Raw genomic sequence first — 57,652 nt, forward strand, 5'->3', positions numbered from 1 at the left:
CATCTTTATGATAAGTCTATCTATCCCACATGGCACATTCTACATCATCGAAAAGCACAAATTATTGATATTGCCTTATACCCACAATTCAACTTTTGGTCTTCTTCTGCCACCTAGCTTCAACCCAATCTCACCACACCTCCTGTATATTTTTGCCTCATAGAATTGTGCCTAATTAATTGCTTTGTCTTTAATCATCCAAAATTATTAGATTTATAGCATTGTTTATTATTAGAAATTCATATTTTTTAAGTAACAAGAAAATAAATGGACCATCGGATCCAAGCGGTGCATCAATTTTCACTCAATGCCGATGGCGATGTAAAGCCAAACTGGGTGTGAGTTTTGTGTCCCCGTGCCTTTCTAGCAACTGTGTTGCCCTGGGTGGGGTTTCCCATCATTTTAGTGCACAGTTAAATCGATTTAGAGCTATTAAATTATGAGTAATATTATATATATTTAAAATAAATATATATAATTTTATTAGAGGTTTGAAGTTGACCTTTCACCTATTTTTATTCGTTGCTTAATTTGCCACCTCAGCAACCTTAACGGTCATTTCCCTCTAGCTAATCTTTATTGTTCATTTACCCTTTAGCAATCGCGTCTACTTCTCCCATTTATTAGTGGTAGCTAGATGGAATGAATGACTGAGAAGTCCAAAAAGCATAACCCAACAAAGGCAATAATTTGCATCACTAAACAAAAAGCAAATGACATTTCTCACCCAATCTTTGGTGTAGAATGACAATTTCTCATATTTTAAATTTTAAATTTTTATTTAATTATCTGTTATTTATTTTTATTGATAAAATCTATTATATAAAAAGGTCAAAAATAATAATTATTTTGGATGGACTAAAAAAAGACATTTAAAAAATTAACCAATATTACAATGTTAACACAATAAAAAGTAAAAAATATTTAAAATCTAAAGTTTTATATTATATAAAGGCCTGCAAATAAATATTTGAGGAAGTTCAAAAGTGTTATTCTTTCATCAATTGTCTAAAGATTAATGAGAGATGACCTTTTTCATTCCTTAAAGTATATATTATGAGCATGGAGGAACACAAGTACTTACTAAAATGGTTTACTATTTATGTATAATTTGAAAAGTTAGTATAATCATTGTTTACCAATTGTTGTGTTAGGTTTGACAAAGAAATTAACGAGTTTTGTTTTGAAGGGAGATGGATTGTTTAAAGCAGGTTTGGTAGCCACAATGAAAAGATGACGAGAGAGAATCCATTTGGTGGCCTTAAAATCACAAGAGTTTGAAAATGGTTTGAAATTGATGCTAGTTTACATGACAAAGATAGGTTGTTTTGGTCGTGAGAATGAAGATATATTAATACTCTAAGAACGAAGTGAAACCACTTCGAAAAGTTGATTTCACAAAACTTTAATGGCAATTGAGCTTGCCACTTGTTAGAGAATACTAAGCCCCATTACATAATCAATTGTAGGTATTCACCGATTTGTTTTTGTGTTGCTTCGGTTGACAATTAAAAAGACAAACATTGAAAAAATAGGGTAATGTCGAAACTTTAATATCAAAGATAGAGCTTTGCAACAGTATGCGTAGATGGATATGCTAATGGTGTTGAGTATGTATTGTTGGTACTCAATGAAAATGAGACGAGTGAAAAGATAACGAAGAGAAAATAAAATAAACATAATAAAAAAATTAAATATTATAAATAATATTAAAATTAGTTCACAATGATTTTTAAAATTAAAAAAATAAGAATAAATTGATGATTAAAATTTATATTAAATGTTATGTTAGATTTATAATTTTATTATAATTAATAATTAAAAGTGAAATAAACTATTTTTATTAAGAAAAATGATAGGCAGGTAATTCAAACATAAAGGTTAGAAAAATTGTTTTGGGTGAAATAGTGATTTGGCCCTAAATAAAGTACCCGCTTTTATTTGTACGTGCTATGATTATGTGTATAATAATTTTTTAATTTAAAATTATTAAATTATATAATAGTAATTTATTATTTATATATAAAATTATATAAATGGATCACAAGTCACAACTTAAACACAAAATAAAACGACAGTGAACACGTGTACTTGGTGTGCATGTGCGCCCTGTCGTTCTCTTATTTTTATGGGTCCAGGTGGCAGTTGGCAGAGAACGGATGTAGAAATCAATTCAAACCGCAGGGAATGCTAACTGGGAAGTGCGTTTTCCCGTTTTCAGTTTCTCCCAAACTGCAAAATTACACTAATATCCTGGTCCTTTTCTGAGTCATTGTCCGTTGAACTTTTTTTAACCTTCTTCGCCTTCTCGGTCCTTTAACTGCATTTACTCATCAATTTTCCCAGCTCCTACTTGCCCTTCTGTTTTTGTAGACCGATTGACTATTTTTCATCCAAACTTTGATGAAATATGAATTTTTTTTTCTTACGTCCGTTAAATTTATTAATAAAATTTATTAAATTTTTATAAAATTAATAACAAATAAATATGTCTTTTCGTCTTTATTAAATTCTGCCTTCCAAAATTTTATGATATTGTTATCCATTTCTCTTTTTACTGTTATAAAAACTAAAAGTTATAAAAGTAATCTACAAGATTACTCCTTTTTCTTGTAACCACAATTGTGATGTTACCCACTAACCTTTTAGCTTCCTGTAATTATGTGACTAGGCCCTCTGGTAGGAGGGCATTTTCAACTATGTGCATAACTTCCCAACGTTATCGCCTTTATTTACTATCAACTTGATATAGATATTCCAAGTCTCTCTCAAATTTGTCACCTCTCTTCTAAATATGTCACAAATAAATTTCATTTTGATTAGATTTTATCATTTTTATCAACTTTGAGATATCTTGTTCCCCACACGAGTTTCAAACACATCCAAAATTTATCAGCTCTTAATATATGTTTTCGGCGATTAAAAAAATGAAAAAAGAGTAGAAAAGGAAAAAAATAAGTTGGGAAGAAAAAAAATAAAATTGTTATTGTGAATATATAATTTATTTGTATTATTAGTGATGTAAATTATATTAATTCTATAATAAATTATACAAAATAAAAAAATTATCTTTTAATTATTAAACCTAACGTCAAAGTCAAATTTTGTATGGATGGGTGAAAATATACTTTCCAAACATAAAAAAATGTTGAAAAAATATGTCATTTCTATAAATTAAATACATTAAATAAGTATACCTAGAGTGCGATTCTGTATTCGAGATGAATGCACTTTGAAGCGTGATTAGTTAATATCCATAACACGATTTGCTTTTGTATTGTCTTTCTGGATTCTATGATGAACAATACATTTGAGAGACTTTTTCTCCCTTTTATTTGCACAATATACTGGGAGGGCAGTGTTGTTGCTTCTCAGGGAGAAAAGAATAATTTACGTTATCTCCCTCGGTGGTAGTTTTTATGTCATTTAAACATGTGTTCAACTGTCACTAGGGTAATTTACATATATTGGGCAGATCAACCCAAAGTGAATCTAAACCCAATAAAAAGTAAAAAATGTATGTATCATATTAAAATTACAACTTGACATAAATTAGCCCAAACTGATATATTACTGGTAATCAAGATAAATGGTAAATTATCTTAATAATGTGTTTTATTTTATTTTTTGGTGACTAGGAACCCCATCCAAACCAGATGTCCATTTAGAGTCGAATCAACCACACTAAGTAAAAATCTAATTTAAAAATATCATTAGAGAAAATTTAAATTAATGTTCTCTTATACATACAACCTCTTCTTTTGTTGTTTGAACTATTCCATTAGGGGTTGTTCTTTGTGTGTATGTAATTTTTTATTTTTATAAAACATTAATAAGTATGAAATTTTAATAAAATTAATATTATTCTAACAATATTTGACTAATACTTATCATAAATATCAATAGAAATAATAATAAAGATAAATTATTATGTGATTGAGTGTCATTTTATCATTAATAACTTAATATTGAGAATTTCAGATTCATTTACTCAAAGATAAAAAACACAACCTCACTAGTAAATTTGATTATCCTAAATGAGTAATACTATGTATATCTAGACCCTATAGGTTAACTTAAATGGTGAAAGTAAAAAATTATCTCATAAAAGATTGGGATTCAAATAACAGGAAAAGTGAGACAGTTATGAAAAAAATTGGATCAAATTAGTTTGAAATCGAATTATTATCCTACAAGACAAACCCTTCATGGACTGATTTAAAATTATTTAAATATATTATAATATATTAAATATATATTTATCTAAAATATATATACGTAGATTGATTGAGAGTGAAAACACCTCGTTCATGAATTCGTATAATTATAACGGAGCATTTATATAAATTAACCTGCCACCCAATAGGACGGCTTCAGCCATCGTAAGTCAAAGTGATTGTCAATTGTAGAAATTGCCAGCTGGCTATAACACTTCCCCGTGAAGGACGCAAAGCAAATGAAGGGTATTTTCGTACTCTTACTGTTGTCTCCACCACTATGTCCTTGTTTGTCTGGTTTGGTAAACGTACAGCACTGTGCGCATGAACCGAAAAGAAAAAAAAAAAAAAACAAAATAAAAAACCACCGAAACTGTGACCGATGGAAGATAGAGAGAGAGAGAATGAAAGGTTGAGAAAATTGAGAGATTGCGAGTGAGATTTGAGCCTCACTCTGCTCACAATCGTCCAAATCCATTCACTGAGAAGAAGAAACTGCCTTCTGCGCAAAGCAATGGCTCTTAATCGCATACTTCAATGCTTTTCTTCTTCTTTCTCCGGATTTTGACTTTTCAAAATAGTTAATCGAACTCTGGAGTTGGTGAGTGTGTCACGAGCGCTTGCATTATTTGGTATAAAATTTATAATATATTTTCCCTTTCTTCATGACGAAGAGAATTCTTGTTGAGGATATCTTTTGTTTTAACTGTTCGGTTGTTTGTTTTCTAAAAAATGAAGAAGTTGACATCGAGGTAGCGTAATGGATAATTTTCAAGATTTCGGTATCTCATAATTTCGCATTTTGTTGCAGCTGATATATCTAGTGTGAATCTTTTACTGGATTTTCTGAAACACCAATGATACCGAGTCAGAGCGCCATGGCCGGCGAGATCTTAAGCTCGATTCTTTCTTTCTGAACAATGCAACTGTAGAAACTTGTAGCAAATACAGCATTCTTATTCTTCTGATAGACTTGGCTTGGAACTTATAAGAGGTAAAAATTAATAACTCATAAAAATTTTAAAATCATTACATTTTTCAAAATTTCCAGATAAATTATTGCCTTTTAAGTTCATTTGTTCAGCTAGATAAGATGTCAACTTGGGATCATATTGGAGAGATAGCGAATGTTGCCCAACTCACGGGCGTTGATGCGGTTCGACTAATAGGAATGATAGTAAAAGCTGCAAGTACGGCTAGAATGCACAAAAGGAACTGCAGGCAATTTGCGCAGCACCTGAAGTTGATAGGGAACTTGCTGGAGCAGCTCAAGATCTCGGAGCTTAAGAAATACCCAGAGACACGTGAGCCTCTGGAGCAGCTAGAGGATGCCCTTAGAAGGTCTTACATTTTAGTAAACAGTTGTCAGGACCGGAGCTATCTTTATCTCCTGGCCATGGGGTGGAACATCGTGTACCAGTTTCGAAAGGCTCAGAACGAGATTGATCGATATTTAAGGATCGTTCCTCTTATTACTCTTGTTGATAATGCTCGAGTGAGGGTATTGATTGTTCTTGGCCCCTTTTTTCACTACCAAACGAAGACTGTTTTAATATTTGCAAAATCTTTTATATTGATTACCAAAGTGATTACTGGTTTACTCTGTCAAACTACTTGTGATGAAAGATAAAAATAAATACCTCGCACCTGTAGCAATAATTTTTTTTCCCTTGATTTAGTTAGACCTTGGTTTCATGAAAATTTTAATTTCCGTAAAGAAAGTTTAATGGCCTAATTGGACTAACATGGAATTTTGTGAATTTGCCTAGTGAGGTTTGATAGGATGACCAGCTTTTCGATGATTCTATTTTTTTATGATGTGATTGTGGATCACATTGCTTTGTTGATGAGTACATACAACTCTCTTTCATATCTTTCTGCATCATAGATTGATAAGAATGTGCCTAGGGTCTTGTAATTATGAGAGTTAGATCAATAAGATCACTCTGTTGGACCTTTTATGTGGTGGTGATGTTCGTATAACATGGTCTTTGAGCTGAATGATTTTTGATTATCTGATACTTGACAGGAGAGACTGGAAGCTATTGAGAAGGATCAACGTGAGTACACATTCGATGAGGAGGACCAAAAGTTGCAAACTGCTATCCTGCAAAGGGAACCTTCAGTACATGAAACTATGGTTCTTAAAAAGACTTTATCATCTTCCTACCCAAACGTGGGGTTTAATGAAGCATTGAAAAAGGAAAATGAAAAGCTTCAACGTGAATTACAAATATCACAAGCTAATATGGATTTTAACCAGGTTGAAGTGATTCAGCGTTTGATTGATGTTACAGAAACTGTTGCAACAGGTCCTCTTCCAGAGGAGAGTTCACCCAAAAAACTTCCTAAGAAAGTAGAGAGCAACTATTCTGATGCTGATAGTGAGAAACATCATTCATATAATGAGCAATCTCCTAAAACAATTGATTCTCGCATGACATCCAGGTTATATTTTCTTTTCTACTTTTATGTCTCTTCAGTTGAATGTGCATTATGGTTCGTCAATAGTGCTTATGTTAGCATTGGGGTAGTCTGAATATTCTTATATCTTTCATATATCTGATCTATAATTTGTATCAGTGACATAATCTTAAAATTCCAAAAAGTAACTGAACTATAGACAGGATAATATGGTTTGAACTGATACAGAGGATTTAACTAAATGTGACTACTTTTATCTCAAGCAGTTGGGACTTAGGTAATGCCTGCTGGAGTTTAAATGAATTCCTATTGTCCTTTAGCATCTTTTTGTTTGCACAATGATAAATTTCAATATTGTAACTAGTATAAAAAAGGATGCTGAAAAAAGTTGAATGCCACCTTTTCTGTTCAGAAACACATCTTCAGTTTCATCAGGGCAGGATCTGCTGTCAAGAAGGGGCTCTTATCAGGACGAAGAGTGGCATACTGATCTGCTCGGCTGTTGTTCAGAACCTCTTCTGTGTATGTCCTCTCATGCTACTGATCACTTTAAATAATCTTTTGGAAATTTATATTTTATTATTGTATCCATAAAATGATCTGTTTCATGCCCATTGCACTTCTTTTTCAGTTTATCTATATTAGTTGTAACATTGAGATCTGGAAATATGCCTTTGTTTCTACATAGCTAAATTAATGCACCTCCTAATAATTCATGATAGTGACGTCTATCCCTAATTTGATTTTGTATCTTGTGACTTAGGTCACATCTTGTACATAATAGATTGAGAAATATATGAAATTGCAAACTTGTACATTCCAAATATTTGCTTAGTGTCTAAGCAGCTAATCTCCATTGCAGGTATAAAGACATTATTCTATCCTTGTGGCACATTTTCAAAGATTGCAACTGTGGCAACTAACCGGCACATGTGTAAGTAGTTTCTATGTGCTAACCTTTGGGTCAGTTGCAACCTCATAGTTGCTTATCCTATGGTCAGATGTGATAGAATTAGAACTTTGGCATTTAGGCTTGATTTGCTAGCTTCAACATACGTTTGGCTCTCGTTGTAGGAGTTTTTCCATTAGATGTTTTGTTAATTATTTTGTTTGCTTGTGCAAAATGTTAGTCTAAAGTTTAAACTTGGAGAATTCTGATCATGTTTGAAATTTTCTGTTACACTGACAGCTTAGTGTATTCAGATTTCCCCTAGTGCAGGTTAATGCTGATGCTCTGACCTACTAAAAATAATTCCTTAAAGATATTCATACTATCTGCTTACTCTTTTACCTATAATCTACTTTAAGCCTATTTTTGTTACAGATGTTCCATTTCTGTAAAATGACTATAAATTGCTCTAGATGCTTGTTGGACTGCATGGTTATTTAAGTGACAATTCTTTTCACAACCTTCTTTTAAATTATCTGGTAGACTAGGTAATCAGACCTTGATTTTATCCTCAGTGTTAGTGATCTAGCACTAACACTGTAAACACTGTAATTATTATTTTTATTTAAAATATTTTGATAATAAAAAAACTTAATATGCTATAAACGGAAAATGTGTGCAAGCAATTGGGATGATTTCTCTTTGTAGACTCAATTGACCAGGAACGAGTGCAATGTAAACACTGTAAGAGAGACAATGTATTTGTTATAGTGTTTACATTACACCCATTCATAGTTAATTGAATTTACAAAAATGAAGTGGTCCCAATTGTTTGAACACCTTTTTCGTTTAGAACATATTAAGTTTTTTTCATTATCAAAATATTCTAAAAAAAATTAATAATTAACAAGATTGTAAAAACAAAATAAAAACTAAATCGTTAATTAATAGTGACACAATGGTTGCAATGATGTATGAAAAATAGTTGCCCCGACTCAAGCATTGGTAAGCCAAGAAGACATAGTTAGGGAAAGCAAGTCCATTGCGACGTTACCAATAAAATAAAAAGTTTTCTTTAATTAGATATTACGATTAGTAATAAAAAATAATTTTACATTATTTGATAATATAAACAAAATGTGATTTAAAGGATTGTCTTGCAATTTACGATATTCAGTTGTATTAGTTTGAAAGGAAATTTATATTACTAAATTTAAATACTTATTTTTTTATTAATATAATTAATGTGCAGGCCACCTAGCACCATATGGGGCCGTGCCACAGGCTTTGCATTATGTGCAGGCTGGCCCAACATTAAGACCTTTGACAGTGTGGATCTTGAGCCTAACACGACCCACTGTCATGTCTAATCTTGTCGCATAAATCATGTGATTTTTGGTTTTATTGCTTTTTCTTTCCTTATCAACTTAGCATTCCTACATGTTTGAAATTCAATCTTTGGCTATAACCATTTGCAAGCTCACACGTTAAAATTTCGGTTTCATGTTTATCAGCTTCTGCAGAAGCATGTAATGAACTCATGGCATACTCATTGATATTATCTTGCTGTTGTTACACTTGCTGTGTTAGAAGGAAGCTTCGTAAGACATTAAACATCACGGTATAATTTTCAGTCCCTGCAAGATCATGATCTCTTTCTGTTAGTACAAAATATATAAAAAAAAAAAAAAAAATGCTGAATGCTACTGTTGTCAATTTATTCTCCTATCTGTCTGCCTCACTAAAACATGGTTAACCATTGCACCCCATTTAGCACCTTGAAGATTTATAGGGAACATTGAATCAGCATAAAGAATGGGAAAATCAGAACAAAAAAAGGTGCTTATAGCAGAAATTTCAAAATCATGTATCTTGCTGAAAATTGCACCCCAATGTTCTTCTACTTGCAAAGCATCAGGATGAGTGTTAATAGAAGATTTAGTCCCCGTATACTAAAATCCTATTGTCCAAATCTTTATTTTTAATTGATTTGCTTCTGCACATAATCTGCTATTAATTATCTTATCCTTTCATAGGGAGGGTTTATTGATGATTTCTTGTCACATTTGATGTGTTGCTGCTGTGCTCTTGTCCAAGAATGGCGAGAAGTGGAAATCCGCGGCATCTATGGTATGTGCCATGCTAGGGCTTGACTTCTTCTGATAAAATGTTTGTTCTGTTCTAGATCCATCATCCATATTTCTGATAGTGAGAACAGGAGCTTCAGTTTTTAAGTTTGATGAGACCTAGTGATGTTGTATCATCTGTCTTGGAGCTTCCTTATGCCCTTTTGTTTCATGGATTTTTCTGACATTTTCCATGTTGGTAAAAAACCAACTTGTAGGTCCTGAGAAGACAAAAATGAGCCCCCCAACTTCACAATTCATGGAATCATAATGAGCAAAGGAAAGCTCAAATTAGCTGCTGCTAGGAGATTCCTCCAACTTCAAAGAGCAAATATGGAGGTATCGACCAGCTGCCACTGTCATATAAAACTTGTTTTGAGAATGCTTCTCCCTATGTAAAGTAATCTCCAGATTTCACATGATGTACTATATACTAATTTCTGTAAGGTATAGTGCTGTTTGAGTTAATTACTTGGTTTTATGCACTCATGTTGACTAAACATTGACTTGAAAATTCGGCATCCGAATTTCCTTTGATTACCAAACTCTAGGTATCAAGTATCAATGGAATGAGTAATGGCCAGCCCCAAAAACTAGGGGTGTTCAAACTTGTCTCAGTTTTGAATCGAATTGAAAATATCATTTATTCAAACAAAACTTTGATTAATTGTTTTTTAACCGGATTTCAAAGGGTCACTAAATTTTATTATTATTTTGTTTGATTCTTGCAATAACCAGTTTGATATTATATTAAATTTTTGTTCAATTTTTAAAAAATCAATTTGGTTCGGTTAATTGAATTTTTAGAATAAACAAATCGGTAACCGAACTAAAAATTGATTTTGCTATATTCTTGATGGAATATCATCACTATTGTATATTGGTCAGTAGGGATGGCAATGGGGAGGGGCAGGGAGGGGATCTCAATTCCCGTCCCCATCCCCGTAGGGGTAATTCATCCCCATCCCTGACCTGTTCTCGCTACGGCGATAAAAACGATTCTCCGTCCCCTCCCCGCAAAAAAAAATTTCTTCTCCGTCCCTACCGGGAAAAATTCCCTCTCCGTACCTGAAAAAAAAATATTCTTTTTACTTTATAAATACAATATAAATATTAAATAACAAAATTAAGCAAAATTAAAATTAATCTACTATTTCAAATATCATAAATATAATATATTAACTCCTTTAATATGCATAACAAAAACCTAAATAAATTTGAAAAATATAAATAATTTAAAACTATAAAACTATAAATTTGAAAAATATAAAGGGACGGGACGGGGCGGGGAGGGGACACATGCATCCCCATCCCCGACCCGTTCTTGATTGCGGAGATTTTTTTTATCTCAGTCCCGGTCCCCTTCCCCGTTTCTATTGGAGAATCTCCTCCTTATTAGGATTGGGGAGGGTCGGGGCGTCTAAAGTTAGACTCAAATTACCATCCCTACTGGTCAGCCTACACTTAACATATACATAGTGTTTTATTAATGCTACAGACAATAATAGCAGGGGCATTAGTTGAATTTATATAACTGTATTTATTTATTTTGAGTAATCATTTATTATAAAAATAATTACAATAAAGGTAAATTAATTAAAAAATGATTAACTTTAAATTATTATTATGAATGGTAAAACTTTAATTAAAAAATATGGAGAAATTGTTTTATTTAAATATCTTTAAAAAGTTATTTGATATAAATTAATATTATATATGTCTAGTCAAAATTACGTGGCTTATATATGTTAAAGTAATGTCAGGTGTATTTTCTAAGGTAATTTTTATTTTAATAATGTATTATATATTTTGTTAACGTTGTTAAATTATAAAATTAATTACTTAAATTATTTTTTTAAAATTGTTATCTTATTATTTATCTTTTTAATATATTTTTTATATTATTTGATATTTTAATCAAAAAAGTACTTTTTAAAAATTAAGATTATTTTAATTTTTTTAATATTTAAAGTTGAATAAATAATTAAATTATAATAATATAATATTATTAAAATTTTATTAGTTAATAAAACAAATAATAAAAAATATAGTTGTCGTCTGACAAGACTGTGAGGATTTTCTCCATAACATAACAAAGTTGAAAAAAAAAAAATTAACGGAGTTAGTTTTGTGTGAGAAAATATGATTTATATATTCAAAGAGTAAAAAAATTATCTTCAGGCTAAAGCTTGGGTAAGATAATGTTGATCACTCAACTTAAATATGGTTATTTAAAGAAACCTATAATTATAAAAAAATAAATTACACAAAAATCTAAAAAATTAAATAAATAAAAGTTAATCTTTTAAGTTAGATTTTAATAATTAAAATTTTTCAAAATAGTTGACAATATCATCAAACAATGGTTTTATGGAATTGTTTTTGACAGATCATTCAATAATATTGCTAATGTTGACCCTAACAATTAGTAAAATTGATAAAATATTATAACTTTTATTGTAAATATTTGGGTTCAAACCTTTGTCACGTTTGTAAAACTTCACTTATTTAGTACAATGATAGTGGTCCTGATCACTATGTCTTGAGTAATAGTTATGAGTTCAATCACTATATTTTAGATTTATCCATCCAATTAATAAAGACGGGTTCTTGATTATAAAAAAAAATATATATATATATATATCGCTAACATCTCCCATAGACCACATACTTATAGCAAATATTATTTAATCTCCCACTTTCACTAGATCCTACCATGCATAACTTGTTTATTAGATCCTAATCATAAAATTCACACAACTCATCAAAGACACAATCATTTCAATCTATTTCACAAATTAACCTAGGACCGCATAACTTCAATTGCATACCTATGATATCTTGAATTTCAGTGCAACGTAAGTAAATTTGTGCACTTTTTGAATAATAAAAAAATAAAGATGAACCTTTATTAACCACCCCACACCCACCCCACCCCCCTTTTTTTTGTGTGAAAAACTAAGTAGACTGCTTCAGATCAATGACTATGATGGTATATCCGGTGATTACTTTATATGTAAGGAGTATACGGGTTTTGAAATGCATTAAACTGAATAAGAGACAATTTTTATAAAAGAGGATAATTTCATCTAACATTCATCTTTTGACCACAAAAAATATACCAATTGAGTCTGAGATTATTGTTATGTATACACATTAAAAAATGATTATTTTAGTTAATTACCTCAGTTTTAACCATTTTAATTAAAATTTTATCTATAAATATTGTACTTTTGGGTTTTGGTCTTAAAAAGAAGGCCAAAAGACTTATTCCCACCCAAGGTTTGGTGAAATCTCAAACTCTCACATTTAACTTTTAAAAAATCAAATACCCATTGTTTTGTTAAAATTCACTGTTAAGTTTAAGGATAGAAATGTTATTTAACTAAAAATATTAAAAAGAACTAAAAATTTATAACATTTCTCTCTTTAGTTTAAAAATCTAATAATTTTTCTCCACTCAAAGTTTGAAAAGTGATAATTTATCTTATAAGGTTTTGAAACTATCATTAGAGACAACAAAGTTCGTCGTCTCCGACTATGTTCTCTCCCTCTTGGCTTCTCTCTTCTTTCCGATCTCTCTCTGATGAAGATGGCCTGGGATAGGAGGGGGAGAGAATGTGGCTTTCAAACCCTAAGAAGGAAATAATTATTTTTCAAATTTTAGGTAAGAGAAATTATTAGATTTTTAAATTAAGAAGAGGGGGATGTGATAAATTTTTAGTTTTCTTAAATATTTTTAGCTATATAACATTTTTACCCTTAACTTTAAAAGTGAATTTTAACATAAGAGTGAGTATTTAGATTTTTAAAAATTAACGAATAAAAATTTGAGATATTGCCAAACCTTGGATGGTAATAAGTCTTTTGACCTAAAAAGAATTATGTTCGGGACTTATAGTAACTTGTAAAAACCTATCAATTTAATGATAATTATAATCTTAAGGATTTGGAAGGGAATTGACATCACACATTTTTATATTATGAAGAATGTTTTGGATTGGAAAGAATTCCATTTGAAAAAGAAAGGCAGGAGATTTTATATGTAATTATTTTTACTAAAAATTCAAAATATATTAACCAACAAATCAATCGGTTCAAAAGAAATTTATTTTGTTATACATGGTGGATTATCCACCACGTATGCAAGGCTTGAGAATTTGGTGGGAATGCAAGAAGAAGACAATGGTGAAAGAATTTTCTTCAAAAACATGGTATGAATGCATGGTGAGTTGCATTATTGCATGACATTGCATGTGTGGTGATGTAAGTAATTCTTTAATTATCTTAAAGTGGAAATAATTAAACATCAAATTATAATTCATATAAATCGTAATTACGTTCATAACATTGAATTATCAATAATGTAATATATATAAAGAAAAACAATTAATTATGCCCATAATGTAAGCTAATTATACATATAATGAAAGTTATTCTTATATTTATAAAGAAACAATTATTATAACTATGAATTTTAAACTTCATGCTTTTTATATTAAATGAAAATAGAAAAAATATACCTTGATTTTATCATATTTTATAATATACCAATCATAAAGAGAATTTATGAAAAAATATAGAGGATGTTGATTTCTCTCGCTTGACCTCTTGACTTAATAATACATAAAAAACAACTTAATGTTTTTTTATATAAGTTGTTACTATTAATATATTATAATACAAGTGTTGTGAAAAATATATGTGTGTAAAAGACAGAGAGAAAACCAACTTCTATTTATAAAATTGATGGTGATTTTCCATTAAAAGTCATAAATTTTTATTAACAAATAGTTGTTTCATTTTATCATAAAGAATCACCTTTTTTTATTACGAAGAATCAAATCTTTATATAATAAAAACTCATATATTATATTAATTGATAAAACTTTAATATCAAAAATACTATATTAATTTATTTTATCAAATAAATATTTTTATACTCGATAAAATAAATGTGATATCAGCCATTGCATGGGTCCCCTACTCCTCGATGGCTTAGCTTGTAAGTACCGCTACTCTTTGTATTTGGTTCATCCAAAATCACTTTTCTCAATTAGCTTTTGCTCTTATTTATTTTTTGTTGCGTTTCAAATTTGTCTCTCAAATCTTCTTTATTTATAATATAGAGAGCCTCTTCACTTTGATACCATGTCGTCACCAACGGAGATCACCCTCAAGAGCTCTGAAGGCAAGTTGTTTAAGGTCGAGGAGGCCGTGGCTCTCATGTCTCAGACGATCAAACATGTGATTGAAGATGCCCCTACTAGTAATGTCATTCCGGTACTTAATGTCACCAGCATGATCCTTGAAAAGGTTATCGAGTACTGCAAGAAGCACGTGCAGTTTGGGCTCACAGAATCTACCAACAATAAGATTAACCACAGCAACACTGCTGCTAAGGAAGACGCTAAGTTGGTGCATCCCTTTTGCCGGGTCAGTACTCCTTAGGGTTCATCTTCCAAGTTAGGGTTTCATGATTTTTGTTCCCCAACTTAAATGGAGTAATTTTTGTGTTTTGTATTGCTGTTTATGGAAAAATTTTCTTGATTTAAATATATGTTTTAAATTACTCTTCTAATGTGTTGTATGTTTTTGTTATTAAGCAGGACCTCCGGCACCGGGACCATATTTTCGTGACTCCCGCTGAACTGGTTGGTACCCCTTTATTTCGTTGATCTCTTTATCTTTTTTTGAACGGCCAAAGGAGTATTTCCCGTGCAAGATATTTTACAATCTCAAATTTTCGTACTTTAACTATAAAAATATCAAACATCTATATATAAAAAGTTAAAACTAAATTATAATATTAGTTTTAAAAAATAAACTAAAATATTAAATATTTTTACCCCTTTAAACTTTAAAAACTAAAATTTTCCCCTAGCCAACGTTTCAAAAAATGACAGTTTCACTTTAGGGTTTCATTTTGAAATGTTTGGTGACATCTCCGACTCCATTGCTAACGGTCTCTCTGATACGGACCTGGCAACCTGAAGACTACAGAACCTGGGAATTACAGTTCATCTGAAGGTGCAGAACGGGCTTGCAAGAATTCCAGAATCTCACTCTCATCCAACCCACATTACTATCTTAATATTTTCAATGTAATAGTATTTTGTAATAACCAAGTTTAACAAAATAATATAATTCATGCATTCATTTCTTTTCCATTTTTGCTGTCAATTACAATGGTCAAGGGATTCTTCCTAGCTTTACAATTACAATACTCGTCAACACCAAAAGATAAAGAACAGTAATTACAGGACTGGGTTAACAAAAAGATACAAACAGTAACAACCAAAACCACTTCCAAACAGCCACTACTTTTACTACCACCGCTCAATACCTACAGCACTTCGAGAGGCTGTCATCTCTCCCTTTCTAACCACTCATTTCTCTTAATTTTTCTTAACCTCCTATACTCCATACCCCAAGATTATATCTACTCCCCCACTCCCTGTCTTTTCTCTGTCACTTCATTGCTTGAATTTCCCTGGGTCAAGTACAAACTTCTTTCTTCAGTCCTCTGCTGCTCTTGACTTGAAAGATTTTCCTCAGCTGCTTGATTATCCTGTGCTCTTCCTACACGGCCGCCACTTGTCATTCTCCCTTTTTTGAATTTCCTTTTCACATATACCTTCACCCTAACATTGCCGCTCCCGTCAAGAGGCACCTTGTCCTCAAGGTGCAAATGGGGAAAAAGGTGTTTGAGATTCTCATACAATTCCCATGAATTTTCACAGTCCGGTAACCCCTGCCACTTTGTCAACAATTCAAGGTCCCCATGCTCTGAATACCTGTGCTCCAAAACTGCTTCTGGCTGCACCTGGAGTTCCAATCCTTCGCTAAGGCAATCAGGCAGCAGTTGAGGCTCCCTAGCAGTGCCAATCTGCTTCTTCAATTGAGAAATGTGAAAAATAGGATGTATTTTTGCATCCTCTGGCAATTTCAGTTTATAAGCCACACTTCCGACTCTCTCAATCACCTGAAATTCAACCTCTCGTCTATGTCTATCAGCTGCCAATTTCATTCTTTGTTGAGCAAGATGTAGATTATGCTTCAACTCATCCAGAATCAGATTTCTTTCCTTAATCATAGAATTCACACCTTCAATTCTGGACTCCTCTTCTACCCATCGGAGGAGAGGAGGAGGATCCTTCCCATAAATCGCCTTAAACGGAGTCATGCCTGTGGAGCCATGGAAGGTAGTGTTATACCAATATTCCGCCCATGCTAGCCATCGAGGCCACTCTTTAGGTTGCCTTGAACAAAAGCAACGGAGATACGTTTCCAAATTACGGTTTACAACTTCTGTTTGCCCGTCCGTCTGAGGGTGGTATGCAGAGCTATACTTTAATAAAGTCCCTGCAGCCTTGAAAATTTCTGTCCAAAAGTTACTCAAGAAAATACGGTCACGGTCCGACACTATGGTTCGTGGAAACCCATGGAGGCGTACGACTTCTTTTACGAATATTTCAGCCACCTCCTTAGCATTATATAGATGTCGCAATGCTACAAAATGGGCATACTTAGATAGTCTATCCACAACTACCAAGACTACGCTCAAACCTTTTGCCTTCGGAAGGCCCTCAATAAAATCCATGGATAGGTCTTCCCATGTGTCGATCGGAATAGGTAAGGGCTGCAATAAACCCGCTGGTGACCTTGCTTCATACTTCATCCTTTGACAAACATCACATTCTGCCACAAAAGCCTTAATATCTCCCTTCATTCCTTCCCAATACAGAAGAGAATTTAACCTCTTATAAGTTCTGAAGAACCCAGAATGGCCCCCAAAGGATGAAGAGTGGAATTCAGCAATTAAAGAGGGAATGAACCTGGAGTGTCTCGGCAGCACCAATTTATCTCTGTATAATAGTTTGCCTCCTTTCAGAGTATAGCCGACATGAGAAGTGGGGTTGCACAGTGAATCATGGATAATACTTCGTAATTTCTCATCCTCCTCCACTTCTTGTTGCAAGCCTTCGAATCCTTCCAACTGCACTGTTGTGACTGCTCTGCATTCTGGAGTGAATTTTGGATTTCTTGATAATGCATCCGCCGCTTTGTTTTCGCATCCCGGGCGATATACAATCTCGAAGTCAAATCCTAGCATTTTTACCAACCATTTCTGCTGTTCATGCCCTATAATCGTCTGCTCTGTCAAAAATTTTAGGCTTTTTTGGTCCGTTCGAATCTGAAAATGTCTTCCGAGAAGGTAATGACGCCACTTTTGGAACGCCAATACTATCGCCATTAATTCTCTTTCATACACTGATTTACCACGGTTTCGCAGTGAAAGAGCTTTACTCAAGTATGCGATAGGTCGACCCTCTTGCATAAGCACTGCTCCTAATCCTGAACCCGATGCATCTGTCTCAATTATAAACTGCTTGGAGAAGTCCGGAGCTGCCAGAACAGGGACAGAGACCATGGCAGTCTTGAGAGCTTCAAAAGCTTGTTGCGCCTCAGGTCCCCAGCAGAAAGCATTCTTTTTTAACAAATTCGTCAATGGCTCGGCGATTCGTCCATACCCCCTTACAAACTTACGGTAGTACCCGGTCAGTCCTAAGAATCCTCTCAACTCTCTTAGATCACGTGGAACCGGCCAAGCTTCCATGTCTTTAATTTTTTTCGGGTCAGCTTCTACCCCTTCCTTTGACACTATATGACCCAAGTATGCAATCCGTGTCTGACCAAATGAGCATTTTCTTTTATTGACCACCAACTCGTTATCCCATAGCAGCTGTAACACCACCCTCAAGTGTTTTAAATGCTCTTGAAAGGTTCGACTGTAAATCAGTATATCGTCAAAGAAAACCAATACAAATTTTCGTAGATGAGGCTTAAAAATTTCATTCATCAAGCTTTGAAACGTGGCGGGCGCATTGGTCAGCCCAAACGGCATAACTCTGAATTCATAATGCCCCTCATGAGTTCGAAAGGCGGTCTTCTCAACATCCTCTTCTCGCACCCTTATTTGATGGTACCCCGATTTTAAATCAAGCTTGCTAAACACCACAGCACCTCCCAATTCATCCAACAGTTCGTCAATGGTAGGAATTGGAAATTTGTCGGGGATGGTAATTCGGTTAAGTGCTCGGTAGTCGACACAGAATCGCCAACCTCCGTCTTTCTTGCGGACCAAAATCACGGGACTAGAAAAAGGGCTTACACTAGGGCGCACCACCCCTGCTGCCAACATCTCTTTCACTATCTTTTCAATTTCATTTTTTTGGTAGTAGGGATACCGATAAGGTCGTAAATTAGGAATCTGAAAACCCGACAATAATCGGATGGCATGATCTTGGTTCCTCTGGGGAGGAAGGTTTTGTGGCTCTGTAAATAGCACTCTGAAGTCATCTAATATTTCCTGAATCTGTGGACTTGTAACCGAACCTTCTACCTCTTCTTCTCCTGCCATTGTACCCAATTCAATCCAGAACCCGCCTCCACTATCGCCCACCAGTTTACATAATGCTTTTAAGGAGGCCTCCCGTCGGACTAGAGAAGAGTTTCCCCTTAATTCTATTTTTCTGCCAGCCCACTTAAATCTCATATACTGAGTATCCCAATTAATTTTAATTTCCCCCAATTTTCGCAACCACTCAATCCCCAAAATAACATCAACTCCCCCTAAAGGAAAGGAAAGGAAATTTAATAACATAGAAAGTCCTGGCAACGTCAGCTCCACCTCCTCACATCGCCTTACTCCTTTTATTTTCCTATCATCCCCCAGCACTACTGAATATGTGGAAGCCTGCGCCTGTAATCCCAAATCTTGAGCCACCCTATTTGAAAGGAAATTATGTGTAGCCCCACTATCCACCAAGATGACCACTTCTTTGCCCTTAATTTTTCCGATCAATTTCATCGTCTTGGGAGAATCCAGCCCCACTACGGAACTACTGTTTAAATTGACTTCCTCTTCTGAAACTTCCGCTGGAAATTCCTCATCCTCCATATCTTCCATCTTCTCTTCGCCCTCCTCTTCGTTGGTTATCATGACTCTCAGTTGGCGAAACTTACAGCGGTGGCCAGGAACAAATTTTTCATCACAACGGAAGCACAGTCCCTTCTCCACCTTCGCTCGAAACTCATCATCTGAAAGCCTTCGGAAATTGTTCTCTCGTCGCGGCCACGAAGTTGAAGCTCCTGTGCTCGTCACTGAACGTGAAGGAGCATTCGTCCGCAGTGTTTTAAAATTGGATGGGCGTGTTTCATTTTGGCCTCGGGTCAGTCCTTCATTTGGGTTATGTGAAACTCCAACTGAATCCTTGGGCTGGGGTTGACGTGTTGTGTGGGCTGGAGCTGAATATGTGGGAATATTGGACTTGAAACTGGAGGCTTGCATATGAGGGCTAGGTGAGACCAAAATTGGGCTGGTATGGGTCGGGTATAAGAAACGGGTCTGCTGTGTTTGGTTCCTGGGAAAACTTCTGCCTGGACGCAGCACATATCGTTCATCAATGATCGAATTTTTCATCTCCACTTGGCGTGCGCGCGTCATCATTTCCGACAACGTCCTAGGATGAAACATCTTTACTTCTGATCGGATTTCATCCAACAATCCGTTCATGAAGATGATCTTCATCTTGTCTTCCGAAAGATCGTCGACAGCCGCAGAGAGCAACTCGAACCTACTGCGATAATCTTGGACTGATCCCGTTTGTCGGAGACTGAAGAGCTCTTCTTCTGCAGAGCGTTCATCTGGTGGCGGAAACCGCTCCAGCACCTCTCGTTTGAACGCCTCCCACCCTGCAAATGGCTGATGTTTTTCACGCCACTGCAACCAATGTAATGCATCTCCTTCCATGCCAACACCGGCGGCTGTCAGCTTCTCTGGCTCCGTCAACCTATTCACTTGGAAGTATCGCTCAATCTTAGAAACCCAATCTAGTGCTTCCATCCCGTTGAAGAGGGGTAGCTCCAATCGTCGGAACAGTAAGTCTCTTCTGTTACCTCCCCACGTTTCACCTGCGTCTCTCTCTATTTCATTCATTCCCTCCTCTGTCCTCCCTGGAAGCGGCCCTGTTGGATCCCTGGATGGAGGAGAATATGACGTGGAAGGGGTGGCTCCCATCGGTGCCTTCCCTTTATCGTCATCTTCACGTGCGACGGCCGATTCCCTCAACTCCCTTAAAAATTCCTTAATGGTCTCTACATTAGACTCCATTCGTTCCATCCTGGCATTGCTGTCTCTCACCTCCGATCGAAAGATTTCCATCCCTTCCTTCATAGCGGTTAGTTCCACCTCTAACTTTTCCACCCTTGTCTCCATCCGAGTCATGCTCTGATACCAATCTGATACGGACCTGGCAACCTGAAGACTACAGAACCTGGGAATTACAGTTCATCTGAAGGTGCAGAACGGGCTTGCAAGAATTCCAGAATCTCACTCTCATCCAACCCACATTACTATCTTAATATTTTCAATGTAATAGTATTTTGTAATAACAAAGTTTAACAAAATAATATAATTCATGCATTCATTTCTTTTCCATTTTTGCTGTCAATTACAATGGTCAAGGGATTCTTCCCAGCTTTACAATTACAATACTCGTCAACACCAAAAGATAAAGAACAGTAATTACAGGACTGGGTTAACAAAAAGATACAAACAGTAACAACCAAAACCACTTCCAAACAGCCACTACTTTTACTACCACCGCTCAATACCTACAGCACTTCGAGAGGCTGTCATCTCTCCCTTTCTAACCACTCCTTTCTCTTAATTTTTCTTAACCTCCTATACTCCATACCCCAAGATTATATCTACTCCCCCACTCCCTGTCTTTTCTCTGTCACTTCATTGCTTGAATTTCCCTGGGTCAAGTACAAACTTCTTTCTTCAGTCCTCTGCTGCTCTTGACTTGAAAGATTTTCCTCAGCTGCTTGATTATCCTGTGCTCTTCCTACACGGCCGCCACTTGTCATTCTCCCTTTTTTGAATTTCCTTTTCACATATACCTTCACCCTAACACTCTCCCTCCCAAAACATCTTCTCCATTCGACGATCTCTTTCCTCCCATTTAGACGCTTGATCGATATTGGAGAAACCTTGGGAGACGAAGAACTTCATCGAGAAAGACGAAGACGAGCTGTCGTCTTCGTCTGGAAAGACGAAGACGAAGACGAAGACGAGCTGTCGTCTTTTTCTGGAAAGGCGAAGAACTTCGTCTCCCAAGGCTTCTCCAACGCCGATCGGGCGTTCAAATGAGAGGAAAGAGATCGTCGGAAGGAGAGGATGCTTCCGGAGGGAGAGATCGTTGGCAATAGAGCCGAAGATGTTGTCGAACATTTCAAAACGAAACTTTATAGTGAAACTGTTATTTTTTAAAACTTAAGTTGAGAGAAAATTTTAGTTTTTAAAGTTTAGAGGAGTAAAAAAAGATAAATTTTTAGGAGTTAAAGTTTCGTTAAATTTAATCAGCCATGGGTGGATAAATGATATTTTCATAGTTAAAGGGTGAAAACTTGATATTGTATCATACCTTGGGTGGGACATAGTCCTTTGGCCTTCTTGAAATTAGGGTTCATCTTCCAAGTTAGGGTTTCTTTATTTTTGTTCCCTGACTTAACGGAGTTATTTTTGTGTTCTGTATTGCTGTTTATGGAAAAAATTTCTTGATTTAGATACATGTTTTAAATTACTCTTTTGGTGTGTTGTGTGTTTTTGTTATTAAGGGGGCCCGCGGGGACTGGGGCGTTGAGTTGTGGAATGTCTTTCGCCGGGTCAGTACCTCTTTATTCACTCGATCTGTTTTGTCCTTTTTGAAATTAGGGTTTCTTGATTTTTGTTCCCTGACTTAATGGACTAATTTTTGTGTCTTGTATTGCTGTTTATGGAAAAATTTTCTTGATTTAGATATATGTTTTAAATTACTCTTCTGGCGTTTTGTATGTTTTTGTTATTAAGGGGGGCTTTTAGTGAGTTTTATTCAATAGTTTGATTAAACTTTTGAAAGCTGAAATATATCCTTTGGACAATTTTTTGTTGTTCGCGGGAGTTGCAGTTACACTGTTTTACATATGTGATTCTCTGGTGTTTATGAAGAGAAGTAGTGGTTGGTCTTTTGTTTCTTTAGTTGCTTGAGCCCGAAATTTTGATTTGAGGCTGAAACAACATTTGGGGCCTGGGTGTTTAGTGGGAAGGGCAGCACATGGAGCCCAGGCTCACCAAAGCTGTGAACAATAAGATTAACCACAGCTACGATGCTGCTGAGGAAGACCTGAAGAACTGGGACGCTGAGTTCGTGAAGGTCGACCAGGCCACTCTCTTTGACCTCATTCTGGTCAGTACCCCTTTATTCCCTCAATCTGTTTGTCTTTTTTGAAATTAGGGTTCATCTTCCAAGTTAGGGTTTCTTGATTTCTGTTCCCTGACTTAACGAAGTAATTTTGGTGTTTTGCATTGCTGTTTATGGAAAAATTTTCTTGATTTAATTATATGTTTTAAATTACCCTTCTGGTGTGTTGTATGTTTTTGTTATTAGGGGGGCTTTTAGTGAGTTTTATTCGATAGTTTGATAAAACTTTTGAAAGCTGAAATATGTCCTTTGGAGAATTTGTTGTTGTTCGTGGGAGTTGCAGTTACACTGTTTTACGTATGTGATTCTCTGGTGTTTATGAAGAGAAATGGTTGGTCTTTTGTTTCTTTAGCTGCCTGAGCCTGAAATTTTGATTTGATGCCAAGAAAACATTTGGGGCCTGGGTGTTTAGTAGGAGAGAACCTGCATTGCCGTTGAATCAGGTTGGAGAAAATTATTTTGCGGATTGTATTGCATTGTAAATGTAGTTGCGTTGTGCCAGACTTGTTTACTCTACCTTATTGTATAACATTGTGTCTACAATTTTCTTGGTGTTTCTAGGGTGTGTTTGAGGTCAGTCATCGGTATTGGCACAGCTATGTTCTGCTTCAGTTTTGTTTGATTTAATGCTTTGAGGTTTTGTGACAATTCCTATATGTTTGATTTGTTTTGTTCTGCAGGCTGCTAACTACCTGAACATCAAAGGGCTGCTAGACCTTACCTGCCAGACCGTTGCAGATATGATCAAGGGGAAGACACCCGAAGAGATTTACAAGACGTTCAACATAAAAAATAAGTTCACCCCAGAAGAGGAGGAGGAGTTCCGTCGGGAGAAGCAGTGGGGATTCGAGTAAACTTGGGTTCTTATGAATATGTTTTAGTAACATATCACTGGATGCTTCTCTGTGTTATTGGCTAGTAGTTCAAATGCTTTCTCTGTGCCATAGACCTATATAACAAACTTACGAACTTCTTAAGGCGTAAATAATGGTTCAATCCAATCTGGTCTAGCAGCGTTTGGACTTAATGCCTTTCTGCTAATCTGACCCGGGGATTGTGTTGTTTGATGATTTCCTCTAGGAAAAATGTTAAATTTACTCTTTCTGAAATTTTTGTTGCTTTAATAACCCCTTCTATAGTTGAAGGTGGTTTGAGGTTATTAATCTTATCTGACGGTGCAGGGGCGATGAGAGGTAGTGACTTGTTGACATTGTCGTTTTTAACTTGGTTGAGAAATAGTAGAGTTATATGAGCTAATTTATTATTAAATTAAGAATAAATTTAATCAACAATAAGATGAAATTACCGAACAAAATTTGACTTAGCAATAGCCACCAGCTTGTCAAAAAATTGGACTGACTTCAACTTGTGGAAACATGCGAATGATGATTAATAAACTCTTCAAATTCTGTTGAGTACACTCATCTGGGGAAGAACTGCTCCCGTTAGCCCCACCAAAATTGTAAATCTTATTCGGAACTTCTACAAGACACTGAATCCTTCAATCAATCACTCTGTAATGAAATGTGTAGATACATAAATAATGCTGTTTAGTGATGTATCCTATATCCTTACTTGAATTGGTTTTGATGCTAACTTCCCATCTCTTTCTCATGCAGTTGTGGCTGCTCTGAAACAACAGTCACCAAGCTTGATTTCTGCATGATGAACTCTCCTTCGTTTCCCTGTCCCCCGCAAAAGAGCATTCCAATTTCAACTTGTGAACCATCTCTTTCAAGTCTACAAGACTACATCCGGTTATTCTTCCCATCCTTCTTTCTTTCATTTGCTTTTTCACCATAGCAACATCCTCCTTTCGACCTGCTACATCATAGACATTCAGTAGCAAGGAGAAATGTTCTTTCCTTCTGCTCCACTCCGATTTACCAATGTTGTAAATAATTTAAGCCCAGCCTCTGGTTTTCCATGAATACAATGCCCAAAAATCATTACATTCCAGCAAACTAAATTCCTAGCTTCCATCCTTTCAAACACTCTTTGCGCTGCATCTACCTTCTGACATTTACTATACATAACAATCAGTGATGTATCAAGAATCAGATTAGATTTTTCTGAAGTCCTTATGATGAAACCATGCTTTGAACTTCCTTCGTTCAATCGTGCTGATTTACCATAGGCAGTGTGTACACTAACTATTGTAGTATCACTTTCTCGAAACCCCCACTTCTTACCATTTGCCTAAACAACTTTAATGAGCAGTCGGGGTTTTCACCCTTTGAATAACCACTGATCAAGATATTCCAAGAAGTCACATTTCTCTCAGTCATTACATCAAACAGTTGATGCCCAACTTGCAAATTTCCCACTCTTACGCACCCAACAACCATTGAATTCCACAAATCAAGTCTCTTTGAGATATTTCAGCAAAAACCTTCGTAGCACAATCTATAAGTCCAAAACAACCATACATATGAATCAAACTATTCCGCACTGGCAATACAAATAAACCCCATTCTTCACGACCAAACCTTGGCACATTTTCTCTGTTTCAATACATTCCACCTTCGAGCAGGAGCCCAAGAGAGGAACAAAGCTATAACTATTTGGCATAAACCGATTTTTAATCATATTAAAATAAAAAAACTACAACTTGTTCAGACATATTACTATTGGAGTATGCTTTAACAACAACATTAACACAAAAAGTACCAGGGTTGACAATGCATTTAAAAAGCAAAATAGTGTAATCTATATTTCCAAAATTCAAAGAATGTTTTAGAATCCTGATTGCCCAAAATGGGTTGCTGAAAAAAAGACTAGAAATAATCAAATGGGCTTGGATTTGAAACAACTGCTTTATGTTTTGGCACGTTTTTAAGAGAGAAATCGTTCTATCTCCACCATAAACAGAAGAAGAAGTAGATAATGAAGAGAAATTGTAAGGGTTGCTGGAGGATAGTAGAAATCTAAGTCTAAAGAGTTGTCGTGTTAAAATTTTTGCCATTCATTTGCAATTTTGTTATTAGAACTGAGACTTTGTAATCGCCAATAACGCATTCCACTATTTCTTGTTAGCTCAGATTTGATATTGAATCAGTTCAACTTCAGCAAATGAGAAAACAGAAAAATAGATGTATAAATTACATTAGAAGTTAGTTTTATAAATTTTCTAATTACTTCAGTCCATAAATGCCATCAACTGATCAACATATATTGTTAAGGCCAAATTACTCTAGATTTTGATAGGATGACTACCTTTTTTATGATTCTATTTTTTTATGATGCGATTGTGGAACACATTGCTTTGTTGATGAGTACATGCAACTCTCTTTCGTATCTTTCTGCATCATAGATTGATAAGAATGTGCCTAGGGTCTTGTGATTATGAGAGTTAGATCAATAAAATCACTCTGTTGGACCTTTTATGTGGTGGTGATGTTCTTATAACATCATCTTTGAGCTGAATGATTTTTGATTATCTGATACTTGACAGGAGAGACTGGAAGATGTTGAGAAGGATCAACGTGAATACACACTCGATGAGGAGGACCAAAAGTTGCAAACTGCTATCCTGCAAAGAGAACCTTCAGTACATGAAACTATGGTTCTTAAAAAGACTTCATCATCTTCCTACCCAAACATGGGGTTTAATGAAGCATTGAAAAAGGAAAATGAAAAGCTTCAACGAGAATTACAAATATCCCAAGCTATTATGGATTTTAACCAGGTTGAAGTGATTCAGCGTTTGATTGATGTTACAGAAACTGTTGCAGCAGGTCCTCTTCCAGAAGAGAGTTCACCCAAAAAACTTGCTAAGAAAGTATATAGAGGCTGCACAATTAATCAATATTTAAAAAAAAATTTCTAAATATAAATTATTTTTTTAATTATTAAAATCGATGATAGTATCCAAATATTTTATTTATGAAGCTAATTAATTACATAATATAAATTATCCGAAGGAACTTTCATAATATAAATTATAAAATAGGTGGGAAATATGTTCTCCCATTTTAATTTGTTTAAAATAACTTTTACAATAGTATGTGCACTTGGTTTTAATTATATAATTGAAGAGTAATCCTATATTTATATATATTGTATATATTTTTATGTATAATTAATAATATATTATTATGTAATTAAACAACTTAAAATTAAAGATAAAACATGAGCTAATTTATTATTAAATTAAGAATAAATTTAGTCAACAATAAGATGAAATTACTGAACAAAATTAGACTTAGCGTTAGCCACCATCTTGTCAAAAAATAGGACTGACTTCAACTTGTGGAAACATGTGATTGATGATTACTGAACACTTCAAATTTTGCTGAGTACACTCATTTGGGGAAGAACTGCACCCATTAGCCCCACCAAAATTGTAAATCTTATTCGGAAGTTCCCATCTCTTTCTCATGCAGTTGTGGCTGCTCTGACACAACAGTCACAAAGCTTGATTTCTGCATGATGACTTTCGTTTCCCTGTCCCCCGCAAAAGAGCATTCCAATTTCAACTTGTGAACCATTTTTTTCAAGTCTACATGACTACATCTGGGTATTCTTCCCATCCTTTCTTTCATTTGCTCTCTCACCATAGCAACATGCTCCTTTCGACCTGCTACATCATAGACATTCAGTAGCAAATAATAGTAAGAGAAATCATGAGGATCCATGTTTATCAAAGTTTTTGCTATTCTTTCCCCTAAAGCCAAATCTCTTTGGAAACGATATGAGCTGAATACATTGACCCACACCAATGATTCTGATGGCAATTTCTTGTCTTCAGACATTTTCCTTAAGATTTCCTCAGCCCTTTCTATAAGCTCTGAACCAGAGTAAAGGTTTGTCAGGCATCAATAATGTGCAAAATTTGGTTTAATCTTATAAAAATCAATCATTTGATTGAAATAACTTCTTTTTTCTGTCAATAGTTCTGCTCGTGCAGAAGCACAAAAAACACCAATGAAAGTGATTTCTTCTGGAGAAATGCTCTTTCCTTCTGCTCCAGTCTGATCTGCCAATGTTGTAAATAATTTAAGCCCAGCCTCTGGTTTTCCATGAATACAATGCCCAAAAATCATTGCATTCTAGCAAACTAAATTTCTAGTTTCCAACCTATCAAACACTCTTTGTGCTGCGTTCTACCTTATTACATTTACTATACATATCTATCAATGATGTATCAAGAATTAGATTTGATTTTTCTGAAGTCCTTATGATAAAGCCGTGCATTGAACTTACTTCCTTCAATTGTGTTGACTTACTTCAGGCAATGAGCACATTAACCATTGTAGTATCACTCCCTTGAAACCCCCACTCTTAACCATTTTCTTAAACAACTTTAACGAGCAACCAGGGTTTCTACCCTTTGAATAACCATTGATCAAGATATTCCAAGAAGTCACATTTGTGTCTGTCATTATATTAAACAGTTGATGCGCAGCTTACAAATTTCCCACTCCTATACACCCATCAACCATTGGATTCCACAAATCAAGTCTCTCTGAGATATTTCAACGAAAACCTTTGCAACGCAATCTATAAGTCCAAAACAACCATACATATGAATCAAACAGTTCCACACTGGCATTACAAAATCAACCCCATTCTTCACGGCCAAACCATGGCACATTTTCCCTTTTCCAATACATGCCACCCTCGAGCAGGAGCCCAAGCGAGGAACAAAGCTATAACTATTTGGCACAAACCCATTTTAAATCATATTAAAATAAAAAAACCACAACTTGTTCAGACATAATATTATTGGAGTATGCTTCAATAACAGTATTAATGCAAAAAATACCAGGGTTGACAATGCATTTAAAAAGCAAAATAGTGTAATATATATTTCAAAATCTGAAGAATGTTTTAGAACCCTGATTGCCCAAAATGGGTTGCTGAAAAAAAGACCAAAAATAATCAAATGGGCTTGGATCTGAAATAGCTGCTTTATGTTTTGGCACACTTTGAAGAGAAATCGTTCTATCTACATCATAAACAAAAAAAGAAAAAGACAATGAAGAGAAATTGGAAGGGTTGCTAGAGGGTAGTAGATATCTAAGTCTAAAGAGTTGTCGTGTTAAAATTCTTGCCATTCAATTGCAATTTTGTTACTAGAACCGAGACTTTGTAATCGCCAATAACACATTCCACTATTTCTCGTTAGCTCGGATTTGATATTGAATCAGTTCAACTTCAGCAAATGAGAAAACAGAAAAATAGACGTATAAATTACATTGATGGTTAGTTTTATAAATTTTTTAATTACTTCAGTCCATGAATGCCATCAACTGATCAACATGTATTGTTAAGGACAAATTACTTTAGATTTTGATAGGATGACTAACTTTTTGATGATTCTATCTTTTTATTATGCGATTGTGGATCACATTGCTTTGTTGATGAATACATGGAACTCTCTTTCGTATCCTTCTGCATCATAGATTGATAAGAATGTGCCTAGGGTCTTGTAATTATGAGAGTTAGATCAATAAGATCACTCTGTTGGACCTTTTATGTGGCGGCGATGTTCTTATAACATAATCTTTGAGCTGAATGATTTTTGATTATCTGATACTTGACAGGAGAGACTGGAAGATATTGGGAAGGATCAACGTGAACACACATTCGATGAGGAGGACCAAAAGTTGCAAACTGCTATCCTGCAACGGGAACCTTCGGTACATGAAACTATGGTTCTTAAAAAGACTTTATCATCTTCCTACACAAACATGGGGTTTAACGAAGCATTGAAAAAGGAAAATGAAAATGAAAAGCTTCAACGAGAATTACAAATATCCCAAGCTAATATGGATTTTAACCAGGTTGAAGTGATTCAGCGTTTGATGATGTTACAGAAACTGTTGCAGCAGGTCCTCTTCCAGAAGAGAGTTCACCCAAAAAACTTCTTAAGAAAGTAGAGAGCAACTATTCTGATGCTGATAGTGGGAAACATCAATTGTATAATTAGCAATCTCCTAAAAAAATTGATTCTCGCATGACATCCAGGTTATATATTCTTTTCTGCTTCTATGTCTCTTCGGTTGAATGTGCATTATAGTTCATTAATAGTGCTTATGTTAACATTTGGGGTAGTCTGAATATTCTTATATCTTTCTTATATCTGATCTATAATTTGTGTCAGTGACATAATTTTAACATTCCGAAAAGTAACTGGACTATAGACAGGATAATATGGTTTGAACTGACACACAGGATTTAACTAAATGTGACTACTTTTATCTCAAGCAGTTGGGACTCAGGTAATGCCTGCTGGAGTTTAAATGAATTCCTGTTGTCCTTTAGCATCTTTTTGTTTGCACGATAATAAATTCTGATATTTTAACTAGTATAAAAAAGGATGCTGAAAAAAGTTGGATGCCACCTTTTCTGTTCAGAAACACATCTTCAGTTTCATCAGGGCAGGATCTGCTGTCAAGAAGGGGCTTTTATCAGGACGAAGAGTGGCATACTGTTCTGCTCGGCTGTTGTTCGGAACCTCTTCTGTGTATGTCCTCTCATGCTACTGATCACTTTAAATGATCTTTTGGAAAGTTATATTTTATTATTGTATCCATAAAATGATCTTTTTCATGCCCACTGCAGTTCTTTTTTAGTTTATCTATATTAGTTGTATCATTGAGATCTGGAAATATGCCTTTGTTTCTGCATAGCTAAATTAATGCACCTCCTACTAATTCATGATAGTGAAGTCTACCCCTAATTTTATTTTGTATCTTGTGACTTAGGTCACATCTTGTACATAATAGACTGAGAAATATCCGAAATTGCAATCTTGTACATTCCAAATATTTGCTTAGTGTCTGAGCAGCTAATCTCCACTGCAGGTATAAAGACATTATTCTATCCTTGTGGTACATTTTCAAAGATTGCAACTGTGGCAAATAACCGGCACGTGTAAGTAGTTTCTACATTCCTAACATTTGGGTCAGTTGAAACCTCATGGTTGCTTATCCTATGTTCAGATGTGATAGAATTAGAACTTTGGCATCTAGGCTCGATCTGCTAGCTTCAACATACGTTTGGCTCTCGTTGTAGGAGTTTTTCCATTAGCTGTTTTGTTAATTATTTTGTTTGCTTGTGCAAAATGTTACTCTAAAGTTTAAACTTGGAGAATTCTGATCATGTTTGAAATTTTCTGCTACACTGACAGCTTAGTGTATTCAGATTTCCCCTTTTAAAGTGCAGGTTAATGCTGATGCTCTGACCTACTAAAAAGAAGTCCTTAAAGATATTCATACTAATCTTTTACCTATAATGTACTTTAAGCCTATTCTTGTTACAGATGTTCCATTTCTGTAAAATTACTATAAATTGCTCTAGATGCTTGTTGGACTGCATGGTTATTTAAGTGACAATTCTTTTCACAACCTTCTTTTAAATTATCTGGTAGACTAGGTAATCAGACCATGATTTTATCCTCAGTGTTGGTGATCTAGCATCATCTTTTGAATTTGAATGCACCAGTGAGTACATTTTGGCCCAGAAGAATTTGAAAAACTGAGGCCAATTATTAACTGTGTAAAATTGTTGTAGTCAGGATCATTACATTTCTGATTACTGTTGGTTGCCAATTTTTTTCTGAAGATGTAAATCTGTTTAGTGGTTTCACTGAAGGACAAATTAGATTTGAGGAATTTTCCTGACTCCTTATATCACCACGTGCATCTCAGTTAGAAGTTCTTTGTTTTTTTTTTGAATCTCAGTTAGAAGTTCCTAATTATTTTTTTTGGTACTGCCTTTACAGATCGAAGACTTTGGTAATCAATTATGGAAACTAGTGATTCTATTTCTGGCAGGCTTCTGATGTTTTTTGACTTGCACAATCTAGAAACTTTTAGTATGCAATATTTTGATTTACTGGAAATAGATCACAAAATGGTGATCCTGTCTAGACGCTGCAATTTTTGTGTGTTTTTTTTTCGATCTTAAAGGGTGTGCTACAGTGTTACGCTAGGTCAGGCTGGCTCATAGAAATATTGGTGACCAATAATTCTCTTAGTACACACATTTAATCTAATTTTTTAATTTTTTCTACATTCTCTTTTAATTTTTTTTTATATTTTCTTCATTCAATATTTCTATTTCAATCTTAATTTCTCCCTACATATTCTTCATTCAATTTTTGTATAAACTTTTGTGTTTGACTTCTTATTAAAAAATAAAATTAAAAAAATAATTATTATAGTTTACTAATATAAAATTTCTTTCATATTAATACAATTAAAGATCATAAATTATAAGTCAATTCTCTAAATCAAATTTTATTTATATTTTCAAATTATATAAAATCATTTTCTATTACTAATTAGTATCCAATTAAAGGAAACTTTTTTTTTATCGGTAACGTTGTATTCGACTTATTTTCTTTAACTACGTTTTCTTGGTTTACTCTTGATGTTTGAGATCTGTGACAACTGTTGATTGTATATTACGCCATCAAGAAGAACTGATAAGCTTGTGTGCATGACTTTCATAATTTTTGTTGTACCTGTTACTTACACCATTCCCTTAATGTCTATTAATAATATAGTTTTTTTTTTTTATAAAATTTTGTTAGTTATTATTTTTGTTTAAAATATTTTGATAATAAAAAAACTTAATATGCTCTAAACTTTTTTTTATCGGCTACATCACATTCAACTTATTTTCTTTAACTATGTTTTCTTGGCTTACTCTTGATGTTTGAGATCTGAGACAATTGTTGATTGTACACTACACCAACTAGAAGAATTGATAAATTCATGCGCATAACCTTTATAATTTTTGTTGTACTTGTTACTTACACCATTCTCTTAATATCGATTAATAACATAGTTTCTTTTTTATTTTTTTAATTTTGTTAATTATTATTTTATTTAAAATATTTTGATAATAAAAAAAACTTAATATGCTCTATTGACTAAGAACAAGTGTAATGTAAACACTGTAAGAGTGACAATGTATTTGATATAATGTTTACATTACACCCATTTATAGTTGTCCTAATTGTTTAAATATTTTTTTCGTTTAGAATTTACTAATTTTTTTTTATTATCAAAATATTCTAAAGAAAACTAATAATTAGCAAAATTGTAAAAACAAAATAGAAACTAGATTGTTAATTGATATTAATGCAATGGTTGCAATAGTTTATGAAAAATAGTTGTTCTAACTCAAGTGTTAGATAAACCAAAAAGATATAGTTAGAGAAAGTAAGTCAATCGTAACGTCATCAATAAAATAAAAAGTTTTTTTTAATTAGATATGATAATTAGTAATAAAAAATGATTTTATATCATTTGATAATAGAAATAAAATGTGATTTGGAGGATTGATTTGTAATTTGCGATATTCGGTTGTGTTAATTTGAAAAGAAATTTATATTAGTAAATTTAAATGAGTGTTGTTTTAAATTTATTTTTTTATTAATATAATTAATGGGCAGGCCGCCTAGCACAAATAGGGCCATGCCATAGGCTTCGCATTATATGCGGGCTAACCCGACACTAAGACCCCTGACTGTGCCAGTCTTGGGTTCCGCACTGTCCACTATCAAATCTAATCTTGTCGCATGAATCACGTGATTTTTGGTTTTATTGCTTTTTCTTTCCTTATCAACATAGCATTCCTACATGTTTGAAATTCAATCTTTGGCTATAACCATTTGAAAGCTCACACATTAAAATTTTGGTTTCATGTTTATCAGCTTCTGCAGAAGCATGTAATGAACTCATGGCATACTCATTGATATTATCTTGCTGTTGTTACACTTGCTGTGTTAGAAGGAAGCTTCGTAAGACATTAACCATCACGGTATAACTTCTCAGTGCCTGCAAGATCATGATCTCTCTGTTAGTACAAAATAGATCAAAAAAATAAACTTGCTGAATGCTGCTGTTGTTGTCAATTTATTCTCCTATATGTGTGCCTCACTAAAACATGGTTAACCATTGCAACCCATTTAGCACCTTGAAGATTTATAGGGAACATTGAATCAGCATAAAGAATGGGAAAATCAGAACAAAAAAAGGTGCTTATAGCAGAAATTTCAAAATCATGTATCTTGCTGAAAATTGCACCCCAATGTTCTTCTACTTGCAAAGCATCAGGATGAGTGTTAATAGAAGATTTAGTCCCCATATAATAAAATCCTAACGTCCAAATCTTGATTTTTAATTAATTTGTTTCAGCATATACTCTGCTATTAATTATCTCATCCTTTCAGGGGGAGGGTTTATTGATGATTTCTTGTCACATATGATGTGCTGCTGCTCTGTTGCTGCTGTGCTCTTGTCCAAGAATGGCGAGAAGTGGAAATCCGCGGCATCTATGGTATGTGCCATGCTAGGGCTTGACTTCTTCTGATAAAATGTTTGTTCTGTTCTTGATCCATCATCCATATTTCTGATACTGAGAACAGGAGCTTCAGTTTTTCAGTTTGATGAGACCAGGTGATGTTGTATCATCTGTCTTGGAGCTTCCTTATGCCCTTTTGTTTCATGGATTTTTCTGACTTTTTCCATGTTGGTAAAAAACCAACTTGTAGGTCCTGAGAAGAGAAAAATGAGCCCCCCAACTTCACAATTCATGGAATCATAATGAGCAAAAGAAAGCTCAAATTAGCTGCTGCTAGGAGACTCCTCCAACTTCAAGGAGCAAATATAGAGGTATCGACCAGCTGCCACTGTCATATAAAACTTGTTTTGAGAATGCTTCTCCCTATGTACAGTAATCTCCAGATTTCACATGGTGTACTATATACTAATTTCTGTAAGGTATAGTGTTGTTTGAGTTAATTACTTGGTTTTATGCACTCATGTTGACTAAACATTGACTCCGAATTTCCTTTGATTACCAAACTCTAGGTATCAAGTATCAATGGAATGAGGAATGGCTAGCCCCAGAAACTAGGGGTATTTAAGCTTGTGCCGGTCACCAACCCATAAAGATTCTCCAATTTCTTCTTAAATTAATTATTAGTGTCTAGATCTACTCTTTCTAGAAGCTCAACTATATATTATAATTGGATGAATGGTTGAAGTAGGAAGATGTGCATGACCAAACATACACTTTGTTATATATATATAAAGGCCGGCTTTGGTGACATTTTAAGTTTCTGGAATAATAATGGAGGTTGGTTGAATTTTGAAAATGACACCAATTTCTTAAATAATAAATATAGGTGGTAAATTTGTTATAATTATTATTTCTACTAAGGTCTTCCACTACTAGTTAAATGATCAAAAATGATATCACTATTTTCCCATTTAATATTTGCCCTTATTGGCCAGGATATATACACGCACTTAATTTGCACCAAATAAGTATATTGAATATTTTCACCATGTTTGATTGGGTTGGTGTAGGCCCTTTTTGTTCTTGTGTGTGTAGAAATTGGAAGAAGGTTTGAGTCTTTTATATTAAATTTAGATGCTCATATTCTTCTAATTAATCTATTAGAAAAATTAGACAATGAAGTTACATCATGGGAAATAATTTTAGACATTATGAAAAATATTTATATGTATGTGGATCCTACGATGCATTTTGCAGAAGATGGTGTAGGTCTATTTTTAAGGAAGAAAATGTATGAATTAGATAAGGAAGGTTGGGGAAGTTGACAAGAGTAAGTGGAGTTTCGAAATATGTTGAATTGAGTAAGGGACAATTTTTATAAAAGGGGATAATTTCATCTAATATTCATCTTTTAACTACAAAAAATATATCAATTGAGTTTGGGATTATTGTTATATAAATACAGTAAAAATTATTTAGATTATAAAATTATAAAATTAATTAAATTATTTATTTCTGGTTTTCATTTTATTATCTATATTATTTTCAAATATATTTTCCATATTATTTGATGTTTAGATTAAAAAAAGTTTCATAAAAATTAAAATTATTTTGACTTTTTTTAATATCAGAGATTGAATTAGTAATTAAATTACAGTAACATAATATTATTAAAATTTTTTATTATTTGATAAATTAAATAAATTAATATAAATAATTAAAAAACATGTATACTGCAGCAGGATAATCTTAATCACACTTCTCTAAAGAGTTGCCATCCAACAAGAATATGATGATTTGCTCCAGGAAGCTTATGCATGCTCAACTAAGCATTCGCATGCGTACAGGCTAGGGGTGAGCAAATTACCCATTTAGAGTCGGAATTGTTGTATGCCAAGTGATTGATTTCGGTTCTTACAAGAACCAAATAAAATAGGGTAGGTTTTGGGTAATAAAGTAAAGGAATTTGCAAGTTTCGGGACTGGTTTAGTTCATTGCTCTCGTGACCAAAACTGACTTGATTCTCTTATTCACATTATTGGGTTGGATAACTGACGCAACAATTTTAAATAAAAAATTAAATTAATACATAACATAACCTATTTCCTATTCTTTCCCATTCTTTTCTAACTCTGAGCCACCTGCTTCGTTGCTTCTCTCCCAATCTCTGTTCTCTTGAGCTAGTTAATCTTTAGGTGAGAAGATGTTCCTTCATCTTTAATGCTTGTTGCTTTCTTCTTGTTTATACCTGCATTTTCATCTAGGTATTTTGTTTTATTCTTTCTGCTTAAACTTCTCCATGATTAGTTGTTTTAAGGATCAGTAAATATGATATGTTATTTCTGTTGTTATTGGTGGCTTTTATGTTCAGATTATTAGTAGAATCCGATTACTGGATGTTATAGTAAATTGTTGATGTTTATGATATGGAAGATATATATATATATATATATATAGAGAGAGAGAGAGAGAGAGAGAGAGAGAGAGAGAGAGAGAGAGAGAGAGAGAGGTTTTGGGTAGGAATCAGAACCTATAAGGCTAATTCCTACTAGGAGCTGACCTTATAGGTTCCATGTTCTAGTTCTTATTTATGGAAACCGATCGATTTTGGTTTCTGAAAATTTTACAAGGTATCAGAACCCGCTCACCGCTAGTAATGACTACTACATTTAGCTTTTAATTTATGGCAGAAGGACTTATTCCCATCCAAAGTTTGTTGCATTCCCAAATCAATATCCATTGAATATTGCAAACCCAAACACCCACTTTTAGGCAGTTAAAACTAACCCAATCAGTTAACATTATTTATTTTCCCTCATAGATTTAAAAAATTAATAATTTTCCTCTTGATTAAACTTTGAAATGTTATATTTTCCCCTTAGGTTTTCTTTCTTTTTCTCCCTCCTTTTTTTCGGTGCTGTCATTGGCCGACTTCTCTCTCCCTCCCCTTACTGGTATCAGAAACCATAACAAAGTGTTTTTCGTCTCTAGACAAAGAGAAGAAAACGATTCATCTTCGTCCAATGACAAAAACCACTTTGTTATGGTTTCCAACGTCGGCAAGGGAAGAGAGAGGAAAGTCGGCTAGTGATGACGCTAGAAAATAGAAGGGAAAAAAAAGAAGAAATCTTGAGAAAAAATGTAATATTTTAAAATTTAATTTAGAGGAGAAATAGATAACATTTTATTATTTTAAATATATTTTCACCTAAAAAGATGATTTCACCCTTAAAATTTAATGGTTCCATTAGTTTTAACCGTGAGTGTTTGGGTTTTCAATACTTAATGGATATTGATTTGGGAATGCAACAAACTTTAGGTGGGAATAAGTCCTTTGGCCTTAATTCAAAGTTTTATTTTATTTTATTTTTTGGGTAAATGGCCTTAATTCAAAGTTGAACATATCAAAATCTATTTCAGCTTCATTGATGGACCAACTTATATTTGATTTTTACTTCTTAAATGGTGATGAATTGGTCATCTCTTATTTGCCGTTTGGTGAGTTACACTGGATTGTTTTTTCTTCTTTTACTGTATTGGATTGACTTCTTTGTCGCCACCACCAGTTTACTCTCGCGGTCTCCCCCATCTCCATACACTATGTGTTGAATATTCTCCAAATTGTAGAATATCCATCAGAGAAAATCTCATCATCAACAATAGACGTATTCCTTAATTAAAATCCAAATAAACTCAAAATAGAAACCTCTGCCACAACTTAACAAAGTTGAAAAATAAAGAATCTTTTCAGATCTCCTGTTAACTACCTCTGGTAATCTCTTCCAATGGTAGTCGTGCTAGATGTGTTTGTGTTCCTCATGCTTCTACTTCTAAGACTTTTTTGTCATATAAACTTTTGCTTTGTTTTGTTTTTATGAAATTTTGAATTAATGAGCAATGAAGTGATGGGTTATAGTTGTTTATTGCAATGGTTAGGGTTCTAGAAATTGAACTGCATGGACTGAATATAAATTTCAAATTTATAAAATGATCATACAATTGTATTTAAAATGGTAAGATGAGATCTGAAAAGTGTTGTTCTTTTTAATTTTTTTTTTTAATTTTTGTATTAAATTAATATATTGCCCTTGTAACATTAATTTATTTAACCGAGTTAGTTTTAAACGAGAAAACATGATTAAAAAGGTATCTTTAGGTTAAAACTTGGATAACATTAATTTATTTATATCTTAAGGCTAAAAATTGGGTGAGATTATGTTAATCACTCTATTTTAGGTATGATTATTTAAATAAAACTATAATTATAAAAAAATTATACAAAAATCTAAAAAATTAAATAAATGAAAGTTAAATTTTTAAAATAAATGTTAATAATTTAAAAAATTTCAAAATAGTTATCAATGTCAATGATTTATGGAGTTATCCTTGATAGAGCATTCGACAACATTACTGACATCATGCAAGTATCACATATTTATAGCAAATATCATTTAATTTCTTATTTTCACTAGATCCTACCATATGTGACTCGTATATTAGATCCTAATCATGCATGATGGAAATTTCTTAAAAACAACTGAATTTCACTATTAATTGATTATGACCCTATTCAATCACAATAAAATTCATACAATTATCAAAGGCGTGTTCAATTCAATCTATTTCACAAATCAAATTTAGAACCGTGTAAATTCAATTGCATACCTATGACATTTTCATTTTCAATGCAACGGAAGTAAATCTATACACTTTTTGAGTAGTAAAAAATAAAGATGAACATTTATTAATTTTGTTTCTTGTGAAAAACTAAGTAGATCCTACGATGACTGCTTTATATGTAGAGAGTATACGAGTTTTGAAATATGTTGAACTGAGTAAGAGACCATTTTTATAGAAGAGGACAATTTCATCTATCATTCACCTTTTGACTACAAAAAATATACTAACTGATTTTTAGATTATTGTTATATAAACAGATTAAAAAATGAGTATTTTAATTAATTACCTAAATTTTAACTATTTTAATTTAAAATTTATCTATATATATTGTTCTTTTGGTTTTGGTCTTAAAAAGATGGCCGAAATAGTTATTCTCACCCAAGGTTTGGTGAAATCTCAAATTTTCATTTGTTAATTTTAAAAAAAATTAAATATATATTATTCTGTTAAAATTAATAATTACAGTTAATAATAAAAATATTATTTAGTTAAAAATATTAAAAAGAACTAAAAATTTATCACATCTCCCTTTTTAGTTTTTCAAAATTTGATATTTTTTTATCCAAAGTTTAAAAGATGAAAATTTCCCCCCCTAAGGTTTTAAAACTATCACCACTTGTCTCTCTTCCTTTCGATTTCTCTTCGACGATGACAGTCAGGGATAGGAGAGAGAGAGACAATGTAGTTTCAAAATCTTAAGAAAAAATTATTTGAGTTTTTAAAAATTAACAAATAAGAGTTTGAGATTTTGCTAACCTTTATACAGGAATAAGTCTTTTGACCTCAAAAGAATTATGCTCGGGGACTTCTGATAACTTGTAAAAACCTGTCGATTTAATGATAATTATAATCTGTAAGGAGTTGGAAGGGAATTGCCATCAAATCATTTTCATGTAAGGAAGAATGCTTTGGATTGGAAAGAAATCCATTTGAAAAAGAAAGGCAGGAGATTTTGTATGTAATTATTTTTACTAAAAATTCAAAAGGCCAAGGGACTATTTCCCACCCTAGTTTAGGTGTTATCTTAAACTCATATTTATAAGATTTAAAAAATCTGAAGTTTTATCCATAATGTAATTTTTGTTAAAACTTTTTATTAGAGATAAAGATAAAATAATTATTATACTAATAATATTAAAAATTATAAAATTTATTAAATTTTCTCCTATAAATTTTGAAAATTAACAACTTTATCCGTACATAAAGTTTTTTAACTTTAAAAATTTATATTTTCCTCTTAAATTTTTTCAAAATGGTTGACAGTTTCACCGAACAATGGTTTTATAGAGTTGTTTTTGATAGAACATTCAATAATATTGCTAATATTAACCTCAAGAGTTAACAAAATTTGTAGAATATTAAAACTTTTAAGGTGAATATTTGGATTCGAATTTTTATCATGTTTATAAAATCTTAACTTATATGATATAATGATTATAAATCCGATCACTATGTCTTAAGTAATAGTTATAAGTTCGATCACTATATCTTAAGTTTACCCGTCCAATAAATAAAAATGAAATCCTCGATTATTAAAGAAAAATATTGCTAACATCCGACAGGAACAAGATACTTATAGCAAAAATCACTTAGTCTCCCACTTTCAATAAATCGTAATTATAAAATTCGCACAACTCATCAAAGACAGAGTCATTTCAATCTATTTAACAAATTAACCTAAAGTAGAATAACTTCAATTGCATACTTACAACATCTCCATTTTCAACGCAACATAGGTAAATCTATATACTTTTTAAGTAGTAAAAATAAAGATGAACACTTATTAACCCTTTTTTTGTCTTCTATTTTTGGTGTGAAAACAAAGTAGATTGCTTGAGATCAATGACAATAAGATGGTGTATACAATGAATACTTTATATGAAGGGAGTATACAAGTTTGAAACATATTGAACTGAGTAAGAGACAATTTTTATAAAAGAGGATAATTTAATCAAACATTTATCTTTTGACTACAAAAAATATACCAATTGAGTTAGAGAATATTGTTATATAAACACATTAAAAATGATTACTTTAATTAATTAACTCAATTTTAACCATTTTAATTTAAATTTTATCTATAAATATTGTACTCTTTGTTTTGGTCTTAAAATGATGGCCAAAAGACTTATTCCCACCCAAGGTTTGGTAAAATCTTAAACCCTCACAGTTTAACTTTCAAAAAATCAAATATCAACTGTTTTATTAAAATTCACTGTTAAGTTTAAAAGTAGATATATTATTTAGTTAAAAATATTAAAAAGAATTAAAAATTTATCACATTTTCCTCTTTTGTCTAAAAATCTAATATTTTTTCTCATTTAAAATTTAAAAAGTGATAATTTCTTTTATAAGGTTTTGAAACTGTAATTGGACATATTGAATTTCGTCATCTCTGACTACATTCTCTCCCCCTTAGCTTCTCTATTCCTTCCAATCTCTCTCCGATGAAAACAATTAGGGATGAAAGGGAGAGAGAACGTAGTTTTAAAACCTTAAAAAAGAAATGATCATTTTTTAAATTTTGAATAAAAAAATTATTAGATTTTTAAATTAAGGAGGAAAAAGATATGATAAATTTTAGTTTTTTTTAAAATATTTTTAACTATATAATATTTTTATTCTTAATTTCAAAAGCAATTTTTAATACAAGAGAAAGTATTTAAATTTTAAAAAATTAACGAATAAAAGTTTAACATATTACCAAACTTTAGATGGAAATTAGTGGTAGAAGCTTTAGGCGTAGTCCAAGTCCCAATTCGCTTCTCTTTCGGAACGCCGAAAATATTGAAGAAGGCCTCTTCCCTTTGAAAAAATACATCATGTCGTCGCCAAGGAAGATCATCCTCCGGAGCTCTGACGGCGAGCAGTTTGAGGTCGACGAGGCCGTGGCTCTCGAGTCTCAGACGATCAAACATATGATTGAAGATGACTGTGCTGATAACGGCATCCCGTTACCTAATGTCACCGGCAGGGTCCTCGCTAAGGTTATCGAGTACAGCAAGAAGCACGTAGAGTCCAGGCTCACCGAAGCTGCCAACAATCAGATTAACCACAGCAACGCTGCTGCTAAGGAAGACCTCAAGAACAGGGACGCTGTGTTCGTGAAACCCTTTGACCCCTTTCTGGTCGGTACCCCTTTATTCCCTCGATCTGTTTGTCTTTTTTGAAATTAGGGTTCATCTTCCAAGTTAGGGTTTCTTGATTTTTGTTCCCTGACTTAATAGAGTAATTTTTGTGTTTTGTATTGCTGTTTATGGAAAAATTTTATTGATTTAGATATATGTTTTAAATTACTCTTCCGGTGTGTTGTATGTTTTTGTTATTAAGGGGGCTCTTAGTGAGTTTTATTCAATAGTTTGATTAAACTTTTGAAAGCTGAAATATGTCCTTTGGACAATTTGTTGTTGTTCGCGGGAGCTGCAGTTACACTGTTTTACGTATGTGATTCTCTTGTGTTTATGAAGAAAAGTAGTGGTTGGTCTTTTGTTTCTTTAGCTGTTTGAGCCTGAAATTTTGATTTGATGCTGAAAAAACATTTGAGGCCTGGGTGTTTAGGGGAAAGAGAAACAGCACGTGTGGTCCAGGCTCACCGAAGCTGCCAACAATAAGATTAACCACAGCAACGCTGCTGCTGAGGAAGACCAGAAGAACTGGGACGCTGAGTTCGTGAAGGTCGACCAGGCCACTCTCTTTGACCTCATTCTGGTCAGTTCCCCTTTATTCCCTCGATCTGTTTATCTTTTTAGAAATTAGGGTTCATCTTCCAAGTTAGGGTTTCTTGATTTTTGTTCCCTGACTTAATGGACTAATTTTTGTGTTCTGTATTGCCGTTTATGGGAAAATTTTCTTGATTTAGATATAAGTTTTAAATTACTGTTCTGGTGTGTTGTATGTTTTTGTTATTAAGGGGGGCTTTTAGTGAGTTTTATTCAATAGTTTGATTATACTTTTGAAAACTGAAATATATCCTTTGGACAATTTGTTGTTGTTTGCGGGAGTTGCAGTTACACTGTTTTACGTATGTGATTCTCTTGTGTTTATGAAGAGAAGTAGTGGTTGGTCTTTTGTTTCTTTAGCTGCTTGAGCCTGAAATTTTGATATGATGCTGAAAAAACATTTGGGGCCTGGGAGTTTAGTGGGGAGAGAACCTGCATTGCCGTTGAATCAGGTTGGAGAAAATTATTGTGCAGATGGAATTGCATTGTAAATGTAGTTGCATTGTGCCAGACTTGATTACTCTACCTTCTTGTACAACATTGTGTCTACAATTTTCTTGGTGTTTTTAGGGTGTGTTTGAGGTCAGTTATGGGTATTGGCACAGCTACGTTCTGCTTCAGTTTTGTTTGATTTAATGCTTTGAGGTTTTGTGACAATTCCTATATGTTTGATTTGTTTTGTTCTGCAGGCTGCTAACTACCTGAACATCAAAGGGCTGCTAGACCTGACCTGCCAGACTGTTGCAGATATGATCAAGGGGAAGACACCCGAAGAGATTCGCAAGACGTTCAACATAAAAAATGACTTCACCCCAGATGAGGAGGAGGAGGTCCGTCGGGAGAACCAGTGGGCATTTGAGTAAACTTGGTTCTTATGAATATGTTTTAGTAATGTATCACTGGGTGCTTTTCTGTTTTATTAGCTAGTAGTTCAAATGCTTTCTCTGTGCCATAGACTTATATAACAAACTTATGAACTTCTTAAGATGTAAATAATAGTTCAATCCAATGTGGTCTTGCAGCGTTTGGACTTAATGCCTTTCTGCTAATCTGAACCAGGGATTGTGTTGTTTGATGATTTCCTCTAGTAAAAATGTTAAATATACTGTTTCTGAAATGTTTGTTGCTTTAATAACCCCTTCTATTGTTGAAAGGGGGTTTGAGGTTATTAATCATATCTGACGGTGCAGGGGCGATGAGAAGTAGTAACTTATTGAAATTGTCGTTTTTAACTTGGTTGAGAAATAGTAGAGTTATATGAGCTAATTTATTATTAAATTAAGAATAAATTTAATCAACAATAAGATGAAATTACTGAACAAAATTTGACTTGGCATTAGCCACCATCTCGTTAAAAAATTGGATTGACTTCAACTTGTGGAAACATGTGATTGATGATTATAAACTCTTCAAATTTTGTTGAGTAAACTCATCTGGGGAAGAACTGCACCCATTAGCCCCACCAAAATTGTAAATCTTATTAGGAACTTCTACAAGACACTGCATCCTTCAGTCAATCGCTCTGTAATAAAATGTGTAGATACATAAATAATGCTGTTTAGTGATGTATCCTATATCCTCACTTGAATTGGTTTTGATGCTAACTTCCCATCTCTTTCTCATGCAGTTCTGGCTGCTCTGAAACAACAATACCCTGTCCCCCACCAAAGAGCATTCCAATTTCAACTTGTGAACAGTTTCTTTCAAGTCTACAAAACTACATCCGGGTATTCTTCCCATCCTTCTTTCTTTCATTTGCTCTTTCACCGTTGTAGCATCCTCCTTTCGACTTGCTACATCATAGACATTCAGTAGCAAATGATAGTAAGAGAAATCATAAGGATCCATGTCTATCAAAGTTTTTGCTATTCTTTCCCCTAAAGCCACATCTCCTTGGAAACGACATGAGCTGAGTACATTGACTCACGCCAATGATTCTGATGGCAATTCCTTGTCTTTAGGCATCTTTCTCAAGATTTCCTCAGCCCAAAGTAAAGGTTTGCCAGACACTAATAATGTGTAAAATTTTGCTTTATCTTATACAAATCAATCAGTTGATTGAAATAACTTCTTTCTATCAATAGTTTTGCTTGTGCACAAGCACAAAGAACTCCAATGAAAGTGATTTCATTTGGAGAAATGCTCTTTCCTTCTGCTCCAGTCTGATCTACCAATGCTGTAAATAATTTAAACCCAGCTTCTGGTTTTCCATGAGTACAATGCCTGAAAATCATTGCATTCCAGCAAACTAAATTCCTAATTTCCATCCTATCAAAGGCTCTTTGTGCTGCGTCTACCTTATGACATTTACTATACATATCAATTAGTGATGTATCAAGAATCAGATTAGATTTTTCTGAAGTCCTTATGATAAAGCTGTGCATTGAACTTTCTTCCTTCAATTGTGTTGACTTACCATAGACAGTGAGCACACTGACCATTGTAGTATCACTTCCTTGAAACCCCTACTCTTAAACATTTCCCTAAACGACTTCAACGAGCAGCTGGGGTTTCCACTTTTTGAATAACTATTGATCAAGATATTCCAAGAAGTCATATTTCTCTCAGTCATTACATCAAATAGTTGATGGGCAACTTGTAAATTTCCCACTCTTACACACCCATCGACCATTGAATTCCACAAATCAAACAACCATACATATGAATCAAACAGTTCCGCACTGACAATACAAAATCAACCCCATTCTTCACAGCCAAACCATGACATATTTTCCCTCTTTCAATACATTCCACCTTCGAGCAGCAGCCTAAGAGAGGAACAAAAGTACATCTATTTGGCACAAACCCATTTTTAATCATATTAAAAGAAAAAACCACAGCTTGTTCGGCATATTACTATTGGACTATGCTTTAATAACAACATTAACACAAAAAGTACCAGAGTTGACAGTGCATTTAAAAAACAAAATAGTGTAATCTATATTTCCGAAATCCGAAGAATGTTTTGGAACCTTGATTGCCCAAAATGGTTGCTGAAAAAAAGACCAGAAATAATCAAATGGGCTTGGATCTTAAATAGTTGTTTTATGTTTTGGCACGCTTTGAAGAGAGAAATCGTTCTATCTCCACCATATATAGATGAAGAAGAAGAAGACAATGAAGAGAAATTGTAAGGGTTGCTGGAGGGTAGTACAGATCTAAGTCAAAGAGTTGTCGTGTTAAAATTCTTGCTATTTCATTACTAGAACTGACACTTGGTAATCGCCAATAACACATTCCACTATTTCTCGTTAGCTCAGATTTTATATTGATTTAGTTCAACTTCAACAAATGAGAAAACAGGAAAATGGATGTAAAAATTACTTTGAAGGTTTAGTTTTATAAATTTTCTAATTACTTCAGCCCATGAATGCCATCAACTGATCAACATATATTATTAAGGCCAAATTACTCTAGATTTTTTAAAATGACCATATAAATGGCTGGCTAAAGGACTTATTCCCACCCAAAATTCATTGCATTCTGAAAATGGTATCCGTTAATTATTGAAAACCCAAACACCCACTTATGAAGGGTTAAAATTAATATAATCAGTTAAGTTTTATGAGTAAAGTTGTCATTTAACTAGCAACATATTAAAAATAATAAAACATTATTAATTTCCCTTTAAGTTTAGAAAACTAATAATTTTTTCAGAATTAAACTTTAAAATATTATATTTTCCTCCTAGAGTTTCCTTTTTTTTCTCCCTCTTTTTTTGCTGTCATCATCAACTGATTTGTCTCTCCGTCCCCTTTTTTGATGTCGGTAACTGGATGAAGAGAGTCCTCATTACTAGACAAAGATGAATCATTGTCATCCATAAGTGAAGACAATTGTCTGTGTCTTCATTAAAGACGAAGACAATTGGTCTTCCTCCAGTGACGAAAACGCTCTTCATCTAGTTATTGGTGGAAGAGAGAAGTCAACCAATGACGACGTCAGAAAAGGAAGGGAGAAAAATAAAGAAGCCATAAGAGAGAAAATGTAATATTTCAAAGTTTAATCTTGAGAGGAAATTTTTAGTTTTTTAAACTTTGGGGAGAAATAGATATGTTAACTAGTTTCTTTGATTTTAACAATTCAAGAATGAGTGTTTTTGTTTTTAATAATTAACCGATACTAATTTAGGAATGTAATGAACTTTGGGTGGGAAGAAGTCCTTTGGCCTAAACGGCTTTAATGAGACTTATTTCAGCGAAAGTTATTACATGCTACTCCAATTCAGTTTTTTGTATTACAAAGAAAAGAAAAACCCTCTAGATAAATTTGCAGATGGTATGTTTTATACAACATCGAAACGGCTGAGTTTTAGATAAACAACTAGCTCAGTCGGACTCTATTTTTAATTGTCAGTTTTGACGCTACAATCGAATTCTTTGAGTAAAGAATGAAATGGTAAGGGTAGGCAAAACCCTTTTGAAAGATGCAGGGAGTGGACTTAGCAAAACACTCTCAGAAATTCTAGTCTGCGCACTTTCCAAACAACCCTTTATGTGATTTATCTTCTTCTCTTTTTATTCATTGTCAAAACTACTTGTTATGTTGGAATCTTTATTTATTTGTTTATTTATCTTTGGTATGGTATGTGAACAAACTGGTTCAATCAACAGTGATTCCATTGGCGTTTCCTTTCCTGTGAGTTTTAATACTATTGTTTTCTATATCAAGTTGATTATACTTGTTTATGATGTAAGTCTAGTTTTGAGATGGTTTTGTGAAATTAGACATGGCCTTGGGTTAGCTAATTGCTTGTTGATTTTTGTAAACTCTAAATTAAAAACTTCCCATCTAGGCAACACTCATTTTTGTTAAAAATATTGAGTTTTGTAATAGTTAGATTTATTAAATTTTAATCTGTTTAATATTAAATATAACATATGAAGTTCATAGGGAATGTCATTTGATTTTGTGAAGGATGTTGAAGAACTGAGTTCTAAGCAAGCTGATTTGATGCGACTGTTGGGACTGAATGCTGATCTATAGTCCCTACCCGTCACTACTTTATTACTGTTGCTGCCTAATCTTTCACCCTCTTCACGCACTAGACTCTCTTTCTTCTGTTGTCTTCTTCCTCTCTTTTGTAGATTCTCTAAGTTTGATCACTTGAGAATTTCCAAATGTAGCAAAACAATATTTCACATTTCACAAGTGCCACATCCCTCATGGTAGCTCCACCCATCATTCGACCCACCCAATCCCATAGCCTAGGTGATTTGTCCAATTTTGGTTTGATAAATATAAGAAATTTGTGTTAATTTTTGTTTGCTTGTTACAAGAGATCTGGATTTGTGTTTCATTGTTGCTACTATAGATGTGCGCGTTTGGTGGTAGTGGTGGCTTTGTGTGATTTGAGAATTGTTTTAGTTTATCGATCTGGTTTTGTTCTAGAAAACTTGAATGTTGAATAACTAGAAATTTGGGGGTTTTATCTTGGGAAATTTATATAGGTTTTTGTGTTTGGTTGCTAAAGAAAATCTGGAAGAAGTTGAAAGAACCAAAACCCATTTGGTTGTTAAGAAACTCTACAAAAGTATTTGAGAATGTTGAAAGAAGAAGAGAGACGGAAACGATGAAATAGTACAATGACAGTGTCTGAACATTTTTAAACTATACACTATTTTTCTGGGCATTTATTGCATTGATTGTAAACACTAGATTTGCACTAATCTTTGTTATTTCCAGGGCGTAGTTTCCTAAAATCTGAAATTGCAGGACCTGTACTTAGTGGACTAAAGGCCACAGGGTTGATAAAAATATTTCTCTCTTTATGCTTGATGTTTGTTGTGGTCATGTATTTGATAGATAAAAGATGAAATTCCTTGCGTGGTGCCAAGGGATGGAAAAATACTTGATTTTGATGATGACATGCTAAAAGATAATGTTGTTGCTTCAGATGCTGCAACGAACAAGTACTGAGATATCCTATAGCACAAAGGCGACTAGTTTTTGGTGAAATTTAATATCTTCTTGAGGGTCATAACTTTCCTATTTAGCATCAATACAGTAAGATTCTTTTCTGCTATAACTATTATTGAAACTTCCATAAATGCGTCAATTTCAACTACTCAACTGTTTCCATGACATATTATTCCTATGTTTTTTGAAAATAACTTGTGAAAGAGTTTCGCAAGATCAATGAAATATGATCCTTATTTAATTGGATCTTCAACATCAATTGAAGCTTGTGTATGTTTTGAATTCATGTGGGATAGATTCACCATTTAATTGTTAGTACAAACATCCATTTGATAAACCAGTCTTAATTTATTATGCTTCATGTTTTAGGTAAAATATTTAGCCTACATATTAATCTATCATTGAGTAAGCTTCTCTGCTTTGGTCGAAATGAGTGAAACTGATGGTGGAAAATTTCATTGATTGGATGTTCAATCTATCAAGTGCTTTGTCGAGGTAGCCAGGATAATGTTTAACTAAATTTTTATGATGAAAGGAGATTTAGATGATAATGTATACACCTACATTATCATCTAGGTTGTAATGTAGAGGAGATAATAGAAAATAATGAAGCTTGTGATGAGACAATAAATATTGAACCAAATAGTTCTCAATAAGTTAATCTCCTTTATCTACAATTTGGTTATTCCTTTAAGGCAGCCAAGAAGCAAAGCTGCACCATCATATCAAGTGATTGCATTTGAATATTTGACGCTCAAGAGAAGGCCAGGGATGTTGCTTCAGGCTCTCTGGGTTGCAACAAACTTGGCCGAAGATGATGAATGTGAGTTGTGGTGCTAATGTTTGTCAGGATTGAAGGAATGAGAGGACTATCATGTTCTCCCTTACTTGCATAAGTTTCACAAGGCATGTATAAATAGGTCGTTTAGAGCATGCTCAAAGACTAGTCCCACATGCTGGTTTTCTTTGAATGAAGATGAGAAGTTACACTTCAGGGAGGAGCTGAGCTTACCGAGGAGATGGTGATCTGGTTTTCTTTCTTCCATGTTGCCGGTTTCTAAGTCGTTAAACTTCGTTCTTTTTCGATGAATTTAGGGTAAATGTTATGGCACAACCTCATTGATTTCTCACTTCTATAGAGTGTGTCATCATCATCAAACATTTTTTTTTTATTCATGTATATATTTTTTTTGAAAGATTTGATGAATTGATAATTTTTACTTTTATATTTTAAAAAGCTAATTTCTCTTATTAAAAATAATTTATTAAATTTTTAATAAAATATTAAAAAGATAATAAAACCCTTTAACTAAATAATATTTTGCCTCAAAAAATTTATTAAATAATTTTATATCTTTAATTTATATTAACTATAATTATAATTATTTACAAGTACTAATATAGATAATTGTGTTAATATGTATGTTTGAGGAATTTAAAAATAATTTTTACATCTTTAATTTATGTTAATTCAAATTTTAATCTGTCTCTTAATAATTTTAAAAATTATAATTATATCACAAAAAATAAATAAAAAATAACAAATTAAGAATATAAATGTTTTATAAAAAATATTAAAATTATAAATATATTTTAATTTAAAAATATATAGAATAAATATTCAATTTGTACGTTAAATAACCCAAAAAAAAATTTGAAAGTTGAACATAGAAAAATTACAGTTTTCCTTTTGGATTTGGAAGGGAATTGACATCAAATCATTTTCATATAACAAAGAATGTTTTGGATTGGAAAGAAATCCATTTGAAAAAGCAAGGCAGGAGATTTTGGATGTAATTATTTTTTCTAAAAATTCAAAATATATTAACCAACAAATCAATCGGGAGAAACAAAATTTATTTAAATTTATAAATAAATTTTCTTGAAACAGTCAGCCAATCATGTATGGACAGCAACGATCAATTTCTGCAAAGTGGCAGTTTTAGGCCTAGTCCAAGCCCCATTTCGTTTCATTTTGAAACCATACACCATGTCGTCACCAAGGAAGATCATCCTCCGGAGCTCTGACGGCGAGCCGTTTGAGGTCGACGAGGCGGTGGCTCTCGAGTCTCAGACGATTAAACATATGATTGAAGATGACTGCGCTGGTAACGGCATCCCGTTACCTAATGTCACCAGCAAGATCCTCGCTAAGGTTATCGAGTACAGCAAGAAGCACGTGGAGTCCAGGCTCATCGAAGCTGCCAACAATAAGATTAACCACAACAACACTGCCGCTGAGGAAGACCTCAAGAACAGGGACGCTGAGGTCGCAAAACTCGTTGACCCCTTTCTGGTCAGTACGCCTTTAGTCCCTCGATCTGTTTATCTTTTTTGGGGGTTCATTCCAAGTTAGGGTTTCTTGATTTTTGTTCCCTTACTTAATGGAGTATTTTTTGTATTCTGTATTGCTGTTTATGGAAAAATTTTCTTGATTTAGATATATGTTTTAAATTACTCTTCTGGTGTGTTGTATGTTTTTTTTTATTAAGGGGGCGTTTAGTGAGTTTAATTCAATAGTTTGATTAAACTTTTGAAAGCTGAAATATATCCTTTGGACAATTTGTTGTTGTTCGCGGGAGTTGCAGTTACGCTGTTTTACGTATGTGATTCTCTGGTGTTTATGAAGAAAAGTAGTGGTTGGTCTTTTGTTTCTTTAGCTGTTTGTGCCTGAAATTTTGATTTGATGCTGAAAAAACATTTGGGCCCTGGGTGTTTAGCGGGGAGAGAACCAGCACGTTGGGTCCAGGCTCACCGAAGCTGCCAACAATAAGATTAACCACAGCAACGCTGCTGCTGAGGAAGACCTGAAGAACTGGGACGCTGAGTTCGTGAAGGTCGACCAGGCCACTCTCTTTGACCTCATTCTGGTCAGTACCCCTTTATTCCCTCGATCTGTTTATCTTTTTTGAAATTAGGGTTCATCTTCCAAGTTAGGGTTTCTTGATTTTTGTTCCCTGACTTAATGGAGTAATTTTTGTGTTCTGTATTGCCGTTTATGGGAAAATTTTCTTGATTTAGATATAAGTTTTAAATTACTCTTCTGGTGTGTTGTATGTTTTTGTTATTAAGGGGGGCTTTTAGTGAGTTTTATTCAATAGTTTGGTTATACTTTTGAAAGCTGAAATATATCCTTTGGACAATTTGTTGTTGTTCGCGGGAGTTGCAGATACACTGTTTTACATATGTGATTCTCTGGTGTTTATGAAGAGAATTAGTGGTTGGTCTTTTGTTTCTTTAGCTGCTTGAGCCTGAAATTTTGATTTGATGCTGAAAAAACGTTTGGGGCCTGGGAGTTTAGTGGGGAGAGAACCTGCATTGCTGTTGAATCAGGTTGGAGAAAATTATTTTGCTGATGGTATTGCATTGTAAATGTAGTTGCGATGTGCCAGACTTGATTGCTCTACCTTCTTGTATAACATCGTGTCTACAATTTTCTTGGTGTTTTTAGGATGTGTTTGAGGTCAGTTATGGGTATTGGCACAGCTATGTTCTGCTCCAGTTTTGTTTGATTTAATGCTTTGAGGTTTTGTGACAATTCCCATATGTTTGATTTGTTTTGTTCTGCAGGCTGCTAACTACCTGAACATCAAAGGGCTGCTAGACCTTACCTGCCAGACCGTTGCAGATATGATCAAGGGGAAGACACCCGAAGAGATTCGCAAGTTGTTCAACATAAAAAATGACTTCAACCCAGATGAGGAGGAGGAGGTCCGTCGGGAGAACCAGTGGGCATTCGAGTAAACTTTGTTCTTATGAATATGTTTTAGTAACATATCACTGGATGCTATTCTGTTTTATTAGCAAGTAGTTCAAATGCTTTCTCTGTGCCATTGACTTATATAACAAACTTACGAACTTCTTAAGATGTAAATTATAGTTTAATCCAGTGCAGTCAAGCAGCGTATGGACTTAATGCCTTGCTGCTAATCTGCCCCAGGAATTGTGTTGTTTGATGATTTCCTCCAGGAAAATGTTAAATATACTCTTTCTGAAATGTTTGTTGCTTTAATAACCCCTTCTATAGTTGAAGGGGGTTTGAGGTTGTTAATCATATCTGACGGTGCAGGGGTGATCAGAAGTAGTAACTTATTGAAAGTGTTGTTTTTAACTTAGTTGAGAAATAGTAGAATTATATGAGCTAATTTATTATTAAATTAAGAATAAATTTAATCAACAATAAGATGAAATTACTGAACAAAATTTGACTTAGCATTGGCCACCATCTTGTCAAAAAATTGGACTGACTTCAACTTGTGGAAACATGTGATTGATGATTACTAAACTCTTCCAATTTTGTTGAGTACGCTCATCTGGGGAAGAACTGCACCCATTAGCCCCACCAAAATTGTAAATCTTATTCGGAACTTCCCATCTCTTTCTCGTGCAGTTGTGGCTGCTCTGAAACAACAGTCACCAAGCTTGATATCTGCATGATGACCTACCCCTCGTTTCACTGTCCCTCGCCAAAGAGCACTCGAATTTCAACTTGTGAACAATTTCTTTCAAGTCTGCAAGACTACATCTGGGTATTCTTCCTATCCTTCTTTCTTTCATTTGCTCATTCACCAGAACAACATCCTCCTTTCGACCTGCTACATCACATACATTCAGTAGCAAATGATAGTAAGAGAAATCATGAGGATCCATGTCTATCAAAGTTTTTGCTATTCTTTCCCCTAAAGCCACATCTCCTTGGAAACGACATAAGTTGAGTACATTTACCCACACCAATGATTCTGATGGCAATTCCTTGTCTTCAGGCATCTTCCTTAAGATTTCCTCAACCTTTTTTATAAGCCCCAAATTAGAGTAAAGGTTTGCCAGACACCAATAATATGCAAAATTTGGCTTTTATCTTATACAAATCAATCATTTGATTGAAATAACTTTTTCCTTCTGTCAATAGTTCTGCTCGCGCACAAGCACAAAGAACACCAATGAAAGTGATTTAATCTGGAGAAATATTCTTTTCTTCTGCTCTAGTCTGATCTATCAATGCTGTAAATAATTTAAGCCCAACCTCTGGCTTTCCATGAATATAATGCCCAAAAATCATTGCATTCTAGCAAACTAAATTCCTAATTTCCATCCTATCAAACACTCTTTGTGCTGCGTCTACCTTATGACATTTACTATACATAAGGTAAAGTCGTGCATTGGACTTCCTTCCTTCAATTGTGTTGACTTACCATAGGCAGTGAGCACACTAACCATTGTAGTATCACTTCCTTGAAACCCCTACTCTTAATCATTTCCCTAAACAATTTCAACGGGCAGTCGGGGTGTCCACCCGTTGAATAACCATCAAAACATTCTAAGATGTCACATTTCTCTTAGTGATTACATCAAACAATTGATGCGCAGCTTACAAATTTCCCACTCTTGCACACCAATCAACCATTGAATTCCACAAATCAAGTCCTTCTGAGATATTTCAACAAAAACCTTCGTAGCATAATCTATAAGTCCAAAACAACCATACATATGAATAAAAAAGTTCCGCACTGACAATACAAAATCAACCCCATTCTTCATGACCAAACCATGGCATATTTTCCCTCTTCCAATACATTCCACCTTCAAGCAGAAGCCTAAGAGAGGAACAAAGCTATAACTATTTGGCACAAACCCATTTTTAATCATATCAAAACAAAAAACCACAGCTTGTTCATGCATATCACTATTGGAGTATGCTATAATAACAACATTAACACAAAAAGTACTAGGGTTGACAATGCACTTAAAAAGCAAAATATTGTAATATATATTTCCAAAATTCAAAGAATGTTTTAGAGCCCTAATTGCCCAGAATGGGTTATTGAAAAAAAGACCAGAAATAATCAAATGAAGAGAGAAATTGTTCTATCTCTATCATAAACAGAAGAAGAAGAAGAAGACAATGAAGAGAAATTATAAGGGTTGCTAGAGGGTAGTAAAGATCTTAGTCTAAAGAGTTGTTGTGTTAAAATTCTTGCCATTCATTTGCAATTTCATTACTAGAATTGACACTTGATAATTGCCAATAACGCATTCCACTATTTCTCATTAGCTCAGATTTGATATTGATTCAGTTCAACTTCAGCAAATGAGAAAATAGAAAAATAGATGTAAAAATTACATTGAAGGTTAGTTTCATAAATTTTCTAATTACTTCGGTCTGTGAATGCCATAAGCTGATCAACATTTATTATTAAGGCCAAATTACTTTAGATTTTTTTAAAATGACTATATAAATGGCTGGCCAAAGGACTTATTTCCACCCAAGATTTATTGTATTCTGAAATTGGTACTTATTAACTATTAAAAACCTCAAACACCCACCCGTGAACAGTTAAAATTAACAGAATCAGTTAAGTTTTATGAGTAAAGTTGTCATTTAACTAGCAATATATTAATTATACTAAAACATTATCCATTTCCCTCTAAGTTTATAAAATTAATAATTGCTCTAGAATTAAACTTTAAAATGTTAAGGGTTTCATTTTTTCGACGTTGTCACCGATTGACTTTTCTCTCTCTCCCCTTTTTCTACGTTAATAACTAGACGAAGATGAATTGTTGTCATCTATAACTGAAGACAATTGTTTGCGTCTTCGTTAGAGATGAAGTCTTCGTCTTCCTCTAGTGATGAAGACACTCTTCATATGGATATTGACGTTGGAAAAAGGGTAAGAGAGAGAAACCGACTAATGACAACATCAAAAAAAAGAGTGAGAAAAAGAAAGAAACCGTAAGGGAGATAATATAATATTTTAAAGTTTAATTATAGGGAAAATTATTAGTTTTTTAAACCTTAAAGAGAAATAAATATGTTAACTAGTTTCGTTGATTTTAACAATCTACGAATTAGTATTTGAGTTTTTAGTAATTAACTGATACTAATTTAGGAATGTAATTAACTTTGGGTGGGAAAAAGTCCTTTGGCCTAAACGACTTTAAGGAGACTTATTTCAATGTAACATATTACATGCTAGTCTAATTCAGTTTTCTGTATTACAACGAAAAGAAAAGCCCTCTAGATAAATTTGTGGGAAATTAATTAAATTACCCATTTTTTATGGGTAATAAGCAATTTTACCCTAATTTTAAGGTTTAAATGAAAATACCCATATTTTAAAGGATTTAAGCGAAAATGCCTTAAATATCAAAAAAAAAAAAAACCAAAACTACCCTTCCGTTATTTTATATAAACCATATATCTTCTTTTATTTATTAATATATAAAATTTTGCTCATTATCCGAGAGAGATTTCTAGAGAGAGAAAGAAAGTTTGTGATCGAGATTTCGAGTGAGAAGAAAAAAGTTCGTGATATTGAAGTATTTATACATACTATAATTTTAATCGTTATTATTTTATTGATAGTACAATCATATATAGTGTTTTATATAATAAATTAAAGTTGTGTAAAAATAAAATTGATAAAAATTATAAGGTTATTTTGTAATTATCATAATAATAAGGGATGAAATGATATTTTATAATAAAGGGTGTTAGAAGTATTAGATAATATTTGAGGGTAAAATGATATTTTATAATGAAAGGTGTTCGAGATATTAGATAATATTTGAGGGTAAAATGATTTTTTACAATATAGAGGTAAAAAAGTATTTTTAAAAATTATTATCACATTAATAAAAGTATATTAATAGTCACAATATATAATAAAATTATGGAATAGGTGTAATTGTGCAATAAAAATAAAATCATGAAATTCGAACTTCATAATAAAATAATGTCACAAAAATCTGTAAATAATATTTTTGATCATGTTATTTATGTTGATTATATATTTCATTATAAAATTAATCTAAATAGTTAGATAAGTTTTAATTAGATAAGAAAAAAATAGATACAAAAGGGTGACAATATAATAAAATATGTTAGAGATAATAGAAAATTGATTAAAATTCCAAAGCACACGACATTCAAGAGATTAACTCAAATGATGAGCGAAAATTGTAATATAGATCAAAAGATATTTAACATTTAGATAAACATAAAATCAAGACATCTTGATGAAAACATCCTTGTTAAAATTTTGAATGATTAAGATGTTGAAGTTTTTAATGGTCTGTCTAATCTTTATAAAAAAATATGTTCTAATTTTTGTAACAACTATAGTTAATAATGATAGTTTTGAGGTTCAACAAGCAGATGAGGGTTTACAAGGTGGTGAGTTGAGTAGTTATTTAGAAGGCTACAAGATTGGTTTAAGAGAGATTCAAAATATCGGGATGAATCTGAAACAAGAATTTTCTAAGGAAGACTTTGCATAGTTAAATGATGTTTATGTTGATGTATTGTATAGTGCAGAAGAATTTGTTCGTGACAACAAAGAAAAATTTCTAGATTGGAGTGAATTTGGTGGGAAGGTTATGCATAATATTCCCATTAAAGAACTAGAGTTTGAATAGAAAACACATGTTAATGAAGATATTGGAGATACAAGTAATTTCTTGCAAACAAATCCTGATGGTGAAAATGTTCATATTGATGCATTTCATTGGTTATCACATTTTTTTGACCAGCCATCTATATCCAAAAGCGAAGGAGTGCTAAGAGATGGTGATTCTCCAAAAATTAGGACATTATTTTCAAGTAAAAAGCATACTATTGATGTAATAACTTGAGAGATGCTTTTAAGAAGGGATGTTAGTTTAGAGTGCACAAGTCAGACACACTCAAATGGGAGGTTAAATGTCCTAATGAATGATGTAAGTGGCATGCACAAATAATGAGGGATAGTTTCGAACTACATTGTATGGATAGCCAACACACATGTCTGAGGGACCAGATATTACCTCATCATAGGCAAGTAGCGGCGCGAGATTTCGGGCAAATTTTAGGACTAGATTTATATTGGTTGATCATGTTTATCGATCAAAGAAGATCATTGTAGACATCGTTGACTGATATAAAATTAATATATCATATGCACAAGCATGTTGAGTGAGAAATTGGACACTTTAATCATTGAGGGGCACACTAGAAGAGTTGTTTATGTTGCTGTCAGAGTATTATTATAATTTAGTATATTATAATCTGGAAACTGTGACACATACACTAATAGATGAGTAAAAATAATTTAAATACTTTTACATG

At 33.4% G+C, this 57,652-nt stretch overlaps 4 protein-coding genes and 1 pseudogene across 8 annotated transcripts; all 5 read left to right on the forward strand.

Moving 5' to 3' along the window:
- The first annotated feature begins 4,563 nt into the window (after positions 1–4,563).
- Positions 4,564–10,141, forward strand: LOC123227177 (protein MID1-COMPLEMENTING ACTIVITY 1). Of its 5 annotated transcripts, none has more exons than XM_044651876.1 (9): positions 4,564–4,849; positions 5,029–5,211; positions 5,302–5,718; positions 6,247–6,665; positions 7,054–7,163; positions 7,504–7,575; positions 9,045–9,151; positions 9,567–9,660; positions 9,869–10,141. In XM_044651876.1, the coding sequence occupies exons 3-9, from the start codon at positions 5,311–5,313 to the stop codon at positions 9,925–9,927; spliced, it is 1,269 nt and encodes a 422-aa protein (XP_044507811.1). In that variant the 5' UTR covers positions 4,564–4,849; positions 5,029–5,211; positions 5,302–5,310; the 3' UTR covers positions 9,928–10,141. The 5 variants fall into 5 exon arrangements, with proteins under 5 accessions (XP_044507811.1, XP_044507820.1, XP_044507803.1 ...); XM_044651885.1 differs by having other exon boundaries at positions 4,564–4,818; positions 5,289–5,718; XM_044651868.1 differs by having other exon boundaries at positions 4,564–4,818.
- Positions 10,142–14,623: 4,482 nt separating this feature from the next.
- Positions 14,624–24,075, forward strand: LOC123213815 (SKP1-like protein 1A). The gene is made up of 6 exons (XM_044633418.1): positions 14,624–14,661; positions 14,786–15,092; positions 15,263–15,310; positions 22,344–22,391; positions 22,805–22,951; positions 23,647–24,075. Exons 2-6 carry the CDS (start codon positions 14,808–14,810, stop codon positions 23,818–23,820), a joined length of 702 nt encoding a protein of 233 aa, XP_044489353.1. The 5' UTR covers positions 14,624–14,661; positions 14,786–14,807; the 3' UTR covers positions 23,821–24,075.
- A 2,236-nt stretch (positions 24,076–26,311) lies between these two features.
- Positions 26,312–34,768, forward strand: LOC123227841 (annotated as a pseudogene).
- A 6,835-nt stretch (positions 34,769–41,603) lies between these two features.
- Positions 41,604–43,662, forward strand: LOC123213823 (SKP1-like protein 1B). The gene is made up of 3 exons (XM_044633431.1): positions 41,604–42,036; positions 42,467–42,616; positions 43,317–43,662. The coding sequence occupies exons 1-3, from the start codon at positions 41,623–41,625 to the stop codon at positions 43,488–43,490; spliced, it is 738 nt and encodes a 245-aa protein (XP_044489366.1). The 5' UTR covers positions 41,604–41,622; the 3' UTR covers positions 43,491–43,662.
- A 6,738-nt stretch (positions 43,663–50,400) lies between these two features.
- LOC123213844 (SKP1-like protein 1B) lies at positions 50,401–52,543 on the forward strand. The gene is made up of 3 exons (XM_044633461.1): positions 50,401–50,842; positions 51,267–51,416; positions 52,117–52,543. Exons 1-3 carry the CDS (start codon positions 50,537–50,539, stop codon positions 52,288–52,290), a joined length of 630 nt encoding a protein of 209 aa, XP_044489396.1. The 5' UTR covers positions 50,401–50,536; the 3' UTR covers positions 52,291–52,543.
- The last annotated feature ends 5,109 nt before the right edge of the window (positions 52,544–57,652 follow it).

This window comes from Mangifera indica, chromosome 1 (genome assembly GCF_011075055.1).
Source record: "Mangifera indica cultivar Alphonso chromosome 1, CATAS_Mindica_2.1, whole genome shotgun sequence".
NCBI classification, from domain to species: domain Eukaryota; kingdom Viridiplantae; phylum Streptophyta; class Magnoliopsida; order Sapindales; family Anacardiaceae; genus Mangifera; species Mangifera indica.

Coding starts and splice junctions, on each gene's coding strand:
- LOC123213823 (XM_044633431.1), top strand. CDS start 41,623: ATGGAAATTAGTGGTAGAAGCTTTAGGCGTAGTCCAAGTCCCAATTCG. Junction 42,037..42,466: donor AACCCTTTGACCCCTTTCTG/GTCGGTACCCCT, acceptor CTGGGTGTTTAG/GGGAAAGAGAAACAGCACGT. Junction 42,617..43,316: donor CTCTCTTTGACCTCATTCTG/GTCAGTTCCCCT, acceptor TTTGTTCTGCAG/GCTGCTAACTACCTGAACAT.
- LOC123227177 (XM_044651876.1), top strand. CDS start 5,311: ATGTCAACTTGGGATCATATTGGAGAGATAGCGAATGTTGCCCAACTC. Junction 7,576..9,044: donor GGCAACTAACCGGCACATGT/GTAAGTAGTTTC, acceptor CATGTTTATCAG/CTTCTGCAGAAGCATGTAAT. Junction 9,152..9,566: donor GTAAGACATTAAACATCACG/GTATAATTTTCA, acceptor ATCCTTTCATAG/GGAGGGTTTATTGATGATTT.
- LOC123213844 (XM_044633461.1), top strand. CDS start 50,537: ATGTCGTCACCAAGGAAGATCATCCTCCGGAGCTCTGACGGCGAGCCG. Junction 50,843..51,266: donor AACTCGTTGACCCCTTTCTG/GTCAGTACGCCT, acceptor CTGGGTGTTTAG/CGGGGAGAGAACCAGCACGT. Junction 51,417..52,116: donor CTCTCTTTGACCTCATTCTG/GTCAGTACCCCT, acceptor TTTGTTCTGCAG/GCTGCTAACTACCTGAACAT.
- LOC123213815 (XM_044633418.1), top strand. CDS start 14,808: ATGTCGTCACCAACGGAGATCACCCTCAAGAGCTCTGAAGGCAAGTTG. Junction 15,093..15,262: donor TGGTGCATCCCTTTTGCCGG/GTCAGTACTCCT, acceptor TTTGTTATTAAG/CAGGACCTCCGGCACCGGGA. Junction 15,311..22,343: donor TCGTGACTCCCGCTGAACTG/GTTGGTACCCCT, acceptor TTTGTTATTAAG/GGGGCCCGCGGGGACTGGGG.